Raw genomic sequence first — 67,372 nt, forward strand, 5'->3', positions numbered from 1 at the left:
AATGTTTGTTTGCAGTGCGGATGATTGGATATGGCAGCGAATCCTCGATTGGTTTAAATGTCAACTGGTCAATAAAAGCCTGGCATGCTGTCACTCCTCGTTTGTGCCGAGACACCGGATGCTATTAAAAAGTGAAACTAAAAATTACCAACGTGACATTTCCCCCATTTACTCACTTGTTGTCCCTCCTGTCAGTCCGCCCACTCGTTCCAGTTACTGTAAACCAGCTCCCTTCAGATTCCTCCACACTGTCAAACTGACAAATTATGACTGCGAATATTACCTACGCTACTTCCACCGGGAAGGTATTTATACTTTATGTCAGACATGTCAGTGATGTATCCTCGTCGGTCACGTGGTCAGGTGGCACAGAAAGTAAACATCATTTAGATTAAATGAGCATAATCCATCGAAATGTGGCAAATACACTTCAGCATAACCAAAATATAAACATTTACAACGCAACGTAGCGCGCCAGACAAAAAGTAAAGTGTCTCTTCTACGTCACGCATGAAGCAAACAGATCTGACATCCTTTCTATAAACTAGAAGCTTATTAAGGCAACAAAAGATGGCAACACTGAGTTGTTACACTATAGCGACGACCCCTGGTGGCCTGCACTAGTTACTTCAAAATTAAACAGATCTGACATCCATGCTATAAACTAGAAGCTTATTAAGGCAACAAAAGATGGCAACACTGAGTTGTTACACTATAGCGACAACCCCTAGTGGCCTGCACTAGTTATTACAAGACATTGCATCAATACTGCATCCTGGAAAGCGCAGCTTCCGTATTTATGATGCTATTTTACGATCTGGACTTCTAAATGCTCTGGTTTATCGTGAGAATGTCAAGCCTACTGTCCTCCCAAGAAGAACATCACTCATTTGACATTTAAATTATTTTATAGAGTGGTACAGGGGTAGTTTTTTTTTCAGTGTATAAAAACTGCTTTTAATCTTCATCATTTGAAAGTCAAGACAAAAAGTGGAGCTTGAAATATTCAACATCCTACATTTACATTCTCTGGCAGGCGTGGAGCCAGAAAGCTTTTATCATCAGATTCCCAGGTGTGTTTTCATTCTGTCTTTTTAATGCAGGAGGTTATCTGCCTGTAGGTATACAGTAAATAAATCGCTTCCTCCATTTTCAGGATGAAGAAAGCATAAATGAGACATGAAATGTACAACAGCAGGCCTTTTCTCTGCAACAAAGAATGCATGTATGCAGAATTCATAAATAATCTGACGGGGTTCCTGAATAGACGCCGCCACCGCCGCCGCTGCCGCCGCCGCCGCTGCCACCGCACACACACAACATTAAAACTGTCAGTCAATCTGATAACAGCGCAGAGTCTTTCATTGCCAGTCGTTTCCTCTGAGGAGTTTGGGTTTTTTTTTCCTGTGCGTTCTCAAAATGGTAACAATGAATATATTAAGAGAGTTCAGATCGGGAAAATAATCCAGGCCATGAACATTCACGCAGGCTCTCTGCTATCTAGTCTCAGGATTAAATCAATGAATACAAGTAAACAAACAAACAAACAAACCACAGAGCCAAGATAAAGATTGCCGTCTCAGGCAACCTCGTGTCTTCTGTTAATGAGCCAACCCAAGACAGACTGCAGATGAAACAGCTCTGCTGTCTGCTTACAGTAAACAGACCCAATTCCAGCCGTGAATCTAGAGAGACAAAAGCTTTTTTGTTCCACAAACCTCACCGACAATTCAACGTTCCCACCTGCTCCTACGCCCACTTCTAAAACTTTATTTAACGGTGCTCACATTGACGACACCGCTGAAGAGAAGGACGTTTTATGTTAATGCCTCAGTACTGGAGGCAGCCGGACTCGAGGCCTTGGGGTTCTTCAAATGTTGGCTCGTCCTCTTCCTGATCCGAGCCAGTGGCCCAAGGATGAACTGATTACATTTTGGGTTGTCTAAAAGGTCACCGCGTCCCAACAAAACAACTTCTTTGGCCATAACTCAAGAACTCATTATGCTAAATTATGACAAATTCAACTGCAACTTGACGGGTTGGCGGAGGCGTTCGACTGCGAGGCGGTAATTCTGGTTTCCCATCTGTGGTGGACCGGTTGCCTCAGTTGAAATGTTGCTGGAAATTCACTTACAATAGTAAAACACTGACACAGACTGTATATAAGAAGTATAAGTATATTTTGTACAGTTTTGAAGCCTCGAGTTTAGCATTTTGACCGTCACTATCTTTGATTTTACGGCTGGATCTGATGAACACAAGCAGCAGAGGGGCAACCTTACTGGATCTGGATCCATCTGGATTCTGGTGTGAAGCTGTTAAGAAAGTTAGCTTCATAATTCAAGGTCAACTTTACGGATAGGTGTTAAAGTCATCTTAGTAGCTAGTTGCATTGGTAGCATGGTAGTGACCTGTCAATCACATTGTAGCCCCGCCCCCTAAAGCATCCCCTGCTTTCTGGTCTGGTGGACTCTAAATGGACCATAATGTACTAAATGAACATCATGCTGGATTGAAGAAGACTTGAAACTAGAGATTGAGACATAAACTCATGTTTACAATGTTTACTGAGATAATACATCAAGAGAGAAGTAGGACCATTTTCTCATAGACTTCTACACGATCAGAGGGGATTCGCCCCCTGGTGGCCAGCAGAGAGAATGACAGTTTAAGGCACTTTAGCTTTGGCTTCACTTCTCAGAACCGGAGATTGTCGCCTGGCTACTCAGCAACAGTCTAGTTTATGAGCGTTGACTTATTGTTTCCATCATTTTTGTCTGCTTTGCTACATTTCTGAGCAGCTGCTCCTCTTTTTAAAAATGCCTTTATGTGCATTTCTTTACTTTGCCGATCCAGGTTGGGATATTAAATAAATGGCAGGGGGCATTGATGATACTAACTGAATCTCTGCTCTTGTGAATCAATTTCATTGATCCATCAGTAGGTCTAAGTGACCCGTTGCCAATTTTCTCATCTGTTCAGACTAATCTGAGTTGATGTCCCGTGGGTATTGATTAAACATCTGCTCCTCCAGCTCACTAAACAGGGGAGCTTTCTGATGGGGATTTCTGCCCGTGGCGGTGTTACTTGGGAATGCAATAATATTCATGTTTTTCATCATAGAAATCCACCAGCTAAATAAAAGAGCGAGGCACAGTTCATTGCAATCATACTTATACGTTTGGAAAATGTGTCTAAATAAGCAACCATTGCAGATATTTTTCAGCTGGGAGTTGCACTGTAACTACACTGAAAAAAAGCACCTCTAGTGTAACCATTAGGACAATTCAAGTAGATCTGCTCTGTACTCATTCCTGCATTTTTCTATAAACAATAATAATCATTAATTAACTCCAACCCCCTTGCATTCTAAGCATCCAAACTTTCCCTAATTAGCCGCTGTAGCACACAGCAACAACTTCCCTCGGTGACGGTACACAGATTTGCTTGTTTGGCCATGTGTGACCTGTCAAAACAAAAATGTCTCAGACCACTACGGCTAAATGGTTTCCAGTCTCGCTCTCTCTCTTATAAAACTTGCTCTGCTACAAATAATTAGTCTTATTCATATGCATATTTGGTCACATTTAGGTAAAGTAGTCTCGTAGCCGTATTTGAAGAGGTATTCTCGGGTATATTTGACTCACGGAGGCTGTAGAGAAGATGCAGCCTTACTATCATCATATTTCTCCTCATTTTGTAATTTACTTAATGTCCTATTCTGGGTGCACAAGTAGTAAGATGAGTTGATCATACTGGACATCAGCGAGGCCATTCGATTGGTTGATCACTCATTTATTAATAATCAGATCCAAGCTAGGATGATCAGCAGGTGAAAAAGTATGTAGTACTTTTCATAAGTTTCCCCAAAAGGAATCATTGAAAAATGTTGTTTACCAGAGAGCTTGTTAGCTTCGTAGGAATAAGTCTAGAAATAGAAGAGACTAATCGAGTACTGAGGCCAAAACAACTAAGTTGAGTCATAAGAGGGGGCGTATTTGTACTTGGTGTGGGTTAATTAGATAAATCACGATGTGGAGCTGCTTATAAACATGTCTAAAAAGCCTAGAAATAACAGTAAGATCAGCTGTACATGCAGTTCTTGTTCATGTAGGATTTATTCTTCTGTAACAGATGAGGAGAATTATTTTGAAAATCATCTCTAAGTGTGAAATCTGTACATTTAAGTGAAACGCATTAAAAAAGAGGCCCGATGATTAACCTTTAAATCTGCACTTCCTTTAGACTCTTTAAATCCAGAGTGACAGTTTTGCAGAATCATGTTTTATAATAAATGGCCCGTCATAATCAAGCAAACGTGCACATCTGATGTAAAGAAAAATGAGATCTCTCCCGCCTTTATTACAGCGCTGTAAACTGAAGAGGGGGGGGGTCGGGGTGAGAAATGACAGCAAACATTGCCGGCAATAATTCAACTGAGATGCAATCTCAATGTTCACTGCATTGGCTTAATATGCCGGGAAGCAGTGATTGTTTACTATTAAAATCCATGAAGCTGCCACTTCAGGCCCGGGGAGAGACTTCTCTTTTATTTATTTCATTTCTAAATGAAAGAAGGCGAGTGTAGCACAATTCCTTGACCTGCCTCTCCTTGAAGCTACAGCAGCTTGTAGTAACATGACCCCAGAAAGTAAGACACGGTGAACTGAATTAATAAAAAAGTCAACATTATTCATCAGCAGAGGACGAGCAAATGGAGCTCGGCCGACTACAGAGCTCAGAGAGAAAAGATTTAAGAGTTTTCTGCTGCAGAAGTGTGTCCGACCCCAGAAGGTGAAATGATGGGAGAGATTGTTTCATTGTCAGCAGCACCGACATGCAACAAGTGCTTTAAAAGTTTCCACATAAGAAAAAAGAAAATAAAAAAAGAGTTGCACACGAGGGAAGAAGCAAATCAAAGCTTTGTGAATTCAAAGTTTTAATGGACGCTTCTCTTTGTTGCAGTCACTGTTATGCATATTCTCTATGCGAGATGACTCATGAGCACGCCGCTAATAGGCAGAAAAAAGGACTTTTTCTGGGTTACATCGCGCCCTCTGTGTTTTCTGCAAAGCAGAAACGGAGACTTGTGAACCGTGCATTGTGCTTGATTAGCTGTATAACTCCTGCATTATGCCGTTTCATTTAAAACATGTCGTGACCAAAGGATCCAGCCGGATAATAAAGATTCACAAGGAGTTAATTGCAACAAAAAAATCTCTGCAGAACCGCAATCGAGTCGTACCGCTCCAATACACTTTAAATTAGAAGCTTTTGCAGAATGTCACGTAAAAAGTAACCTCAAGGGCGGCACAGTCAACATGTATATGCACTCAGACAACACTGGGGCCTACAGGACTTCATGCAGCGAATGCAGGGGAGTTACACAACCCTCTGGAGGTGTAATCCAGCCCCCGAGGGTGCCACGATGATTCACGTGGGCCAATTCAAAGCATTGCTTCATGGCACAGCGTACGTCAGGAGATTAGTATACCTGCACGTTGTATTAGGGAGCTTATGGAGCAGCTTTTTGTCTTAATTCCCTGCTGGAATCATCATATTAGGCTCCATATTAATCCCTGCAGGAAAATGCCGAGCAGCACGCAGAGGGGGAGGATGGGAGGAAAGGGGGGACGACATGAGAGGCTTCATGACTGCCGAGGCTTTGCGAGACGTTCAGCGAGAGCGAAAGATTCACTTTCACACGAGTCCCACTCGATTTGAGCGCGCGGGCTTCACTTCCCCGAGTCGCTGCGGCGCGTTTGCGGCGTCGTGACGCTGTGAAGTCGAGCCCGGGAAGCATCTCTGATGTGGTTTCCTGCTGACTGGATGGAAAGAGAGAGGCGGCCCGCCTTAGGAGGATTCACTGCAATGCTGCTGAAATTAGTGCCGGTTGTTGATTAATTTATGCGAATGAAAAAAAAAAAAAAACTCTAATACACAACCTTAAGAATAAGAATCTCCTCGGGGCAAGAGTAAAAAAAAAGAAAAGGTGCTATGCCTCATAACTCATGAATAAAATATGTTTTTCTGGGGTGAAAAGAAAGTTCGTTTTGTACAAGTTTGGGTCACAGTCCGAACACTTTTCCACAAATGTTTCCACAGAAGAGGAGCGAGAGATTATGATTCTCCCAGAGTAAAAGCATATCATGTAATGGTTCTTCCTGTGAAACTCCTCCTGAAAGCTGCATATGTATCTCAGCGAAGGGACATTACAGAGGCTGTTATACTGAATATTGAAAGGAGGGGAAACATTTGTATGAAACATGGGCCTGCCTGCCTTAAACACTGAGCGCAATGTAGCAGGATGGATGCCCGTATTAAAAAGGTAGCCCATGTCATCTGATATAACACTGTTAAGCTAAAAGCCCCCAGCTTCGCCTCCTTCTGGCGGGAAGCTAAAAAACCCTCTAGAGCTGATTCTCCTGCAGGTCAATCAGGGGAAAAAAGCCATCAGGATTTGTCTTCATCTCAGGCCCTGACTCAATAGTTCATCTCGCCTCACAAATTCATGTGGGATATGGGTTTTTATCATCCGGGCTGTTCTGCATATTTATAGAGCTTCTCATACACAGGTAGCGTTGAATTAATAGAGAGCACGGAGGGGAAATATGCAGGCTGCTGCTGCAAAAAAAGGGGATCTCTCTCTCCCCGTCTCTTTCATCTAAATCCCCTCCTTGCTCGGCCAAAGCTCAGCCGCCTTTATTTAACAACTTCAACGCTCCTTCTTAAAGGAGCCACGCCAAAAAAAAAACGAGTGGGGATTCTGTTGGCGGCGCTCCAGCAAAGGAACTCCACACGAGGGATAAATGACACGGCCTCGTGTTTGGGGGTTATCACTGCAATGTCAGTCCTGACAGCCGGGCCGGACCCTCTTCACTAATTAAAAGTTAGACTCCAAACAGTGAGGTCTTGTCAAATTTGATTTAGACTCCATCTCCCGGGGAAAGAAAAAGAGAGGATCCTTCAGAGACAAAAGAAAAAAAGAGGTTTTACGGTGCATTTAACTGGCAACACATCTTTCACAGAGTCGACTATAAATCCACCTCGAGTTAAAAGGAGGTTGTCATGACGGCATGTTCAACCCTAAAATAAAAGTGTTTCTCCGCTATGTCACTACTCCCCCTCCCCTGTCTTCTGTATAGAAACACTAGATAGTAACGGTTTTTTTATGCACCATCGCCTGTCTGAGCAACAAATTGCCAAACCCGCGAGCAACCATCAAACTGGCAACCGGCCGCACTTTTAAATCAGCATCCACTGCTCGGTTAAGAGAGTTCACCAGTTGAAGATATACAGTATCCATAATTGGTTTTTGCTGCAGGCAGATTTTCATAGCTACTCGTATATATATCTCAACATCTTCCACATTCCCCTCTGGAAGCAACTGCTCGTATCATACTGGGGAACACTGTGAGGATCCTGGTGGGTGATTTATTTATTTTTGGGCACCAGAAATGATTGGCAGTTTTGCTTGCAACGTGTTACAACTATAGGAGGGAGGCCAGCAGGTATGGGAGGACAGGAACATTTCATGTCACAATTATCAAAAAGGAATAACCATGATTCACGATGTCATCCTGATAATCATCAACATATGCTCTTAAAATGGCCCTTAAACATATATATGGTATCACTTTGCTTTTCGTTAAGAAACAAATGTCGTTACATTGCGACACAGGTCCTTTTTAATGAACAAAAGCATCTTAATTAAGATTATCATAAATCATAAGTTCTCCCCGCATTAAAAAGAAAAGGATAGCAATTAGTCATATTTAAATTTAAATCAGGCTCTGATTTCACCACGATAGAAAGCTAGACAGTTTTTTAAGTCATATTCAAGATTATCCCGATTACATAAATGCACCAAGAACAACTTATCTCTGCGATAAAATTCTGAAACATCCCCAACAACAACTGGACTTATTGCCATGCAATAATAACTTTGGTTGTAAAATACACAGCACATTGGAGCAACAACACTTCACAAACCAACAACGTGCTCCCTATCTATATGTATACAAGTTGTTATCGAATATAAATATAGTACAATATATGTCCAGCATTAGAATAAAACAGAAAAAGAGGATACAATTCAAACAAAACCGGCCAGCAATTAAGAAGAGCGATGAGCACCTCGGCGGATGCAGCAGCATGATTAGGACATTAAACATGATCATTAAAACAGCTGAGATGCGTTCAAGAACACGAACTGCCTCAACAAATCTTCTGCAACCGTTTTTAACTGTGTGTTGAAGGCTGCTCCCCTCACCTGCTGCAGGTTCAGGTCCTGTCCCCCTTCTCAAAGTGGACTAGTCCATTCCGCCTGGTTTTCACCTGTAAATGAGGCTCCACACACCTGACTTCAGGTGGAAATATCCGCCATTAACGCGGAAGTCTCGTTGAATACGTTAGCGTCACTTCGCTAGCACGCCACAGGCAGCGTTAAATGAGCTAATTAAGGCAAACTTTTAGTTTAAATATGACGTCGTGACGTCACGCCACTAGTCGGCGACGTGGCTACACGTTCGCTCTCATTTTTCTTTGAATCTCATTTAATTTATATTTTGTTTTGTTTATATTAACTATGTCTTGATGCCATACTATTTGTATTTGTATTTGTATTATATACGGTCATTGTTCTGACTGTGGTTGGAATCTATAAATAAAGTTTCTATTGAAAAAAAAATAAAAAATACACGTTCGCTCTCATTTTCGGAGCGTCACGTCTCCCGTGCTCTGCCCCACCCACTTCCCTGCCGTTGTCGTGATCACGTGTTTTTACTCTGTAGGCCTAATTGATGACTTGTGTAACTCTTTTTTTCTTTTTCTTTTTTTTTTAACACGTAAATTTACATTCATATGCAATAAATGGATAAAAAGGATGCCAAAATAACAACATAATGATGACAATTTGTAAAAAAAAAAAAGTCTGAATCATGGTTTGTTTGGTCTGTCCGCGGGATTAATAACTTGTATATTCCGTTTTTACTTAGCTAATATCTAATGTTAGCTTGCTTGCTAACTAACTTGTGGACTAATTGCTAGCTAGCTAACGTATCAAAACATCTTGAGCCAGCTAATTCAACCAAACTCCTCGGACACTTTTGGCTTGCATTTTATAAATTACTAACGTAATGAAGCACCCAACAGCTAGTCACGGCTAGCTGTCTTACTTTGCTTGCTAACGTTATCACCGTCAAAACACTCACTTGATCTCGTAGTACTTCACCAGCCATCATACAAACTTGTGTATTATAATAAATGGTGTTGTTTTAAGGCAACAATAAATAATATACAAAGCAAAGCTGTAAGTTACGATTGCTTTCTGCTAGCCAAGACAGATGATTGGCCATAAAAACCTCAACTAAGGTTAGCCAGCTAGCTCTAGCTACGCAGCATGGATCAATTCATTCATTCATTAAAAAAAAATGTATTTGTTTCTCACTGTTGACTTCCATCCATATTACTTCCAAAATAAAAACACCAGAAGGTGACCCCTGGTAGGCGCCATTGATTTATGTGTTAATAAGACCAGAGGACACACACGACGACCCAATTTGTGCTGAAGTGGTTCGTCCCCGGTTTCCAATTGTTGCATTTATTCGTCCCATTAAAAAACGTAATGAAACTATCAGCTTCTCAGACCACTATATTTATTAATAGCTGATCATTATGAGTATGACAAAGGAGAAAACACCAGAAGAATATAAATCTGGTTACGTAAATCTACGTCCGAGGGGCATAACGAATAAATACGGTAACTTGTGGATGAAAGGTGGCGAATGTTAAGTAAATAAATGAGTCAGACCGAGCCCATGGCGCAGGGATATACATCATCAGCTATCACCGCCACCGTATCCAGACTCGGTGGGGGTCGATTCACGCATGGGAAATCTACAGTGAATCTTAAATAGCTATTGACAGCCACCCAGTTGGTAAACCTCTCTCGGAGCCCTGAATTGATCGCGGGTCTCGTGCGCCGATGCAAATAGCTTTTCCCGCTGCTATGAATGTTTGATAAATACCAGGGTCGGTGCCGAATGCGGGGTGAAGAGTTCAGAGGTTTTATTAATTTGCATTGCGATCTTCCAGGTTGATATGTGCAGATGTGACCCAAAAAAAAATTGGTTTTAGTGAGGTCTGCACCCGATCGATCTGCGACAACATACTAATGTGTTTATTGACGCGGCATAAGTAAAGATGAGATATAACCGGCTGTCGGCGAGTGATTAATCCTTGTTTCCATTATTTATTTATTTTTATTGCAAAGGAGGTGTCACTCCTTCTCCCGCCATTAGGAACCGGTCGGAAAGCTTTCCTTTATTTTTTAGGTCATATTCCCATTCCTTTAACTCTGTACGTACAGTATATCACAATATCCATCCTTGGAGATGCTTCAAAGCCGGAGCGATCTGATCAGGGAGATTGCCAGGGTTTTAATATTCAAAAAGCTGCTTCTGGCACTATGACGGATTGAGAGCAGCCCTCCTAAATCTCTCCGCCGTCCAGCTTCACTACATGAAGATAAATGTTGTGTGCATGACACGGTTGAGAGGTACGGGAGGGAAAACTACCAATCCACCCACGGGGGTTCGGTTTTCAGGCCCTCAGAGAGAATATGGTCCGGTGGTTAAGTTGCCTGTCAAATGCCACACCTGAGATTTAAATACAGGTAGTGTCATTCATTGATTTTTTTATTTTTATTCGAAAATTTGTCCTTAAACAAACTCGCCCATGAATCATTTATGACTCGTCTGTTATTGGTGGAGATAATAGTGGGATGATTCAGCTGCTAAGTGCAATCAGTCGGCCTCGGCGCGTTTTAAAACCTGACGACATGCAAATTACAAGGTTATATTCCCCCTCATTATTCATTTCAGTATCCATTGAAGCTCAATTTCCACACTCTTGTACCAAAGCTGATGTGAAGACACTTTATAAATGCTATCATTAATTAATATTTCTACTGACTTCGCCGCCATGATTCATTAAATGTGAAGGAGAATAGAGGTCAACTTAAGCACAATTGTGAGCTGGAGGAGCCGGGGAGAAAAATGTCCAACACTCGGCGTACTTTCTTTTTGTCCTGCTCTTCTGGCGGCTCATCTGAGGATGCCATGGAAATCAATTAGAGACACATCAGCGCTGCCGGAGCCACCGGAGGGAGCCAGTCGAAACAAATTAGGATGCTCCCCCCTTTTCTGTTTCACACTTTCTTTCACGTGCTAAGAGGGGAAATTACAAGCCAATCTGACGATTGATCAACGGGTGAAACGTGATGTGAAACACCGTGGACGGATCCGCCGTTATCGACTTAAAATTCAGAGAAGCGCCGTATTAAAGACAGACTGTTGTTAACGGGGACGTGAGATTCTGACATTCATCAATGTTTTCTTATTTTTCTTATTTGGGATTTCTTCCTCGAGAGCACAATGTCACACATTTCACAGGATTTCAATAACTCATGTTTTTCATTCAAATAATTATTTTCTAACTGCTTTAAATGATCACGGCTACAGCAATCAATCCCTTATATGCATCATATAAGTGTTTTTACATCTATTTAATTTTTATATGAGGCAGACCTACTGTTTATTCTCTCTATTTACTACTCTCTCTAGTCTATTTTCCTTTAAATGGACCATAATTTACTAAATGAACAAGCTGGTTTGAAGAGATTGAGACCATAAACTCATGTTTATAATGTTTACTGAGGTAATAAATCAAGAAGTAGAGTCATTTACTCATTGACTTCCATGTAATCAGACTTCTTTTTCCAACCAGAGGAGTCGCCACCTGATGGTCGGTCGAGACAATGCAGGTTTAAGGCACTTCAGCGCTGGCTTCACTTTTCAGAACTGGAGGTTGGCGCCTGGTATGCATGGCCCTGCAGTCTTGTGCCCTTTTATGGGGATTGGCAGAGCATTTCCCACTATATAAATATATGTTATATTATATAAGTATTGGAGAATGAGGCTCAATGAGCTTCACAGTGCCAGTTTCCTTTGAGATAAGTTACGAGTGCAGGAATCCGAGAGATAGCTGGTCGTGTAGCGCAGCTAAGTGGGGAATTGTGTTTGCCGTGGGATCAAAGCAGATTAGTGCTGGATGAGAAACTCTGGAAAGAGATGATTGATATGGACTCGAGATTTCAGAGAGGGCCCTTTGCTCACGGCTCCAATTAAAACAAGGTGGGATTACCTGGAAGATATCCAATATGATACGAACAACTTCATGTGTTGCTCTCTTTTTTAATTCCCGGGCTTGTAATATTCTTTGGACACCGCTGAGCGCTGAAGAGGGAAATGTTCTTCGACTTTTGTCACACAGAGAGGTGAAGGTCACTCACACAACAGCTGGAGACGGTGGAGAATCAGTGTTTCGCTTAAGCTGTCGTAAGAATGGGGAGTGTGTAATCCACCTGAGGAGCTTAAACCCAACGGGACAAGATGTTGGTGCTGGAAGAGTTCTGGGTTCACGTTCGTTTTCATTTTAAAATACAATTGAAATAACTGAAGGTTACACAGAAAAGGAAGTCTTGGACCCCAGAAATAAACCCCCTTGCCCCCAGTGCCCCCTCCTGTATATGAGTACTATAAATAAAAGCACTCTATAAATAAAATGGATTATCATCATCATTATTATACATCATCAGACAGACCGATAGCCCATGATATTGAGATCGATAGAGCCATTAAGGCATGAATTATGTATTAAGGCACGGCGGTGCTTTGAGCTAAAGCTAGCGTATTAGCATGCTAACGCAGAGTGCAGCTGTGGCTGAAGGGGAAGTCGTTGGTTCTGCAGGTATTTATAATCTCTCCACGGGCGATGACGCATGACGAAGGTCAGTTTGCAGAAGAAGTCCGTGGGAAACATTTAGAATGTTTGTTGCAATCCTAAATTCTTGGGAATTATGACATATTTTAATCATGCCGAGGCTTCATCATCAGTGGAAATTTATGGCTGTAAATTATGCTCAGACTCCGTGTGTGTGTGTGTGTGTGTGTGTGTGTGTGTGTGTGTGTGTGTGTGTGTGTGTGTGTGTGTGTGTGTGTGTGTGTGTGTGTGTGTGGTTGTTTTTTCTCACCTTTGATTGTCACAGCGTGGGGAGACTTATTCTACCAAAACAGGGGAGGAGGAGGGGGGAAAGGGCGGGAAAAAACCATGCATATACAATAAAGGCGATACATTGTTTCAGCATGTTGTTGTTCTGAAAGGTCAGCGGTTCTAATGACATTTCTGAGAGGTTTTTAATGGAACTGATGCTATAAAAACACGGCGCCACGCAGAGTGGAGCATGTCTGCTAATTGATGCCACCCCCTTTCCATCTGTGTGTGTGTGTGTGTGTGTGTCACACTCATTCCCCCACACATTCTGACACAGAATGTGAAAGAGACACTTGTTGACACGCCGTCGGGTCTGAACAATGTGTTTTAATCTCCGTCTCCGCTCGTCTCCGCTGTTTACTGAGATCTGCCGATCGCCGGCTCTGATTGCTTCATTGATTAACGAGCTCTTCTGATTGGTACACGCCTTCGTTTGCACACACGCTGTACACGGAATCACATCTCTTTGTGTCAGAGACTTGCGTAAAAAATGATTATGTGGAAAGATGTACTAGTTAGATAGACTAGACTGACAACATTTATGTTCACAATAGTTTTCTGCTAAATCTGCACTGTTTTTTATTATTGCAAATATGTTTTCTTTCTGTAATGTATTTTAATTTTGCCTTTTTTTTTTTTTTAATTCTTCTATTTTTTTCACTTTATTGTATGACGTGTTATGATGTGAAGTACTTTGAGTCTGCCTTGTGTATGAAAGGTGCTATACAAATAAAGTTGCCTTGCCTTGCCTAGATAGTAAAAGTAGCAATATCACAGTTTTTCAAGTATAGTAATGGTTTAAAATGTGCTCGTTATGCAGCATTGCCCTTTCTGAATGATGACTGGAGTATAATTATTAACGTATTAATGTTGCAGCTGGTAAAAGGTGGAGCTAATTTGGACTAAATGTTCTGCTGGGTGGCTAAATCCATGTAATATATCATAATTTATTATTTGATTATGTTGCAATAACGAACGCTGTGAGAACGAGATTTGCCTCCAAAATTAAGTTTGAAGTGACATAAACTGGAGTTAATACAAGATGACATGTAGACTGACATGCTGTATTTATGCGGATAAGTCACATTAAAACATGGCCGAAGAAAAACAAGACTAACGACATGCTAGTGGCTCTGAAAATGCTAATGTAAGAGCTGGATGGAAAGATAATTAGATGCTTTAAAAAGCAAATAATGATTAAAAGAGTGCAAGAAAGGTGCTCGCTCTGCCATAGCATGTAGAGGAATTAAATTCCTCTTAGTAAGATTGTATGAAATAATGTAAGAAGAACCGCCTACTACAGAATTATTATGATAAAAATCAATGAAGACGTGAATAAAGATGAGCCAGTAATGATCATTAAATGATCATCATCGGAGGCCACGATCCCCCCGGTGGTTCTGTGATAAATAACAGGTCTTTATTCCCGTTTCATGACTTCACTTAAAGAAAACTGGACTCTTGACACGTCGGTGTCGGACCGGCGCTCGAAGACCGTTTCACCCCGCGCATGAACGATCACATCGCCATTATCCCGCCGGCGAAGCTCTCGTTGTCACCCGACCGCTCTCTCACCTCGTTTGCATTCCAAGAGCAGGATTTTTTTCCTATTAAGGGGAAAGTTAATAACGTGCTAATACTCCTTTTTTTCAGCCTCAGCAAAAGGCCGCTTAGCACTTTAGCAGCGCCGACACGCTCTCGGGCGCTCACTCGTCCAATGTTTGACCCTTCCCCACGTCTCTGTATAATCTGAGAACTTTGATTAGCCGTAATTAATACTTGATTCTCGCTGCCGAGTGAAGCGGACGAAGTAATTTCATCAACTTTAGTGCGAGGAGGGGATAAAATAAATGAACTCTTTTTCCCTCGATGGAGACGTTTTGACATGTGACCGTTGGTGAGGTGATTGGAAGTCAGAGGTGGTTCTTCAAGTGTGCTGAGGCTGTTTGTTATATAAGCGGCTCCCAGCGTCCACGGTGTCACCGGAGACATAACAAGAGCACTGTGACCTTTCATGCGGACCGACATGGTCTCGCCGCTGATCGATGGGAGAGAGGGGAAAGACAAGAGTGGCGAGGGCGGCTTCTCCTCCTCCACCTCCTCCTCCTCGCTCCGGGGGGAAACACACATCTTTACCACCCACTAAAGCTGTCAGTCAGCCTCCTCCAGTAATAGCCTCTGTAACTGGAAAAGGCCACACACCGCAGGAGAGCACCGCCCGGCTTAGATACAGGATGTGATGTCTAAATTAGGATCCCAAACCCGAAACTGCATTTGCAAAGTTAAACACAGCGATTCATAGCTTTGTTATAGCGAAGGTAATTGGTTGACACTTTGCTCCCGTTGAAAAGTTTCCAAATATGTTATTTTATTCAAAGGGAAACAATGATTTCCCCCCCGTGAAGAATGACCCGAGGATCCCGACTAAAGAGGATGTGAAAAAGGGAATTTATTCAAATGATGCCGCGCATTGTTATTAGACTCATAAATTTCAATTTACACACTCATTTTGACTTCACAAAAGGTTTTGTGCTAGCAGGGAGCTGGTTTATTATGAGGACAGGATTTATTAGGCAGAAAAAGGGAGAGGAGGAGGGAGGGGGGGGAGTCCACAGTGGAGGTTTGAATGATTAAACCTCAAGCTGTTTCCCGCTTCTTCTAGCCCACGACTACGGAGGGGAAGTGGTCGATCGCATCTCCTCTTTCATCCTCGTATGCTGCATTCAAGATCAACCATCAGCCCAAATACTGTGAACCAACATCCTTCTCTCCTTCTGCTGCTCATGAACTCACCCCCCCTCCCCTCCACGTTTCCCTCTCTACACATTTGCACTTTACAAATCCTAAAGGGAGGCACACACTTGTCACTATAACTTTCACTCTCAGCGGCTGCCGTAAATTGTCCTCCATCGTGATATTACGAGGCTTTAGATCTGCATGAACGAGGCGCCGCTGACTTAACACGAAGCAGAGCTCCATCTTTATTTGTTATTTGAGGGTTTTTTTACGGCTTCAATACCCTGGAAATGTCATGAGATGTATTCGAGGGAAGTTGCGACGGGGATTTCGACAAAACTAACGCATGCATTTGGGAGATAAAGTACACTCTTTATCCAATTTAGGCCATACAATGCAATTTGTGTTAGAACAAACCTGTTGCAGAGTGAGGAGGACATCCATCTCCAAAGTGAAGGACTCGTTTCGTCTGCCAAGCTCTCCTCCTTTGAGGAGCGTTCCTTCTGAGGATTTCTTTAAAAAAAATCACCATTTCATCTGTGGTTCATCTGTTCTGGATGATCCGCGTCCCAGGAGACCCTGCACCTCGTAGCGTGAGGGACCAGGTCTCCTTCAAAAGACCTGGAAGTCCTGGTCCTCAGTTGTGGTGCAAGATGAAAACCTGTTTGATTCCTCACACCTGATGGAGTAGAAGAGAAAGAATGAATTATTCATGTGCAGATGGAATCTTTGACAGTACGTGGCAATAAGGCGAGCCAAGAACCGTAAATATTATTAAACTAAGCCACAAGACATGTTTTTTCTGCAAAGATCAAATGTATTGAAATAATCAAACTAATCAAGTATGCACAGACTGGAGCTGCTAAAAGCCAAATAATAATGATGAAACTAATAAAGCGGAATTTTAAAAAGAAAGACATGTAAAACTCTCAACGGTCAACACGAAGCATAACTGGTCAAACTGACCTGTTTTTTTTTTTTAGTAAATATTGCAACATGTCTTATTTCACAGTGCAGCGCACAAGCCTCAAAACATAATAAGCATGACAGAAAAACAAGGTGCATCGGTATTTATGGGAGAAAAAGAGTGACAGGCTTCTTCGAGTGGAAAACCTGCATCGTTATGAAATATTTCTGGTGAGGGAACAATATTGGATTTTGTGTCTGTGTCTCCGACCACACCTCACTGACTCCACTGAACTGACCTCGGGCGGTACAGCGTTTTGATTCTCTGCTGCATGTATCAAATAAACTGCCTTCCCAAAGTAAAAGAAACTCCATTCAACTGTACCGGCACGTAATCACAACACACATTTATGGAGCTTTTTACACAGAAATGTGGTTTATTCAGCCATGCAGCTGTTTTAAAGATCATTATGAAGTCGTTTGGGGAAGCAGAAATCACAATAACAGTTTTTTTGGGGAGGAAAAACATGCACATTTTTTAGCACACCGATTTTTCTAACGCATTATCTCGCACTGATGCGCTCGCAGTTAAGGGATGAAAGACAACATGTAACTGTGAGCTGAGCGCCGTCCTGCAGGCTGCCTCATTAGTAGAGTGAGGCGTCATCGGCGAAGAAACGGAGTGAATGCAAATGAGATGTGATGGAAGGCACGTCTCCCCTGGGTGGCGCAGCCCGAGCACACCTCCGGTGACTAACTGTACTATAAATCATCCTCGTGTCAAATCATTAGACTCCCAGAACAAACGTGAGTCATGAACCTTGAATCTGGGAAATCTGCACACGGAGAAGTCGAGGAGCCGGCAGGAAAAAAGTTTAAACTCTGTTGTTTTTGCTCCTGGCTCTGTTTAAAAGTGCCCACGAGGAGCTGAGATCTATTCAATGAAAGTGGCTGAGAGGGCAAAGTGAGAGCTTTAACGCCCAATCGTGTTTATTCAAATCAAATCAACAGCTTTTCCGTCCAAAAACACAAACAAACCCCAATGAGATCATGTTTGATTAGCTGCCTGCAATCGTTATTGATCTTTTTGTTTGTCGGAGCCCAAATGAACAAAAGACTGTAGTTTGCGGCGGCGTATACTACAAAATATGTATGCAACAGCAAAATCTATTTTCATTTGACTTCCTAACTACATCTTTAATTTCCATTTGGCGCTCAGTGAGCTACGTTATCAGTCATAGTTTATCCCACACAGATTCTTCAGGGTCTGCAGCTGTGGGTGGAGGAGGAGGAGGAGGAGGAGGAGGGCGTCCCCTGCAGGCCAGAGGTCACCGGGGTCACGACGAGCACATTAATCTGAGTGTAAAACTGATAGATTAATTTAATCATCACCCTGGACATGCGGCATCAATTATCATCATCATCGAGTAAATGGTGAAGAGCAAAAGGGAAACAGGTCGCGTCGTATAGCTTCTCTACATATAACATGATGGGGTTAGAGTTTATAAGGAGAAGGTGGATAAAAGGTTCGGGGAGAGCGAGGCGGCGTTCACAAAGCAGAGTGACGTCTGCCTCGAGGATATGTAACTGTGACAGAAACCTCTCAGCACTGCTTCTTCCTTTTTTTCACTTTACTATATAATTCTCTAAAATCCATACCAATCCCACGCTAATGAAAAGTCACAAGATGACCTTGATTGTGCAGAACATTTTTCTCCCCCTTTTTATTCTGGTAGTCTGCTAGTGTGTTTTTATGTAGAATATAATGAGCGTGAACATTATTTACACAAAGTATCAGATAGCCTGTTTATGAAACCACAAATAACCGGGTATTATGACATTATCATCCACGCTGAGGTGCACTCTATTTACCCTTAGCCATAATGGGCCATCATGCACCGTTACGTCGCCATGGTAATGTTCGTCGTGTTTGCATGCAGGAACATTTGCGACGGCACTGTGAAGACGAAACACACCTCCTCATGAATAAATCTTACAATGATCCTTTTTTTTTTTATCTCAAAACGCTTTGCACATTTACAAAGACACTTTTAGTCTTTCATCCACCATTACAGCCGGTTTTTCACACAAACAACAACATTTTAAAAGAGATTAACACTGCATTAAGTTTTTGCTCAGTTTGGCACGTCGCTCTGCTATTTGTACAAAAAGGTTGAGTGATGTAACAACAAAAAAGAAAGTGGCATTGAGGTGTTTTCCTCGTCTCCACACCGTTGGCTTTTATTTCTTCATCCTTGAAGACATAAAAATGCGTCTTGGATCGCCCACACACTGACCCCCTGCCAGGCGGAGGATATATTCAAAGTTTTCCTCGTGGTTGGTTTTTGAAGAACCTCAAGAGAGTTTCCCTTGAGAGACTCCTATTGAGAAATATTAATCCCCGCGCAACACGTGTACGTTAATGACGAGCGTTTTAATCAGAAATCCACTTTTCCTGCCGCTTTCAGCAGCAGCTCTGCTGTGGACGAGGACGTGAAAGATTACAAAGCAATATTTAAAACTGGGTTTTTTTTTTCTTTCCCTGAGAGGCAAAAAGAAAAGATTGAGAGGAACGTTTGGTAACGAGGGGGTTTGAACAGTCGTGATTAAAAAATTCCTTTTAAACAGAAAGAAAGGAATATGTGTCTCTGTTGTGAGTGCGCTGCATTGACAGATTATCAGCAAGGGCTGAACCCGAAGTCCGTCGAGCGTTGAAAGCGTCTGATGAAATGTGATGAATTTTAAAACAAAACCCTCCAATCCGCCCACGGACAGAAGAAGAAACAATATAATGTTGCACACTGTAAAGTCATAATGACTCACGAGGAGCTTGAAACACAAACCGCGTGAAATGCTACACGGTGGAAAAAACAAAATCCCCAAAAGTGGGCAAAAGCAGCTTGAAGGCAAGTCGTGAACACAACATGGAGGAAACCAGTATCATTATTTACGCATCCGACTTTTACTCCCCAACATTATCATTCATTTGGAGTCGTAATTCTGTCCCCCTGATGAATGGAAGTCCAATATTCTCTCATTTTTATGTCGTTTTTTGGTCTCTACAAGCCCTGAGGGAAATTTTCTAGCTCTTAAAAGCTTCAATATGTCCAGAAGTTAGTCTTTTAACTGTGTTTATTTGCAGTTTGCTGTGCTGAGCTGAAGGCTACAGTGGGCAGTGATGACAGCTTTGTCATTGAAGACAGCCGCCTGTTTACACAAAATAACTTTATTTGTTCACATAAAAATGTGACTCAAAGCCGCTTTAAAGAGTTGGAGGAGCGCTGACTTTTATTTCGGCTCTTACAGAAACCAAACGAGAGCAAAAGTGGAAAGAACGGACGAAGCAGTGTGTTTATCCGCTCAAACGAAAGCTGCGATTTTGTTGCTAGTTAGCATGTCGTGCTAACTAGCTGAATATCTGAGCAATAGGCCAAGTTAGCATATCGTTAGCCATCGACTACAGTAGTTTATGGGAGTTTAGGCTAACATTAGCACCTTTGTCCTGGTTGTTAATGGATTTAGAGACATTTAGCATCTCGAGTTAACGTTAGCTGAGCTAGCATTACGTTTTCCAAACGCTTTTGGTTAGCTAAAACATACGCTACTGTTTGAAAATATAAATTACGGAGAACAGGGTTATTTTGAACGAAACAATAATGTTCTTATGGGATTTGTCAGGTTTGGCAAGGAGGGAGGACTCAGATGCAGGGCAGCGGCAGTAAAAAAGGCTTTTATTTCTAATATAAAAAGGAACAAACAAAAGACCGCTCCACAGGGAGGAAAAACAGGCTATGAAAAATAATGCACATGGAAAAACAGGAACGCAAAAATACAAACTTGGCTTGGTAAGGCTGTGGCTCTTGACGTGACAAAGAACGAACTGGCACAAGACAAGGGGAGACGCAGACTTAAATACACAGAGGGATAACGAGCAACAGGTGACAACAATCAGGGATCAGGGATGACATCAGACCAGGGAACACATGAGGAAGGGCAAGTGACCTGAAACGAGAAGGGAGTTATTTTCAAAATAAAACAGGAAATGACAAGACAAAACCCCAAGACAAGACATTACCACACCGGCGTGACAGGATTAGGATGTAGCAATACAAGAACAATGGTATTACTTCGTCTGGCAAGGATGCTAACTTTTTGCCTCAGATATGTAGCTGCATTTAATGTATTCCAGATTTAATACAAGTTAACTGGAAACATGTCAGAAAGCATTTTAAAAAACAATTTATGGAGCTAACGTTAGCCTAGCTAGCTAGCTGCTGAGGAAGTCTGCCAACAAGCTGTCATTTCAGTTGACAACATTTGCTTTTTTACATAAGTAGTACTGCATTTGTATTATTTATCATCATTTACCGCCATAAACCACATCCTTCTTCTTATATTGTAAAACGTATGTATGGTTGTTAAGATAAAGAAAGAGTTGCTGCTAGCCAATCAGAGTACGGCTTGTCATGCTTCCACCATCGTAATTTAGTCTTCCGCACCAACGTTTTATTCGGCGGTTTATTTCCCCATTAAAATCTGGGTCACCAAGATACAACACATTCCACCCTTTAATTCTGTATTAATACTAATTTCTAATTTAGTTATGCATCAATTATTTCATCATTTGTGAATCCCCCTTTTATTTGATTCTATTTATTGATGAGTTCATTCACTTAATTGCTTTCTTATCACCTCCAAGCCTCTCTACCGAGTGCCTCAGTTAGATACAGCGCTTCATCTTTATTTGCGTCGGCCCTCTGGGACTCTTGCTAAAGTGGAGCGATAAACATGTTTATGATGCATATACCTCCTATATGGTGTTATGTATGTAATGCACTCCTGGCTGTGCAAGCACATTTAATCGCTATCACTGCCATTTTCATCACACGCTTTATAATAACCACATTATCGAATCAAACTGCATCTCACAGAGATGCACCTATGTGCCACTGTGTGTTCCAGCATTGATTTATTTTTTTTTCCCTGAATGCTGATCTTGCGGAGAGCAAATACACAATAAATACCCAGAGACTTACCGCTGCCTTAAAAAATAAAAGCAGTTTTGCTTCTGCAGCGGAGAGAACTTACGCGTGAACCCATGAAGATCTGTTTGGGATTGCTTGAAAAGCACAAAACATCATCCGGGCACGTATTCTCAAATCCATAATGGGAAAATATATGAGAAAATTATGCGAGGAAATGTTTTTCAACGCAACAACAAGAGTTTCCTTCAACAGAGAGGATAATGTGTGAGCAAATCTGGACACAGCAGGATGTGTCTTCTGTGTCCAGGTGCTTCGCCTTCAGCAGCAAACATAAATCAAACATTCATATGCAAGCACGGCGCCCGTTGTTAGTATTCCTCTCCCCGGTTGGCTGGCCCATTTCTCTGGTGAATATCAAAAAGGACGTATTGACTCTGCTCGGCTGCGATCCGACGTTTAATCAGGGCTGTGGTTTCACGCGTGGCGACGGGGAGAAACAGGAAACGGGTCCTGCAGGAAAAGGCTGCAGTCTATTTTGGGTTTTTTTTTTTGTTTAACCCAATTACATTGTCAGTGTGTGTGTGTGTGTGTGTGTGTGTGTGTGTGTGTGTGTGTGTGTGTGTGTGTGTGTGTGTGTGTGTGTGCTGAATGAGCCAACAGCAGTCAGGTGCCTTCTTTTGAAAAGTGGGACAACAAGCCGTATAGACGGAGAAACACGAGGCAGCCACAACAATAGTGGAGCTGATTAAACGTTGAGGCGGGAGAAAATGAGCGCCAGCTCCGGATTCAGGTACAATAACGGCTGGCGTCTCCGGCGTGACCTCCCTCGTGACCTTGGCGGGCCGTGTCACCGCTTCCACCTGCCAAACACAATCCGGCAGCATAATAGACGAGTCACCGGCTCTCAGACGCCTTCATCTCTTTCAGAAAAATGCATTTTGAGAGATTATCTTTCAGCGCCTCCCTCCCCCGCTGGTCGCTGTGACAATAAGTAGCATAAACCCGACAAATAAACCCAAAGACACGGCCTCGCCACCCGAGGCCCCCGAAATTGGTCCAAGAGCTTCAATTTGGAGAGTTTCTCTTGCGAGTTAATGAGGTAATCACTGGTGAGGGAGGATGTGAGAACCTGGATGCTTGTGGGAGACGCGGCTTTGAAAGGAGATGCTCTGTTTAACCGCACCGATGCCCCCCCCCCCCCCCCTTCACCATCCGCCCTCCAGCCATCCACCTGAGAAAGCACTTCAGGAGCTACTGAAGTGGGCCGGATGACAGTTTCTCTCTTTTTTTTTGTCACTTCCACTGTGTGGTTGTATCATCTCCAGCAGCCCCATGCTGCTCTCAGATCAGCAGATATGAATCATAGCAACACGACATTCCTCCACTCACTTAGACATTATGTTCCTTTAATATCGCCATCCTCCTTCATTTAATACCAGGGAGGGGACGCCATGATGTTTTACATCATCGTCACACACAAACAGCCACTGATAGATGGATGGATGGACAGATGGATAGAATAGAATAGAATAGAATAGAATAGAAATGAGATGTTCATTGATTTCTCCTTGGTTGTAGGAAAACCTGTCGATGCCACAGACTCGGTGTCACCGCTGAGCCTCCTGGGAATTCATTATCAGTCCAGGTATTAGTAGTGACGCAGCGTGCAAAAGGTGTGGGGGTGATGGGGGGTGATGGGGGGAGGGACTCGTTAGGAACTTTATCTGCCATGTTTTACCCTTCAGCAGACATCACACTTAATTAGGTCTCCACGGATGAGAATAGGCATCTGGACGGTTTGTGATCATGAACTGGACTTTTGTTCCACGCACACACACACACACACACACACACACACACACACACACACACGCACACACACACACACACACACACGCACACGCGCGCACACACACACACACACACACACACACACACACACACACACACACGCACGCACACACTCATTCTAATGTCACACTAATGGCATGGAGATGTATGTGTTACTGGGAGGCTGTTGGAGCTATCACTCCATCTAGTGGCTGGTTTTAAACCCACGTGAGGGGGAGGGGGGGCTGGGGGGTCTCTGCATTGCACACACACTGCACCAGCACCGTGACTGTCGTTGCCCTCTGTGAGCTTCGTCCCCCCCCCCCACCGGCACGTCTCTATTTAACCGCGGAGATCCATCCGTCACCGGGTCGATTCCCTCCTCCACGTCTTAATATTCATTTATGCATCGATTTGACCAAAAAGACGTCATCGATCCCTTCTGTATACAGTTTATACGCTCTCAAACGGCACGGCCGGCCACAACATGTGGAAATCAATGGAGCATTGAGGAGCTCAGTCGGCTGGTGGTTCATCCGCGATCCGACTGTTGATTCATCCGCAATCCGATCAGAGGTAGAGAAAGTAAAACACACAGTGGATCCCTGTATTTATTAAATAAAAAGGTGTGTTTTGGATCTTATTTTGGGAAGAAAATACATATGCAATCACAAAAAGTGTCCATTTTGGTTTAAAAATGTTTTTACTTGGAATACTTCTCAAAATTGACCCAATACTTCTAAAAATGGTCTAATTTCCTAAAAGCAGATACTCCTAGAATGTGGTTTTGACTGTTTTTGTGGAAAGAAGAAACGTTGAACATCATTACATCAACCATTTGATTTATTCACATTTCAACCATTTCAAGCAAATTGCAGGAATAACAACAGTGAACATTCAGACACATGCAGTACCATGATATTAAAAAAATACATCAAAAGTGGAATGGGTATTTAAGCTTCACAGTGCAGTAAAATAAAAATATAAAAGAAACATTTTAAGACTATGAAGTAAAAGTGATGTTCAAAATAAATATAATCAACACTTGGAATGTATTTCCATGTACCGCTGAGGTAGGTGTTCAAAGTAACAATCATCGTATCGCTAGTTTTATTCTTTACACTGAGAAGAAGAAGTCTTCCCTACGTGTTCTTAAGGCACTTAAAACTAAATATTTACAAATGGCTCATTGTCATAAGGAATGATTTATGTGTTAAAGCTTTGAAATCAGCACGCCTTCTCATTTATAACATTCTGGTGGCAGCGACGTTGATAAAGTGCTCAATCGTAAACTGTGGTCACTCAGCATTAAAGCAATATTCCTTCATTTCAGCGTGACTTGTCGGACATCTTTTTTTTTTTTTACGTACCTTTTTATTAAAATATAAGACATCAGCAAAATGTAAAACGCAGTGGAAAGCAGTGTCGAGACTCGAAGACAAAGCTGTCGTCTGGAAGAGCACGTCGTCTACTTAATAAGTCATTCGGAGGAAACGGCGAAATGGAAAATCGCCTTGACAATATGTCATACAAGTAAGTCACAGACTTATTTCAGTACAGGTTTTCCTCAGCAAGTCCACCTGGAAGGAGACCAGAAAACAACAGTTAAATGTAACTTCTGTCACCTGATGACATCACAAGAGAAGCATGACATCCATGTGTGATGTAATAGATGTTACCTTGCTGAGGGCCACTCTGCATGTAGCGGTTGAGTTGATGCAACTCAGTGTTGTGCTCACGGCGTCCCAGCTGCACCCCGAAGGGATCCGTGACGGCGAACTGCTCCACGGCGTTGGGGGGCGGCGAGACCCCGAGAGGCTTCCTCGGGACCATGTCCAGGTCCTTCAGGATGCTGTCGAACACGCCGTCGTCCAGGACCAGCTCGCCCCTGAGAGGGAGGGCCGAGGGGGGAGGAGGGTGACGGGGCCAGTCGTCGGTGGCCCCGGTTTGAAGCGGGTGGTTGCCGTGGTGATGATACGTGGCGAAGCTGCTGGCCAGCGAGGAGATCTGCTGAGCCAGAATACTGATCTCTGCCCGCTCCCTCTCGCTGTAGGCGGAGTACGACTCCCCCGTGGACGTGGGAGACTGACCCGGGGTCAGCAGGCTGGAATGTGTGGGAACGTGATGCATCTGGCCAAGGCTGCCCCCTTGTGGACGCTCGAGGAAGCCGAAGTCGTCTTGATGCAGAGCACAGTCCACATGGCCGTCGCACACGTCAGACACAGACAGGGAGTCCGGGACTAATCGAGCGTCAGCCGTGCATGCTGGGAAATCATAGGCCGGAGAGGAGGAGGAGAGCGGGGAGCGAGAGCTGAAGGCTGCCTGCTCAAAGGCGTGTTCGGCGGCGACGGCGGCGGTGTCGAGGAAGGCGCCGGAAGGTGAGTGGTGACAGGTGAGCCCTGCCTCTGGGTAGCAGTAATAGGAGGGGGAGCACTCAGGGGAGGACAGCAGCCGATCGCTGTATCCGTGCACGTCCATCAGGAGGTCACGGCTCAGCTCCTCCTGCTGCAGAGGGGAGCTGGAGGAGGCCGGGCTGTAGGGAGGGGTGAAGAGAGCCGGGCTGCCACTTGAGGGAGCAGGCGAGCCGTCGCCCTGGGAAGACGAGCTCGACGCGTAGTCTCGCTCGGACTCCTTTCTAGCTTTAGCGCCCGGCTCCTCGCTCTGGCTGTCGGACGTCCTCTGTCTTTTGAAGCATCGAGCGTTGCTGCTGCTCTGCTGAGACGACGACGAACTGAAGGCGTCGCTGCTGATCGTCTTCTGCAGAAATCTGGCTTCTGTTTCACTACAAGACATGATAACAACCATTTATTTCAGCTGGATTAACAAGACACATCAGCTGGTTTACTACCCTAAAATAGACTATTTTGTTGTGATGTAATTAGAGTAAACGGATACAAATGTTGCCAAAGTATCAACACAATGACGAAAATGTGTAAAAAGTCAGAAGTCATGGTATTTTAAGTATGTTTGCAAGACTATAAGCAAATCACTTAAAATGCTTGTTTTCTGAATGGAGTTCTGATAGGTCGGAGGTCGGCTATGCTAACAACGTAGCTGCTCCATCATCGTTTGGTGTGAACACACGTTGAGTTCAGGTCTGCTGGAGAGGAGAAGCTCCTCATACCTGATGATGAAGTTAGTGCAGCTCACACTCGGGCACTCGGAGTCCTTGTTAGCCCGAACGTAGACCCAGGTCCAGGACAGATCCTTGCACTGGAGTCTGAGCACCATCTCCACCTGGAAGCCCTCGTCTGCCCCCACTGGACGGGACAGAGAAGGAACATTCGTGGTTAATATCACACGATGAAAGCAGCACACAAAGAAATCTTTTACTTTAGTTTATACTGCGATGGATTTTACAACGTACTTAAACTGCGATGAGAATCTGCACTCAGAGAAAGATCTTCAGGGTGGACCAGACCGTACCACGACCGACCGGTCATTTCTTCTGCCGAGTATCCCAAATAATACAAAACACTGGAAAGAAAGACGTGAAAAATGTTCGTCAGTGACCAGCGGGAAAACATTTTAGGTTATATCTGCGTTGATGGTCTTTTTCTGGTGTAAAACTTATATTTCAAAAACACTGAAAACGCTCTGAACTCCAGCCCCTCCCTTCCAAAAAGCCCAGTGTGCCTCACTAGCTGTGTTTATGGGCGGACAAATTAGCGGCTTTATGCAAATGTCTTAATTGGTGATAGCACTTTACGGAAGAAAAAGCCTGATTTCAATTGAAGTGTTTCAAGCTGTTCAGTTTTGAGGTTTTTAGGCTTTGACAGGAGACTTTTTACACGCACAAAAATATATATATATAAATATATATATATTTACACTAAAGGAAAGGGGAAAAGCAGAAAAGCCTCCTCTTTAAAGGTGAACTTACTTGTCTGACAGCCGAGTGAAGGTCATGTCGAGTCCGTGGACGCTGTCGAAGCTCTGACAGAGGTGGGAGTCGGAGCTCGGCAGCCGGTCCACCGTGGGGGTGCAAAGGGCCACGAACAGAGTCTGGTTGGAGGAGGAGGAGGAGGAGGGCCAAGACTGAGGAGGCGACTGGAAGCTCCCTCTCACCAGCATGGAGCAGCCGCCGCGTTGCAGCCTGAAGGCCTTGGAGGTTTGCATGCAGCAGGTAAAGCTCCTCTCTGGAGATGAGAACGCATCCGTTTAGTCTTTCACAAACTTTCCTGCACAGAAACATGCAGACGTTCTAAAGCATCGAAGTCTTTATCTTACCTGCCGATGAGTTGTTTTCCTGGTCCAGGTTTGATTTAACAACATCCACGTCGCAGCGTTCCACCATGTCGTACAAAGTGTCTCCTTGAAGCACATCTATCTGGAGACATGAGGTTTATTTTAACCATTAGGTACACACGATGTGACGTAAAGGCAACGGGGAAGATTGAGAGTTGACTCACCATGGAGAGGCCGAGATACTCGGACACATTCTCAGACACGTAGACCAGCCGGCCCTGTGCCGAGACCACCAGGACGAAGCCGTGCAGCGATTGAAGGAAGGCCTCGTATGGGAGCGGGAGGTGTGATGTCACGCCAGCCGGGAGTCCTGAGGGAGGGCGGGAGTGAGTTGGTTACACGCTACCCATCTCTGAGGTTTGGTAAATCTTTGATAGAGTCTCCTTGTGGTCCTCGAGTCAAACTGAAGTGAAGACTCACCCTGGAAGAGCACCGACTTCCTGATGTAGGCGCAGATGGCGGCCATGGAGTGCAGGTAGGAGAGGCGCTCCTGGTCCTCCTGGCCGACGGGCAGCAGAGCCCGCATGTTCCTGATCTCGTGGTTGATGTGGTCCCGGCGGGCTTTGGACGCCCCTTTGGTGGATCTGTGAGAAACCATTGCGACCGTGAGTGCTGGGAGTAAACTCAACTTGTTGTTTTTGTCGACTACATTTGTTTTGTTTTTTTTATAATATCTGTCTGTGGAAATAAAAAGGAGTAATTGGTCAAGCCCACTATAAAGCCTGGCGTCTCGTCCTCAAGGGTTCCTATGGAAACAGCTGATATGAGAGGCTGCCGTGTCTGCGGCAGACACCAGGGCTCTCACTAGACCTGGTCTGTGTGATCAGTATCTGGATCTGGGTCCATCCACAGAGAGCCTGGGGGTTTTTATAGCTGCCAGGGCTTCAGCGTGGGCGTCACACACACATACACACACACACACACACACACACACACACACACACACACACACACACACACACACACACAAAGGAGGAGAGGCTTCTGCTGCTCCCTTCATCGCCTTATAAAGCGAGTGTCCTCGGAGCGAGGCGCCCCACGTCACCGGGACACAATAAGTGCCTCAAAAGGAGAAATATCCTCATATCCAATCAGCAATTATGATCCATTCAAATGTACATAATTGGGAGCATATGTTTCAGGGATGCTGAATGTGGTGATATTACATCACAATTAAATTCTAAATTCCCGATATGCTTCAAGGTGATTTATGAAAGAGTGATGCTCTTGCACCAGAAGCATCCAGATAGAGACTAATCTGAGCCAGCTGGATATTTTACATTTTTAATGCAGTAACATCATCATTGCTGCTGGATTAATTAATATGCGACATGTAGTGCCATGCTATAACCCGAGTCCGCCACTAGAGGGCGCGGAGCAGGAGGGCGGCACTGACCTGAAGCGTCTGCAGAAGGAGCTGCGGGGATCCTCGGCCGCGTCGTCCTGCTGCTGCTGCTGCTGATGATGATGATGATGATGGGACGCGCACGGAGCGCTCACGTGACATCTGCAGGAGTTGCACCAAATAGTCATTCTGACGCAGATGGAGTTCCTATAGAAGGTAACACATTTAGTCAGAAGGGCTGCAAAAATAAAAATATAAAAGTTTCCCTTGAGAACACTTTGAGTGTGTTGACCTCCAGACTAGAGCTAAACCAGCTATGAAGAGGAACCTTCTAGTACCTCTGCAGGATCTGGTCTGGATGGTGTCGGGCGTGTGTCCCTCCTTTTATAACCCCCCCCCCCCCAAAACAACAACCCGACACCTCTCATCCAACTCGGTGGGGAAAAGTGGGATAGTGTTTGTGGTTGTGACGCGATGACGGAGGATCGAGGCGGGTTATATTTAGTGAGGTGAGTCCTATAAATAACCCGGATGATAGTGCGTAGATCACCTCAACCGTCTGCAGGTGTGAACAAATTAATTCATGTTTGACGGTTGGAGTTTTTTTAAATGTATTGTGTAATATCAGGTTCATTATTATTAATGAGCGTTCTGATTAAAACGTTTGTGGCGGAGGGACTATTTGTACGGCGGAGGAATCGGTTAATCCCGCGTTTTAAATGGGACATTTGCAGAAAAAAACAGCCAAATTATACTTTATACTTATTACTTTATAATTTGAGTACATGTTTGGCCTTTGAAGTGATACTTTTTGCTATTTAAGTACTTTTCAGAGAGTATACTTTTTCACTTTTACTTAAAGTAAAGAAGTTGAATCAGTATTTCCACTTTAGGATTAGAAAGTACACACATTGTTACTCCGTTACAAGTGAAAGTTCTTCACACAGTAAAAGTACCGCCAGTTAAATTGTACTTACAGTGAAAGTACTCATAAAAATGTCCCCTGGGATTAAAGATATTTTATAGGTTATTATAATAAGTCACATTATTATTATTATAACACGGATGATGGGAGGATTTTTTATTTTAATAGTTGAAAAGTTGCTGATAGATTGATGGACACTGATTGATTTTGTAAATTCAGCTAGATACATTTACTTCACCGGTTCCAAACTGGGGGTCGGGCCCCTCTGAAGGGTCACAAGAGAAATCTCAGGGGTCCTGAGACGATTAAGAGGAAAGAAGAAAAGACGTCAGAGAAGTTCTGATTCTCTCATTTCTTTTTATCTTTTTGTGTGAAATATGAGCTCATTAACGTTTGTATGAATATAATACCAACTCATAGACATCTGATTGTCAAGGCCATACAAATTAACTCATCCTCGTTTGATTCTTTTATTCTCAAATAAGTCATAAAAGGATCTGATATCTTCTTTTCCTGCTTTCACTGTGAAACCACCTGTTTCCTGAACTCTTCAAGCAGCCTGAACACAACAGTTAAATGATTAATAAGAACAATATCAAAAACAGCGTCATTTTCATTCAAATCACAGCAAGAACAACCAGCTTGATGCATCATCGTTTGATTTCTAGACAGACTTCTGAGGCGGTTTGTGTTCGTGTGCGTCAGTCGCTCCATTAAACCCCGTTGGAAGGGGAATTAAGCTACAGGTCTGCAGGCGTGACGCACCGAGAGGCTCCTTCTCTAACACCAAATGTGTTTCATCGGCAGCTGAACAGATTAGGGGAGGAAGCACGAAACACGAGCAAGCCAACCCTGAAACCGTGCGTCGCACAAACCGTCCTGCAGGAGTTACTTTCTCCTTCAAAACGACAAATTGGGATCCGTTGCATCACTTTTGCACAACTTTAAACCCCACAGTCTCCTCTTCTCCCTCCAAATCCCCAATTAAGTGATCGCAGCAACGCTGAGAGCAAAGAACTAGAACTTGAGTGAGTAGAATTGCACAGGATTTGGGGGGGATGGACGGACAAGACAAAACAAATCACTCCGAACAAATCCTCAGTCTGATTCTCAAGGGCCGCTGGGATCGTCTGAGTCCTGAGGGGAAATCAGAGCGCCGTTCGGCCGGCCCCTTCCCTCGCATTAGCGCCTGCGTCGCTGTCCGAAGGCGAAGGCTCCGGGGCCAGACAGAGGGACCCCCCGTTTCCTGTGTGTGTGTGTGTGGCGGGGGGGGGCCCAGGCGGGACAGGGTGTCTCTGCTGCCTCGCTTTAAGCTGACCCTCCGTCTGTGGCCTGCACTTAACACGGCAGATAACGCCGGCTTTATAGCACGCGGCTGGTGACAGACGGGAACAAACTGCCAGAACGCTACTGGGGTTCACGTGAGACACTTTCTAATGATGGGGACCCCCCCCTCCCTCCCTGAAAAAACAGCCGCACATGCCCCATTAGGTAGTCTAGCTGGGGAGGGTGGCACCACGGCTGCAGAGTACCCACTGAAGGAGACGATGAGGGCTATCAGACAGGCCGGCTGGGGCAGATTCAGCTCTCTGGAGGAAGCAGAAAACCGGGTTCAAAGAGCTGGCGACTATTAAGCGGAGGCCGAAATGCAGAGATAAAGAGGTGGAAATCAGGACGGATCTGGCCCTGCTGTATAAAACCATCGCTGAGGTCTTCCACTGAGAAGAAACAGGCAGTGTGTCATGATTTTAGTGGGACTTCCACAAGTTAACTGTCCGATTTTGCAGCCTGGCTGGAAAATAAGAATCTAAATGGGGGGAAATAAATATTGCATTGCGTTTAAGCCATCCCAACCTTGACTGAGACACATCAAAGTAATCATCAGTTCAATCAGCAAACCCACACAGCTTTAAGTCCTGATAAGAAACGTGCAATTTAAACAAAAATAAAAATACAAGCAAACGTTCCAACAAATTGTCTCAGATTTATTATTGATACAGTAATAAAGTATATTGCACAGGAAGTCCTGACCAACTTCGACAGTCCCCGCTGAAAAAAATGTGTCGATATAAAATGAAATAAAAACAATAAGCATAGGGAGCCTGCACACGGTTGTAAAATGAATCCAAATACTTTGTTCTGCTTTATTTTTCTCCAAGCATTATTTGTTGTGTATGAATTATTAAAAACAAAAAAAAAAGGTAGAATACACTTGTTGGCATGAAATCAGTTTGGTCACGTACTTCTGCCTCGGTTAATAATCTCATTATGATCGTGCGATTTAATGATGCACTTTTCCTGACAGAAGCAGTTCTTTTTTTGGGGGGAGGGTGGCAAATGTTGGATCAACTGTTTTGGTAAAAACCTCCATTAAGTCAAAACGAGAAGTAACAAGTGGAGTTTTTGCATCACTGCCATTTAAAACGTAATGCCAGTTTGTTTTCGGCTCCATCACCGACGCTCCGTACCGGAGCCGAGCGATGACCGTCGCTGAGGAAATCTGTTGTGCAGCTGCTTTATTTCTGACCATAGTGTCTCGCCTACGTCGTCCTTTTACGTAACATTTTACCACACGTCGTATTCCTGATAAGTTCTCGACTGAAAACACCCGTCACCCACAATCTTCACGCAACGAGGACCAAAATCCTGAACTAACCACACGTTAGAATAAAAAAAGGAAAATAAACACATTTTTTTGTCGACACACAAATTGATTTGTTCACCAGTATTTGTTGTTTTATGTGAACATGTGATTTTCACTGCACAGCTGTTAGATTATCAGGTGTGATGCGTCCGTGTGTCCAGAGCATGAGACGGAGTCACGTTGGCACCGCCGGTCTATAAACAAACAGGACTTGGTTTGGGCAGGAAACGTCTCAAAGTCTGGATCTCTACGGAGGCAGAAGAAGAAAAGCAGCATCAGCTCCTCCTCCTCTCTGTAAGGCCGACGCCCCCTTTAGTGCAGTTTATCTGGCGAGTTTAAGATTGTTTACGCTGCTTTTACGTGAAATACGCAGATTTGTAAACATTTACCACGTAGGTCAGCGTTATCCAATCTGGATGTTTGGGGACCGGCTGATACAGGTTGGACTCAACCACGCGGGTCCCGAAGACCAGGACCTGTGTGGTAACACACTTCCTGTTCACATCACACCGTATAAATAAACACCTTCCGCCTGTATGTTCATCCTCACCAACGTCATTCATGTCAATGTCATGCCCTTATATACTTATTATTCTTATTCAGAAGACTCAAAGTCTGGTGATATTCTGTATTTGTCACCTAATCCCATTTAATCCCGTTCTGTGTGTATTCCACAGTTCCACTCATTGTCGTCCAGAAAGGATTAAAACTACAGAAACGAGCCACGCTGTTGCCGTGGGAGACGCAGCCACTTTACCATTTACTTTGAGTCGATCTTAAATGCAACATCCTGCTGCCCCCACCCCCCAATAATGCCTGATTTAATCCCGTTTGTGTTACAACTGTTACAGCTGCTTTAACTATTAAACTTAAACGACGACAGAATATCACCAACCTTATCCTTTAAAGTGGATGGAGATAAAACAAACAAACACCACCTCTTTTGTGTTTTCAACGTTTTGTTCTAAAATGTGATATTAGAATATAAAACACACACACACACCCTGAATAAAGGGCCAGCTGTGTGGTGAGTGTGTATTCTAATAGCAGCCCTTAATAACCGGTGAACAAGCAGGTCCCGAGGAGAGTCGCTGTCGGATTGTCTACGAGAGGAAGGACTACATGATGCATACCGGTGATCGTCTCCCCCACAACAACAACAACAACAACAACAACAACAGGCACACTGAGGGAGGGGGGCGGGGCTCGGATCACGTGCAGACGGGCCACGGCGCTCGCACACATACATGGTATATATCCGCACCGCCGTTCCCTTCTGCATTTGGCACCGAAAAACAAACGTCTGGGAGGGAGGGGGGTGAAAAGGCTTCGTTTATTTCTTCCTGGGGGGGAAAGTTGATGTCTGACGTATGAAGAAGTCTTTTTAAAGACTCCATGATTGGTGCCGTCGAGGGAGGTAGATGGACTCGTTCACAAGGCGGACTAACGGCTCGCTTCGCTCTGCAAATCACCTTTGAGACACTCGAGAGCAGAAGCTCGTCATTTAGTAGCGTAGCATCGGAAGTCAATCAAACAAGCGTTCACACGCATAACACTGCAGGCCCAATACTCTCTCTCTCTCTCTCTCTCTCTCGTTGCATTAAACACCAGAAGTAAGAAGTCACTGAACATTTCCTGCAAAATGGACGTGGTTTGTTTCTCTATCTCGACCACGTTGAAGATTTTTTTTTACAAACTCGCGACAATCTCAAGTGTCTTTGTGTCCGGAACGGGAGGATCACGTGTGTCCGTTTGGGGGAGATCTGCTGAGAGTGACATCAGGACGACATCCTCAACAAGGAGGCGAGCTCTCAAGACCTTTGGCTGAAGTTCTTGTCTCTTCCTGTGCTTAAGAGTAGAAGTCTATGATTATCATAGGCTGATTGGATTTCTAGAGAGGCTAGAAAGAAGACAAAAAAAAGGTGAGCCGGTGTCAACTGTTCCAGCGTCTGCAAGTCCGCGGGAGTCGTACGCAGGATTCTTTTGGTCAGTTAGGAGTTTTCACTTGAAGGCGGTGGAAATTAAATCCCACGCAGATCCAAACTCTACAAAAAAAAAACAACAACAACAATCCGCCGGGAGCTCAGCTGGTAAGAAAGAGAAAAAAGGCCCAGCGTCCTGAAACGGAGCGACGAGTCCCGGCTCTGCTTCCCATCCGGCGCCGTCAGCCGTGCGAGGAGAAGATGGGCCTGCTGATGTTGCTGTTGGTGGTCATGGCTGCCAGTTCCCACCTGGAGGAGACGAGGAGGAGAATCAGAAGCAGGAAGCAATCTGGCTCACTATCTGGTGCAGACTAAAGGAGGATAGTTATTACGAGATATGAGACGAACATCTCGACCTGCTTTCTTATGGATCAGGGAAGATTTTCACCCTTTTTGTCACCAAGGTTACCAAAGGATCCTGCATAAATATAGGCTAGATCTAGTGTGAAAGCCCCCGTTACTCTCAAATTAGGGGACAGGACGATATAGGTTTTCATAGCAATAAAAGGTGAAAAATAGAGCCTGGTGCAACAAAATAAAGAATATAAAAATCAAATTTTTTGTATTTATCCCGTATTTATGCAAGGAGTCCTCATGATTTAGGATTATTTGATTGTTTTCCACTAAAAAGGATGCATCTTATCTGTGACACAATACACATATTTGTTTCTTAATAACATGTAAAGTGATTCCAGTATGTTTTAAACACATTATCAGGATAATATCGTGAATCACAATTATTTTGGTCAGCATGATTGTTAAAGCCCCACGTCTAAAGCCGATATGGATTTTGTTGGGAACATTTCAGGCAGATCCTCATCCTCCTGATGCTTTTATTCACTTCAACTAGACAACACTTATGGTTTGATAAATCCAAGATGCTTAACACATCTACTACAGTGACAGTCAATCAAGCAACTGTGTGACATTTGCCCTCACCCCCGCCATCGTCCGAGTGGAGGGCTACGATGTGGACGAGGACGAGGACCCCGCTGTAACACGAGAATCGGGAGCAGGGCCTGACGACGGGGTCTAGTGCTGACCTGCTGACAGGTCAGAGGTTGAGCTCCAGATTGTTATCACTGGCTCTGGTTTCACACTCACTCCCTCTCGGTGGCTTTGTTCGTTTTGTTGCCGTGCGCGTGTGTGTTTAAGGAGGGGAGGTTGGCATTGGAGCTGGAGATGCCAGCGAGGGGCAAAGGGAGTTGACCAAAGTCTTGTGACCCCGGTGGAAAACCTCTCTAAGGGTTAGAAACACAACGGCAAAGTGGGGAGTGTGCAAGGTGGCAGTGGGATGAGAGGCTAAGAGGAGTAATTAGTATCGAGTTGCATGGGGTCCATGTGTAAAAAAACAAACAGAACTAAAAATCTCCCCCATTTCAGATGTACTTGCCTAATGAGATTTCATTAAGGGTATTTGAGAAATGGTTACACGTCTGGAATGGATAAATTGTGTGAATATTATGTTCCATATTACTGGGGATAAATAAAAGGAGGCTGGCAGACAGTAATTGTCTTTTCAAATCTAGCGGAAGCACAATTTTTACAACTTCACAAGCCTGTGATTAAAACATCTCGAGACTCTGGAGGGTCAAAATCATTTTCAAGCTGGTCGATGAGAGGAAATTATGTATTATTAAATTATCACACTTGTTTCTTTAGGCAGCAATGTTTGCCTCACACTTATGTTGCACCACCAAGTATTTTATTTCTTTGTTGCCCCTCCATGTATTTTATTTCTGTTGCACCTCCATGTATTTTATTTCTGTTGCACCTCCATGTATTTTATTTCTGTTGCACCTCCATGTATTTTATTTCTTTGTTGCCCCTCCATGTATTTTATTTCTGTTGCACCTCCATGTATTTTATTTCTGTTGCACCTCCATGTATTTTATTTCTGTTGCACCTCCATGTATTTTATTTCTGTTGCACCTCCATGTATTTTATTTCTTTGTTGCACCTCCATGTATTTTATTTCTTTGTTGCACCTCCATGTATTTTATTTCTTTGCTGCACCTCCATGTATTTTATTTCTGTTGCACCTCCATGTATTTTATTTCTTTGTTGCCCCTCCATGTATTTTATTTCTGTTGCACCTCCATGTATTTTATTTCTGTTGCACCTCCATGTATTTTATTTCTTTGCTGCACCTCCATGTATTTTATTTCTGTTGCACCTCCATGTATTTTATTTCTGTTGCACCTCCATGTATTTTATTTCTGTTGCACCTCCATGTATTTTATTTCTGTTGCACCTCCATGTATTTTATTTCTTTGTTGCACCTCCATGTATTTTATTTCTTTGCTGCACCTCCATGTATTTTATTTCTGTTGCACCTCCATGTATTTTATTTCTTTGCTGCACCTCCATGTATTTTATTTCTGTTGCACCTCCATGTATTTTATTTCTGTTGCCCCTCCATGTATTTTATTTCTGTTGCACCTCCATGTATTTTATTTCTGTTGCACCTCCATGTATTTTATTTCTGTTGCACCTCCATGTATTTTATTTCTTTGTTGCACCTCCATGTATTTTATTTCTTTGCTGCACCTCCATGTATTTTATTTCTGTTGCACCTCCATGTATTTTATTTCTTTGTTGCACCTCCATGTATTTTATTTCTGTTGCACCTCCATGTATTTTATTTCTGTTGCCCCTCCATGTATTTTATTTCTGTTGCACCTCCATGTATTTTATTTCTTTGTTGCACCTCCATGTATTTTATTTCTTTGCTGCACCTCCATGTATTTTATTTCTGTTGCACCTCCATGTATTTTATTTCTTTGTTGCACCTCCATGTATTTTATTTCTGTTGCCCCTCCATGTATTTTATTTCTGTTGCACCTCCATGTATTTTATTTCTTTGTTGCACCTCCATGTATTTTATTTCTGTTGCACCTCCATGTATTTTATTTCTTTGCTGCACCTCCATGTATTTTATTTCTGTTGCACCTCCATGTATTTTATTTCTTTGTTGCACCTCCATGTATTTTATTTCTGTTGCACCTCCATGTATTTTATTTCTGTTGCACCTCCATGTATTTTATTTCTGTTGCACCTCCATGTATTTTATTTCTGTTGCCCCTCCATGTATTTTATTTCTGTTGCCCCTCCATGTATTTTATTTCTGTTGCACCTCCATGTATTTTATTTCTGTTGCACCTCCATGTATTTTATTTCTGTTGCACCTCCATGTATTTTATTTCTGTTGCACCTCCATGTATTTTATTTCTGTTGCACCTCCATGTATTTTATTTCTGTTGCCCCTCCATGTATTTTATTTCTGTTGCACCTCCATGTATTTTATTTCTTTGTTGCACCTCCATGTATTTTATTTCTTTGTTGCACCTCCATGTATTTTATTTCTGTTGCACCTCCATGTATTTTATTTTTTTGTGTCCGTTTTTAAGTTTAATCAGGAACGTCTGATTTTTCTACACACAAGTCAGACAAAAGCCTGAGTGTGACTTAGCACGGCTTAAATGAAGGATAATGGGACATAATTAGCCTCTTTGAAAAACAGCCTCATTATCCGTAGAGAGAGGATGACACAAACAGCGTGACCAACAATCTTCTACGATGATGATGATGATGATGATGCTGTTAAGAAGAGGATGCTCGTCCTGACCTGATATCGTGTGGGAGTCCTGACTGCTCCAGACTGTACTGAATAACAGCTATTTTGCATAACGTCTTCAAATTAGGGCCTGAAAAGGAAGAGAAAGTGAGTCATGGACTGATCACAGACAGTAATACGCACAATAACCATTTCAGCTGTGAGGAATCCAGGCAGGTCAGATCTAAGAATCTGGAGATGAAAGGAGGGCTAGACTTCCTCCTCCTTGATGTCAGAACGTTGCCGATTATAACCCAGAACGGATGAAACAATGAGGGCACGCAGAACATGATGATGCCGGCCTTTCAATCGTCCTATTAGAAACGTCCTCGCTGTTATAATCTCCGTCATGGCTGCTCCCCCATATGGTCACCGGTAAACAGTGTGCAGCAGCACGCGACTGGCACGTGAAGGTGTATGCCACAGGGAATGCCGACGGGCGCTGCCAGTCCCATACGGTCCCCTCTGTCCCTGACAGCATCACAGGCTACCCCAGGGCAGGCAGGAAGTGGCTATATTTGGTAGTGCATGAGGCGGAAGTGGCCCATGTGATGACATGAAGCGGGGCCAAGGCCGGCACACTGGACCAGGTGAGAAATTAAACAGTGGTGGAAGGAGACCCCGGGATAGCTTATATAACCTTATTTAATATGAAAATAGTGAGGCAACAACAATGGAGTCTAACATGGGGATTTATGAATTATCTCATTATTATAAGCTGGAAAAAAGAGATAGATAACGTGAAGGATACTTACTGAAGTCTAAGATATACAGGTCTGAATGATCCATGAGGTTAAATTCGTCACCCATTCCTTGCTCTGGACAGGGGCTGTAAAGAGAATGAAACAAATCAAAACTACAAACCCATCCAGGAGAACTCCTTAAACCTCCCGTCTGTCACCATGTGCACGAGCCACACGACTCACAAAGCTGTACGAGGCAACTTTAATGTTTCATCCCATCCGTGAGTAACAGGCTCCCCACTTATTTACCTCCTCATCCATCCTCTTACCATCTCCCTTTAACCACTGAGGCTCATAATCAGGAAGCCACAGATTATTCTCAAAAAGAGCTGTGCTCTGCTTTCTTTTCTTTTTTTGGTTTTATATCATGATTGAAGCCCACAGGAAGTGTTGCCCTGCAGTGAGACGGCAGGCTGGCTCACGCTGATAGTCTCCCAGACCTGTGCAGCCGTTGATATCACTGCACATCTGTTTCCTGCCTCAGCTACACACACACACACAGACACACACACACAGACACACACACACAGACACACACACACAGACACACACACACAGACACACACACACACACACACACACACACACACACACACACACACACACACACACACACACACACACACACACACACACACACACACACACACACACACACACACACAAGCTGCATCACAACTCTCTTCAGTCACCATCTTTGCATTAATTAAAATGCAAAACATGGCTACTTGGTGGAGACTGTAGAAAGTGATGACTGATATCTTAAGGAAGATTTCTTCCCACAGGAAAAGGATGCACATCGTTGCTTTGTACCCAACATGCATAGAGAGACGTGTGCAGATTAGTGTGTTAAAAAAAGGCACTTCTTCCCAGAGGACAGTTCCAGACAGACAGGTGCCTTCACTGAACTGTTTAGTGTCTAAATGCATCGTGGAGAATAACTACTGGATTTGGATGCCAGGTTTGTCCTTTAAAATAGCTTTAAGAGATGCGTTCTGCTACGCCAAAGATGCAAAGACTCCCATCAGACACCACCACAGTACTGTTGAAGTAGCAGAAAGCACTTGTTTTGAATTGCTTTGAATCTCCTCCCTTTCAGTTTCATTATTGCCGCATACCATTATCTCGCCAAACACAGAAATCTCTCCTCCCATCAATCTCTATTCCCCGTCTCCCGCTGTCCTCTCCACCGCGTCTCCCTTCGCTGCGTGTTCAGGATGTTGTAAGGGTTTTACGTTGCTAATCTTCCCTAAACAAACACAGAAGTGGCTTAAAGCGGCCAGGAGAGGTGCAGAGCACGAGCGCGGCCGTCCCAGGGGGCCAGCTGGGGAAGTCATTACGCCTCCCGCCCCCCAGGAGGTGATCCACCCGGGCTTATAGCACGGGCCTTTATCAGAACCCCCCCCCTCAACCCAATCCATCCCCCTCATCATTAGACCGTCTACTACTGGACCTGACCCTCATCACTGAGGTTCTCAATTCTGGCTCATTAAAAGACCATTTATGGAATGATAGATTGCTACAAATGCCATGTATGTATCAAACTTAGTTAAACAACATTATTCATGAATAAATAAAGAACCTTAACACTGAACCTTACAGTACATTTGATTGAGAGGGTATTTACTCGGAGTACACACCAATCAGATGGCTGTAGCTGCAGCAATGTGCCTGTCATCCCTGGCTCTAGCTGACATTATTATCTTTTATGAAATAGATTTTTTACATCTAGTCCAGATACAGATTACTTGCTTATTGTGCAAAGACAGAAAAAAAAAATGCATATTATGAATAGGAAAAGCATGAAATGAGTGTATTAGATATTGGCTGTGTGAAAACGGCACTCACATCAGCAGTCTGTCTCCGTAACGGAAGTAATGAAAAGTAGCATCTCTATCTCGAGAGCACACTGCAGTAGCTGTCAACTACTGTGCAAGCTCACAGGGAGGGAGAGGGAGAGAGAGAGAGAGGTTCGGGTCCTGGATGCTGACGCGTGGACGGGTGCAGATAGGATACAAGAGAGCATCATGGGAGACGAGGATCGCATCCTCCCCGGGGACGAGGCGTTCTCGCACGCTGGCGGATAATGTCAGCCCGGGTGTGAAACTCAGCACAACATTAGGGAATTGTAATGCTTTATTGGTCACCGCAAAAACAAAAGAGCCTGATGGGGAGCGTAGAGGCAGCGGAGAGGAGGAGGAGGAGGGGGGAGTGTGTTGGTAAGAGGCGTCTGACAGACTCGACAGTAGTTGGAAGCGGGAAAAAGTCACGGTGTGCGACTTTATGTGGCATCCTGGTGTTTGATGGGTCACTTTGTTACTCGATCAGCGAAGTATCACTATGTGTGAATACCGCCCCCCCCCCCAGCAGCAGCAGCAGCAGCGGTTCCCAGTCTGGATGAGGCCTGAGCGATGCCGCTCCCCCGCTAACAACAACACCGGGTGCTGTTTCAAACAACACTCAATGAGGGTGTCTAATCACCCGATTGCCAGGCCTTTACAGCAACACACTGCCTGCTCCAGCTAATTGTCTTCCCGAACGTAGGTCTAAACCCGGGAGAAGAAAGAGCACAATACTAAAAACTAATGAGGGAACAACACAGAGCCTGGGAACAGTCTGAATTCTCTAATTGGTACCAAATTCTGCAAAAGGGCTTTCAGCATCACCTCTCCCCTCTCTTAACAAAAACAGCGTTTTAAATCTGGAAGCCGTCTCGTCGTCGTAGACGTTGTTTCACTGCCTTCATTGACCATATCCTCATTCTTGGGAGTGATATGATCTGCATCCTTTTCCTTTCTCCACTTCCTACTGAACTTTGGTCCTTCAGATCCATCCAGCTCGCAGGAACTCATCGTGCACTACAACTTCCTGCCGAGCAGCTTATCAGGCCGGCCAGACACGAATTACAATTATTTCACTCAATCTGTTGGTGTTTGGAGTCAAAACATTCGGGAACAGGTAGAGACAATACAACAAGACAGACGGACGATTTGTTAATGACTTCTACATTAATTAAAAATGAAAATAACAATTTAAATAATACAAAACTGTGGCTGGACTGTTCTATAGGTCTTCACTATCATTTCTCTCTTCATTTTGAGAATAAGCTGCACACACAATGACATCCAAGCAATTATTAAAAAAACAATTAACACTACATAAATGATTATGCCGTCTGTTTTTACTTTCCTAAAGTAAAAAACATTGTTTTTAAATGACAAAGCCGACACACAGTATCTGATGGTATGTGTTTACTGGACTGTGAAACTGTTTTGGAGCCAAACTTTCTTAAAACAAATCCGATAGACTCGGTTATCACCGACTGATGGATTCCCGTCCACTTCTTCTGCCTTAATCTCAACTGTCTCACCTCGTCTTACCGAGCTATCTGTGCCCCCTCCTGGGCAGTGGCTGGACGGTGGATTAAGGCCTGTAGTTGCCCAGACCTAAGCCCCATGCAGAGGGTGAGACACCAACTACAGCTGGCTCCCTGAGGGAGAGAGACACCTGGCTTCAGATTAGACGGAGATGAGATGCCTTTTCGCTATTGAAGCATCTCAAATTGCGACTCCCGTGGATAAAAAAAGTACCTGGTGGACTTGGAGAGAGAAACAGGTCCTATAAATCTCACGCTAACACAAATCTAGTCCCTTATCTGGTTGTTATGAACCTAGCTGCCTATAAAAATGAGGAAGAGGACATTAAATAGGAGTTTCAGGACCTTGAACACAGCTGGTTAATGTACAGAGGGAAGTCTACAGAGCTTGAAAAACGCTCCTCTATAGCTTGACAGATTCATTTTGGAAATGTAAGTTACTTCCTCTACAGCCCCAATCTTCAGCTGAAGATGAGCGTCAAGGTCGGCCACGTAACAGACACTCACGATGGAAAACCCACAGCGGATACAGACCATAGTTTTACTAAATTAAGGTTCATGCCTTCTTCTTGCATTCAAACCTTTGTGTTTGTATTTATATATAGAGAGCAAATACAACTCAGCAAATGTGCAATATATATCCATCTTATTGTTTTTATCTTCCTCTTGAAAGAAACATCTTCAAAAAGCTAAAGAAATCCCCGTTTCCTACGATGATGCTTTCAAACATTACCAGGGCCTGGGGGTCTGCTTTATTATTATGAATATATGATATGTGTGAATGCACCGTCAGCTTTCATTTTATAATCACAGTGACAATAAAGGCATCCTAATCTACTTCTTCAGAGCAGTTCATTAGTAAAGGAGCTACTTTTGCAGGTGATATCCTGCTCTTTTATTACTACTTTAATTACCGGTTTTCTGTCACGTTTCCCTTTCACTCACAAAAGTCTGTTTCACCTCCACGAAGGGTTGTTTAAACTTTTTAAACCGTGAAGATATTCACGGCATTGTTCCACAGAGTGGACCTAAAAAACATGCAGTAAATCACGAGGTTAAAGTACTCCTATTTAGACGTGTGGATTATTGTGGACAGCGGCATCACAAAGCGTCGCCTATGCATGCTGTTTATTTGAGCTGCTGTGCAACACTCAACCCTGTGACACCTTCATGTATACAGCCTGTTAGTGGGTTAAAGGGGGTTAAGATGCAGATGAAATACTATCATGAGCTTGTCTTTGAAGAGTAAATCACGGTGTTGCTCTGCTACCCCGAGGTCCTGTCCCGACACGTGCGGGATGCCCCGTATCCTGTTAGGGTCACCTCCACTGTTTGACAGGTTTTTATCTCCGGAGGGGGGGGGGGATTACAAAGCACACGGGGACATGCATACAGACAATTAATAAAGGAAACTTCTGCAGCCTACCCTTTGACACGGAGGGTCAGACGGCAACACGTGTGTGGCATCATAATCTATGGCGTGTTGATAGGCGTGTTTCCACGGAGCCCCGCTCCCCTGAGGACGTTATAGGGAGCAGGAAGTGCAGCCGCAGTGACGTTTATATTCAGAAAGTACTGAAAAGGTGGTGCAATGGTGGACAAGAAAAGGCGTTTCCGAATACGCTCCGCCTCTGCCCCATGTTGTGTTTAGTCTAACATTTGAACCGTCAGGTTCAACAATGATAACAAGCAACACTTTAACCGGCTGGACTATCATAACAGCAGGCCTTTCAGTCATTGATAAGGTGCAAAGTAGCCCTTGTAGGCGATATCGAAGGCACCAGGCTTTTGACCTTCCCTGATCTACGGAACAAAAATCACCGGACTCTTCAGAAGGCTCTCCAGCTCAACAACCACTTGTGTTTTGAAATGACCAGTTGAATTCCACGCAGATTAAATATCCCTGGGTGAGATGCTGGTGGATTAAACCAAGAGGGTTTTTGGGGGTGGAATGTTTTGGCTACCAGTGAGATTACCCGCTCACTCTTGTTCAGTATATAGCAGCCTCACACCTCTCCCCACCAGAATACCTGACAAATAAAACCTGCTTGAATTACACTGCTTATTAAAAAAAAACAGAATTTAACATTTTCCACCTATACTCAACCGGGGAAATGACTCAGAAGCAGATGGAAACATCATTCCCGCGTCTAATGTTAGGAATGGCGTCAGCACGCTTTCCATCTTCACTAAAAGTACCACTGGGCACATTGGCAAGTGGAAGACACGCGTTAAGGCTGGCAGAGCGAAGCAACCGCTCTGACGTCGGCTCGAGCCGTGAGTCATGAAGTCATGTGACACATGGAGACGCAAGCAAACAAATCCAAACCACACCGGAAGTAGGAAATCTCTGCTGTGACCTACAATTCCCACCCTGGGATGGTGAATCATAGGCATTTTAATATTTTAAGGCTTTAAAATCCCAGTTTGGAAAGATGCCTAAAACACTCACATTGGGGAAAGCAGCCATTTAAGATGTGCCTGAATTAAAAAAAGAAGTGTTATTCATGTGAAGCAGATGTAAAACATCTTTATTTACAGAAGTTAATCATTCATAATTTTATGTTTAGCACATTAGCATGTTTAAAACTGGTCTACTACCAAACTCATCCTGTGGCTGAGCTTATATGAGTGTTTGTTTCTTACATTATTGGATAACGAAAGGTCATATATTTAAATTTTCCTCCGTTCCAGCAGGTAGTAAAAACAGACTTTATTCAAACCCCACAAAATAAAACCTCCATTCGTCATTACGTTACATCACCAACTCTGGTTTGGTCAAAATAAACCCTAAATTACAGACGTGAAAGTATGTCGGGTTCTACAAACAGGTTTTTTCTTTCGATTTTGGCCTTGTTAGACCTAAACTGACCGCCACTGGTCCCTTCTCCTCACAGTGAAGGGCAAATAAAACCCCTCCGAAGATCATTATTATTATTAGTCCACCTTAAAGGTGATGAAGGGCTGAAAGGGCAGAAAATCCCAATTCCACAGACGACTGAGATATTTCCATCGACAAACGCCAGAAGCCTTCAATCACAGTAACAATTGAACACAAAGAGATGATTTAAATCAGTCAGCTGTCAGGGAGGCATGAATACCTATATATAATATAAAAATATAATGGAATGAATGCGCGTCGTCACGTCCAAGTAGTTCAAGGGCCGGTGCCAGAGTCCCCATCACAGATTCCAAGCTGTCTGCTCCCAGCATGCCAATCTGCCATGTCCCTGATCACATCCTGCCCCTCGTCAGATGCCCTGTTCCCGAGCTTAAAATGCTTCCACATTTAGCCCAACACGGGCTGGCGGTAAGCAATTATACACAGAGTGTTAACGAACGCCAACAATGACTGCATACTCTCAGCAGGAGAGCCATAATCTCTGTGGCACTGTCTTTTATGCGCAACTCCATTTTAGCAGCGTTCGATTCCACCGGTGAGATGAGGGGGGAAAATAAAAAGTTCCGGGTTTAGCAAAGCACGCTGCGCTAGGTGAAGGTCAGTGCAGGTGGGGCTAGTCATGCACGGGGTCGTCCTTCGTGGGCAGTGAGCAGGTCTCAGTAAATGAGTGTAGCAGAGGTGCTGAGGGTATATCAAGTTGCACTCCGTGAGAAAGAATGCTCCCCGAGGTCGTAAATCAGAGGTGGGGGGGCAGAATTTCGCGCCTTTCTGCAGCTCAGCAGGCCTGTTTACACTGACGTAAGTGGCACTCAATAGGCTGCCACTAATGTTCAGCCTGTCATTAACGCACACTATACTCTGCTGATTTACCCTAAATGAAGTGCAAATGTGAACCTAACAACATACGAACAAAACAAAGCATATCACGCATTAAATCCAGTTTAATTGCAACCAAATGAACGGCTTCAAAAATCCAATGTAAACATCATCAAGGCTCATTCAATCTAAATCCAAGCTGCATTCAGAAGCTCCTGTTTGTCTTGCACCAGTCTTTTTATTCATGAGAGCTTCTTTATTCATTAGAGCTTCTTTATTCATTAGAGCTTCTTCATTCATTAGAGTCTCTTTATTCATGAGATTCTTGATATTTGTTTTCAAGTGTTTAGAGTAAACACACCTCAGTGTTACGTCCAGTCCAACGTGTGTAACCACCCTTTGAAAGCAGAGGGCTCTTGGACTTAATAGCTTTAGTGTCCTTCACTAAAGTAATAAATTATTCCTGAACAAATTCCTACCAGTTAAAATAAATATCATAAACTGGCAATAAGTATCAACAGCGGGGTTCTGTTTTGGCTCAATATGAAAGGACAACTGACCCAGGAAAACAAGACGTGGACCATAAATCTGAACACAATTTCCCTTGGCAGACGTGCCGAAATGAGGAGCCCCACAAACACAACAAGGTGTCCAGCGAATAATTCATGGGGGGGCGCTGCAAACATTTGTCAGTTGCGTGGAGACAAGACACCAAATCACTTTTTTAACTGCCTTCGTGTTGTTCGGTCATGCAAATATAAACACAGGAGACGAAGCAACGGCTGGTTTTAAACCTAGAGTTCACGCCAAATTAAAAATAATCCAAATCAGTGCAAATGACAGAAATGAGGAGGAAACTTTTCTTAGTAAAGCGAAGAAAGTTAAACGAAGCCGAGAAGCTGTCTGTTTGTGTGTCTTAGCGTGTGTGTGCACATGCTTTAAGGGAGTTCCTGTGTGTAAGAGGCTTAGGTGTGCTCATGTAAACAACAAACGTGCAACGCTGCTGTGTGGCCAAGTCGCTTAGAGCCGCCGAGGATCATGGTCTAATTTGTACAGTAACAGGAAACAACGTCTTGGCAACAACTGAGCAACAAAATCCTCCACTTCGCAAATAACACAAACAGTTATCCAATCATAATATATATAACATATTAACAGCTTAAAAGTTGATTTGGCACCAGTTTTCTGATTTTTTTTTCTGATACTTTTAAACAGGATGTTGGAGACACAGTCAGCCAGCACCCTCCATCATCCCAGCAGCCCCGGAGACACTCCCTCCCCAGCCCTTACCCAGCCGTATCAGCTCACAACAGGAAATCATGACTCCTTAAAACCCATCCTGGACTAATCTCGCCGTGAAACCAAACAATGCTCAACAATCTTACAAAAAAATAAGCATCTTCTAAAGCTCTTGATCTCTTCTTTTCTTCCTTAGTGCCCGACTTAAGTGAGTTTTGACAGCTACTAATTGTTATTACCAATTTGACTATGACAAGTAGCCTTTATATCTTATATAAGTAAGAACAGCAGGTTTGCACTAATGCTGCTGCGTAATGGATGAATGAATGAAGATTACACTTGTGTATTCGGGTGCGTGGCTCCCCATGATGCGGCGGCCATTGGGAGCAATAGAAAACGAATCCAGCAGCAGCAGCCAGAGGTCTTCAGGACTTGAGGGCCTGTAGACGTAGTGGGGCTGAGAGGACTCTTATCCACGGCCTCCCGATCCACACTATCAGGCTACCCCAGCGGGGTTTGCCTGATAACAACAGCCTCGCTGATAGCGGTAGCTCGGGTCCCCCGGACTATACCCTGGGCCATGCTAATGCCGTTAGCTACCTCATTACTCCACTGGCTACTGGCCTATCACAAGCCCGTCACCAGCCCAGTGGCATCCCACCAGCCACCAAACCCCCCGGCAATCACTACTGTCTTACGGCCAACAAGGGAATCATCACAGACTGCTGTCTACAGGAGCCAGACCCTCAATTCGGCGTGCTGGAACAGAGACGAGGGGTTTTTCTCCACAAACACAGAATGCCGTTTGTTTACAGAGAGTCTGTCCTTTATAAAGATTATGATGACAAACAATGAAAAGAGTCAAGAGTGTAAGAATTAAAATGTTTGAAAAGAGCCAACCTCTGAACTTACGAGGAAGTTTTGCTTTATTGCAAACTATTGAGGTATTATCGGTCAGAGACGGCTCATCTTAATAGAACACATACCTCATTTTAATATCTGTCTCTGGAAAAGCTAGTAGGTTGGTATTAAATATGCTGGCTCCAGTTTCCATTTCATTTCTCATTCGAGAAAATAAATTCAAGGCATTTTCTGCGAAGCAGTGAGAGTGTGAATCCATGCAAATACATCTTGCAAAAAAAAAATACTTTCATGGCCAGAGGCGTTGTCACCAAGTATGAAGTCAAACAAGCAGTAGTTAGCAGAAGTAGTCGCAGACTCCAAAGTTGGAGCTTTAATGCCGAAGGACGCACGGTGGTTGGACACATTAGTATTCGCTGCGGCTTCGCAACACTAGTTTACAGCTTTTTTTTTAATAAACAGACTTATGTATGTAGGTTTTCCAAGCACACAAAATGCTTTAATAACGATTAATGTCTTCCTACAAGCACCTGGACGCATCAATGACAAGCAAAACACAACAAACCACAACAAAGCCATGTTTTCATGTAATCCCAACAACGACTGAATTAATGTGACATGCAAGTTTCACGTTTTTGCAAGTTGCTTTTCTAAAAAATAAATGGTGTCTAGAGTGAACGGCAAACAGTTTCTGGAATCAAAACTTTTCATATTTGAATATTTACCACAAAACCCATCTTATCGCAACTTAAGAAGCTTAAATTGTACGACGCGATAACGAGTGGTGTAAGACACATTCAACATTTAGCCGTGTGCCACTGCAAGGAAACAATAGCTTAGCCGGCACACTGCGGTTTATCATCATGCGTTGTCAGCTTAAGCTTTATTATCAACTCCTCTGTGATAAATGGTTAAAGGATGAACAAAAAACAAGAACAACAAGAACAAGTGTATATTTATACACTGAACAACAGAGGGATCTAAGATTGCTAATCCAAATTAGAATTGTTTTGCCCTACAAATAATTAGGGAGTATTTACATCTCTAGTGCATGCATATTAAAATATACTGTCGTATTTGCATAACTTTGTGTCCGGGTGTTTATCTGCATTATAATATTCGATTCAATCGGCAACAAACAACAGCATTGCCGTCTCCGTGGGAGATGGGATTAAAGGAATGAGGTATAGTTGCAAAATGTACTGCAGCTACTTAGTTGGACAAATATACAATTAATGTTGTATTTCTAAATAACTGAAAATAAATGTATTAAGAATAAAAGAGCTAATCTAAAAAAGATGGATTTTACCACAAGAAGAAACCTAACAGAGCATCCTTTGTTACAGAGTACATATAGAAAAATTGTGTGTGTGTCCGTTTCACAGTGCAACAGTACTCTTTTGTGCCTCACCTGGTTCCACCAAAGAGGATGATCCGATCTCCCACCATGCAACAGCACTGCCGTCTCCTCGGACACGGGCCTTTCCCTTTCGGTTCTACCTTCGTCCAGGAAAAGGCTTCTGCAGCACGAACACACAAGAACAGACTTGAGATCACAATACTTCGACGCAGCAATCTTCAGATGACATCCTCGCTCTTCAGCACAAACCCATTCTGAACTGCGTGGGCGACGTCACAGCAGCACCAACTCTCAGCCACTTAAAAGGCCTCCTAGAGCTTCCCATTGTGCCTGCAGTTCATTCAACTTCCTGCTATATTTAACAGCGAACATGAGGCCCAGCGGGTAAAGGGAACGACGAGGAGCGATTCAAGCAAGAAAACAAAACCTTCATTTGAACATATCACTTTTTACATTTCAGAAATAGACACAAATCCTCTCTTCTGCTCTGCAATGTGAGCGACAACGTCGAAGCTCTCTCTGAGTCGTTCCATATAAGGATGAAATGTGAGCCCACAGCATCATTGCATCTCTATAGCAACAGGCTTTGTTGAATAATTAGAACTATAATTGAGGTGCTGCCATCTAGTGGACGGCAAAGCAGAGGCTTACATGGTGAACAAGCAGGACAAAGAGTACAAAACTCTCCAGCTGGACACAACAGATCACACCCAGTACGTTCTTTATCCATAAATACTGCAATGAGCTTAACTGGACAGCTTAAAGATGAGATTCTGCACACATTCTGTATATGCCTGCAACAGTTTTAACTAGCAATGACCATCATAGCAACAGGCGGGAGCCACACTCCCAAATGTATTTTTAATGGCTGATGCATTGGACTTAAAGCTTACTTTCAGGCGCTGTAATCAAACACTTTCATCAGTAATACAAACGGTAATCATAACACAAAAAAGGGCTGGTATAATGCCATTTAAAACTATTGTATCGATGAATATATCCCCCCCGTGTGCAGCGTATGATCAAAGCTACGACAAAGAACAAGAACACAAAGATTTCAACCCACTTGAGGATCAATCTGGCAACATTTGTAAGAGCAGACTAAGACTCCAGAGATTCATCATCAGTTTTTCATCTGCGTGTTTCTGGCATAAAAGACAGTCTATCTGCCTTTTTACAGCATAGTAAAAAGGGAACAGACAGACACTATCACCAGACTGACAATGATGTAATGAGGGAGGAGAGGATTGTCTAACACTCTACAGAAGGAGGAGGAAAATGGGTCAACTTCTAGTGCTGCAATACCTCCATAAAAGGTAAACTAATCAGTGCAGGTACAGTAGAGCAACACTAATTTACTATGCAGTAAGCAAAGAGACGCTCCCAGGAGTGACACAATTAAGAGTAACAGGAAAATCACCTGGATTGAATTTCCAGAGGTCGTTGAAGTGCCGGTCCAGACGGGCGTTGTATCCGCCAAATATATACAGCTCCCCGTTGTATGAAACTAAAATTCAGAAAGGAAAACAAAAACATTAAGTCAGTTAAAGGAGCTGGATTTGTTTAATCAATGTGGGCAAAACATGCAATCTTGCACTAAGTAAGATGAAAATTAACTATGAATATTGCTTATACGCTCACTAAAAAGACCATTAAAATAACAAATCATGCTTTAGAATGAAGCAGAGAAAATGACTGCAAATTTGTACACAGATGGATCATCACGGACAGAAAACTTTTAAACCTATTGCACAAATTCTTCCTCTAAAAATGATGAGTGCCGGATCATTAACCTCGCTAAGTTAGAAGGATGAGAAGTTTCCTAACAACCAGAGTCATATTTTCATTTCTAAACACAACCTTCTGCTTATTGAGAGGACAGACAGAACATGATTTAGGACACTTGTCTGATACATTATATATGTGTGTGTGTTGGTCTTACAGGCTGAATGGCTCCTGCGTCCCTCTGGCAACGGCTGTGCTGAAGGAGTGCTTAGCCAGCAGTTGGTCTGCGTGTCGAACACTTTGATCTTGTTGCAGTAGATCTCGTTGTTGGAGTGGAAGGGGCCGAAGCGGTCCGCTCGCCCTCCAAACACAAACATCTTGGTGCCGATGATGGTGGCCGAGTGGAAGTCCCTCCAGCGGGCCGGCGTGCCCTGCGACGAGAAGGTCAGCAATATAAAAGCTGTGACCGTTACACTTTAACGCTCCATAAACGTTTTTTCAGTGGAGATACAGAACATAAAGCAGTCGACTCAGGGGAGACCTCGTGAACTAGTTCAAAACCTCTCTAACCTCATCATAACTCTGGCTATAAAGCTTTATCTTCACACTGAGGCTTCCTGAACAGCAACTTTAGGTAAACAGTGCCATCTAGTGGACTAAGTCACCAACCGCACAGAAAAACAAAACCACACATCAGGAACCACCTGCTTTTCAGAAATAATGAATAGTAGTAGGGACATTGTAGGTAATTTAGTGGGGGGACACCAAACTCTATAATGATAATGATGCAAAAACAAAGAAACAACTACGAAATGCAATCTGTTTCCACTGTCTAACAGACTAAATGCAAAGCCTCCACTCCCTGTGCATTTAGCTGGCGTATAGTTACGGTAAAGCCTTTCACGTCTTCCTTTCCAGAATGTGCTGCCTTTGTTTCCCACAAATGCTGGGCAGCAGAGCCGGCTCTTTAACCCACAGCAGGTTGTTTTGTTCGGAATGCAAGGCTGAGAACGTGCAGAAAAAATGTATTGCTCAAAGACATGCTCAGCCTAATCTATAAGTAGCAAACGGTAATCGTGTTGATGACATCGTGTTATCAGTTAGGAACTAAAAATAGGAACTGGTGGAGGAAGTTTTCCCCAGTTCATCCGAGGCAGCGGTATGTACGTCTAAAGCATACTTTAGAAGAGTTCGTCACGTGAGCAGCAGATTGACTGCATACAAACACAAATGGCATTTCCCAAAAGGGGAGTGTATATAATCCCCTCGGAGGCTTTCTGTACTTGGCCACCTACCAGAGAGCTGCATTACATTTCAGTGCCTTTGTATCCAGCCAATCTGACCACTGAGTGCTTGTGCAGCAGTCCTGCCAGCCCCTGTAGTAGCCGACGGTTTGTTGATTTCCAGCAGCGCTTTGAATGCAACCGAGTACGTTGCCAGTGAATTCTATCGTTGCTCTGAACGAGTGCTTCGTGCCCATCTTTATTTGGACTTTGACTGTCGATGCACGTCATTCTCTGTACAGGAAGTTTATTTTCTTTCAAGAATTAAAAACTGGTGGTTTTTTTTAACTCACTCTGGCATTAATTAATGACCAAATCATGGAGACAGTGTCCAGCTTGTGGATGTCATTGGAGAAGCAGTCAGCCTAGAAAAGAAAAACAGCAGAGGAAATGAATGTAATTATATTTAATGTTGAGAGAGAGAGAGAAAGACCCAGAGTGAAGAGTGATGAAGACTCACCAGCTGCTCGTATCCTCCAAATATATACATAGCCTTCCCCAGGACACAAGACGAGTGGCCATCCCTCGCCCCGGGGACTGTCCCCGAAACCTTGGGTGTGAACCATCTGTGGGTGTCTATGAAGCACAAACAGTTCACATCAACCAGGCTCTGATTTGAAAGTGACGGAACAATCGAGTCACACCTGATAAAGAAACAGTTCACTCGCGACCTCAACGTCAAACAGGTGCATCTCAAATGATCATTTAACAGATGGATGCAGGTCTACTTACTGACGTCAAAAGCATAAAGCACGTTGCAGGCCCCCTCTGTGTCGTTACGCCCGCCCCAGAGGTAGATAATCTCATCCAGCAGCACAGCTGTGTGGCCGTAACGCATGTACGGCACTTCACGGGCACGTTCGAGTCCCCCCGTCCTCACCGGAGGCAACTTCATCCAGCGCAGAGACACTGAAGAACAAAACGGTCAAGAGAGGCGAATTCATTCAATGCACAGTCGAAGTTACACAGCAACATTTCACCAGAAGAAATTCTAAGAAGATATACCAACAATATTAACTCAAAGCGAGACACTATGGCAAAGTCAATGAGCTAATTCTCAGGTAGCTAAGATCAAGACACACAACATGAAAGCAGCAATAACAATTAAGTAAAACAATTGGGAGATACGTATGCAACATATTTACATTTGAAACTCAACTAAAAAGGTCAGCGGAGACATTTCACCAAGCTATTTAACATAATAAGACGTTACATAGCGTGAAACATCTGGTTGGAATCCAAACTGCGTATTTGTCAGCTCACTTTTTAAACTTATTTTGAGCAGAAGGTGAAAAGTAAAATGTCTTAAAGTGAAGAAAAGGGGGGGAAACATTCAAATGGCTTTAGAAGACAGTCGGCTCTGCTGTTAAATCGACATCAAAGAATAGGAGCACAAAGCAAGTGACAAGATAAAACGCAAAACAATAGCTAAGGTGTTCCCATTTCCATTTCAATCAGCCAAAGGCATCTTTATCAAGGTTTTAGTGCCACAGATCTTTTCATGGTACATCATCAGCAGGTAGGCTCGAGCTACTTTAGGAAGCTGTAAAACCCTTAAGCAGGTGGCTGACCACACTGGGGAAAATAAATATGTATAAAATGGGTCACGAAGAAGAAAAGGGAGCAGTTTTTATAAAAGTCAGAGCGACACATTTAAAGAAAACACCTGTAGTTTTGTGAGAGGAGCAACAGAAAAACAGCCGCAAAGGAAAGCTGGGGTTTTATTTGACAGCTGTGTTGAGTTACCGTTAGTGGTGAAAGTTCAACAAACTCTGAAGCAGAGTATTTAAGGTTAATGCCTGACTGCATGCACTTAGGATACAAACAGAAACCAACAACAGATAAGACCAATTTGCATAAATGTGTGTACTGGGCTTGTAGTGTGGTCCTGATGTTATATTCCAACACTTTTACATTAACAAGTCCTGAGACCTGAAAAATGAATCACCAACGATGTTTTTCCAGGTGATAAAATTGCAAAGGAATAAACAAAAATAGTTGCACTGACTTTTAAGAATTCATATGACCAATTCAGAGATTTTTTCCAAACAAAAGTCCACGACTAACCCCCCACATATATACCTGAGTTGAAGACGTGCACGTCGATCTGACGGAGCGTCTCGTAGTCCTCTCCGGAGCAGTAGCCTCCAAAGGAGTACACCTTGTGCCCCACCGCCACAGCAGCATGGTTGACTCTCCGCGGCCCTCCTTCTAGGTGCACCGACCAGCGCAACATTCCACGCGCAAGCACCTCTGTGACTGCGAGTCCTTAGACCATCACCCTGTCACCCGCTTGGATCCCATCAAGCCAACGCTTTTGGAAAAACCTGCGACCACAACGACAAGGGAGGAGATTAGGAGACGGTGTGTGGCAAACTACGAGAGGGGCAGTCGAGGAAGAAGACAAAAGGGCAACTGCTCTGTCCTCTTGGGCTAAGAATTGCTCAGCTCTGCTGTTGCTGACAGGCTCACAAGCCCCTGTATTATCTGAGCATGGGAGGGTATTTTAAGAAGTGATTAGACCTACACCTACCACTCCTCTTTCTTTCTGTTCACATTCATCCCTCGAGCCTCCCACTGCACGAGGAAAGGTTTTAAATATAGAATCATATAAATAAATAAGCAACCCCCTTTGGGCTATACCATATCAGTAAAACATTATACATCAATACCGTTACACACAAATGGCTTCAGTAAATATTTTTGACATTAGTGAGGTCCTGGTAGGTTGCTGATGTTAAATAAAGTAAGTATGTTTCTAATCCACTGAAATAAGAGCAGCAATTAAACTATCTGGGCACCAACAGAGAGCATGTGTTAAAAGGTCTGCAGTTCAAATGACCGACTGTAATTCAAAACACTTCCAGAGGACTGTTTCCAACTCTTGTGTAACTAAATTAACAGGTTAAGTTAAGTTAAGTGAACACTGTCTCTTGCTTAAAAAACCCTACGTGCACCTGCTTATTCCGTGTCAATGACTCACTTACTCGCTGACCTCCAACCTTCGTGCGCTCTTATAAATAAACCCCCAGAAGACCATTTCAACATAACACGAGACGCAGGCCAGATCTATGACAAGTTTTAGTGGAGGAATTGTTATTGTCTTCCACTCTCAAGGACTGTAATGCTTTGCTGTGACTTCGCAACATGCATGTGTGTGAGGCAACACTTTGCTGCAATAGCCTGGCAGTTTCTTTCCTGCATACTTTAAATAGTAGATTGTCAGGTAGATGTTTGTGAAGAGGGGCATGTGTGTGAGGGTTTCTACACCTCCCCTACTAAACATGTTGTTATGAGATGGCTAATTAACCATGGCACTGTCAACTTGACCACGTTGGCTCCAGCTAACCTACAGGATAATCAATGCAGATTGCTTGGACCGGCTATGAATACTGTGCATATAGTTGTTTGATAGAGCTCATTTAGACCCGGTGACATTGAGCTTTTAACACGGTTACTACTGTCCAGTCCAGTCCAGTCCACGCCTCACACACTCACACAGACACAGACACAGACACACACACACACACACACACACACACACACACACACACACACACACACACACACTCTACTACTTCTACTAGCTAGCCGACGTTAGCTGCAAAGGCAGGAATAACGAGACACCTGCGAGGCTACCGGGGGGGGGTCACCTGTGTCCCGACGTTAACAACCTCGTGTGACCGTGATAGTGTGCTCGTATCCGGACCATTTGATGACCAAACTGCCCCCTTCCCCAGGAGGTAGCCGCTGTTGCTAGCTAGGCTAAAGCTAACATGTAGTAGCTCCCAAATTTAGCTTGTTAGCTAGCTAACGTGAACTACATTTTTTAAAAAGGAAACCGGGGGTTAAAACCGCGGCGTTTATTTTTCCAAACCGTGGCACAAACAAAAGTTACGAACCGGTTAGCTTAGCATTAACGATATCAAGAGAAGGGAATATGATTTTAACTACCTTCAGGTCGAGTCCTGTTGTGGTTAACTGGTGTTTTTTTTTAGACTAGCAATGCTAGTATCCACTGGGAGCCCCAGACCGACTCCCTCGTGACGTGTTGGGAGCGAGCGAGGACGTAAGCGGGCGCGAGCGCCCTCTGTCGGCTGGTCGCGGTAACTGCAGAACCTTGAATGTGAAATGACTGGACATACAGGTTTAGTAATGTTTAAAAACACTTCACAGGAGAATGTTAACCTACGCGTTTTGCAAGATAACCTGCTGGAGGACTTTTTAGGGCTATTCTATTAATCCTCCTACCACACACACACACACACACACACACACACACACACACACACACACACACACACACACACACACACTTGTTTGTCTCCAAGTCAGCAACAAGTCTGCAAACAGGCCACTACACGTAACATAATAATCCTGTGATTAAATGGCACTAACTGGACCCAGGTTTCCCCCCCCCCCCCCCCCCCCACCACTGACAACAGTTCAGTAGAAAAATAATACAGTGAATGATTAGCCTCTTTGATTTCAGCGTCCAGGACCTTACCAAAAATCTCCTGATGAAAGTGACTTTAGGGTGGGCCGTGGGAGCCAGATTTTCAGTATAATTTCATATAAATGTGTTAGTTTAACACTGTGGTTCCCAACCTGGGGGGTCAGGTTCCTAATATAATTATGAGAGATGATTAAAGGGAAAAGAAAAGGAAAATATTTGTTTCGGTGCTACTTTTTCTCTCTCTTTCATTAAAATGAAACAAGAAAGGGAATTTCTTTTTTTCTTTCGGTTTACACTCCTTATAATTCACATCCACATTATGGCCCCAAATCTGTGGTCACAAGTCAAAACCATTGGGAACCACTTTTATAACAGACTGGTGATGAAGGGAGCTGATGAAACCTCCATTGTTTACGGTTGTCATAACCCGGTGACTATTTCTGTCACACACAATAACATAAAAGCTGCAGTAGATGGCGCTGTCATACACATTTTATGTTGTTCATGAGGTCAGCAGGCTGTCTCAGACCCAAACATTTTAAGAATATGATCCATACCCGGGTATTATTGGCCAGGTAGGAGTTGGGTTGAGGTGCATTTGGGCAATCATAACAATAACATTAATATTAATCGGATACTGTGTTGACAGAGCATCTTCAGTGCAGCGTTCCTGGAGATCTGAGTGTTATTCATGTTTATCATGGTGAGCACGCTGACACAGACTGAGAACCGATCTAATCTGGTGGGAGATAACCACTAAATAAGCCTCTAACGACCTCAATTTAATTTAAAAATTGCGGGTCAAATGTGGTCGTCCTTAGGTATGACACAATGTTTGATAACTCCTCCATCTTACGAGCACCACTCACCAGCTCAGTGCTGTCAATAAATAAGAATGTGTGCTCGAGGCAGCTTTGCCTGGCTCGAAAAACAAACAAAATAGCCTTCATGTGACCTAATCCTGCTGAAATAGTGCAGGTGATGGGGCCAGGCATGAATGTGAACAACTATCAGCTGTTATTGTGTAGCTTGTGAAGCCTAACACCAATGAAGCCCTCTTTAAAAAACACTCTTTCACACGTCCGGGCTGTAAATGTGACACATCACGCAAAGCTACTTAATTATTAAAAAAAAGGCATTGCACTACAAAGGACTTGAGTGTGATCGAGTCGGTTTCCAAAAATGCTGCGGCTCGAGTGAAAGTGGAGCCTTGTAAAGAGATTATGGCACAGAGGAGCCGCGTTACAGCTGCCATGGCGATGCCCGTGTCCCTGACCAGGTCCTGGTCTACTTATGGGGGGGCTTTGATTGATTAATTGTGCGTGTGGCATTCCGACACCATGCCAGCTGTGAGTCCTGCACAATGGCGGGATTGTGTCTGAGGGGAGGGGGGGAAACAACAGCTGCCCCCCCATGGGCTGTGCCCCATTTTTGGATCACTGATAGGTGATCACAGACAAACAGCAGATTCTAAAAAAGTATTCTTATCACTCAAAAGGCTTTCGTGGAATCAACATAAAAAAATTACATTTAAAAAAATAAATAAATGCAGTTTTAGTTAGATGCAGATGAAATATATCAAAAGATTCATTCTGACAGTCTGAACTGTAGTCCCCCTTCTCGTCTACTATGACACAGTTGCTGGTTAAGATGATGTTATTGTCTGGAAGTGGACCCAGGAATTTCTGGAAATGGCTTTCGGAGAAGTTTATTTAAATGATCACATGTCTGGGACGTAGGTTGCTATTTGGGGTAATTGTTTTGTTTTTCAAGAGCTAGCCTATACGCAAACCTCACGCTCGTATGACGATATGGGATATATAATACGCAAATATTACACTTGAGGCTGTCATATTGGAAATATTCTGCGTATCCTCCAACAGAGAGAAAAGGGAGTTGTTTATCCCTCAAAAAACTGCCATCATTTAGTGGTTCCAGTCGGTGATAATCTCATAAACATTTGGAGATGATGTGTGTAAGAAAGTGCAGCCCGGCCCTGTGAAAGTCATCTCTGGCAGTGACGCTCCGTCTGCTGCGGGCTTAACAAAAAAAAAGAAAAAAGAAGCCTGCCGTCCACACCTGTCAGCATTTGTGCAGATTGCGTCACCAGTCTGACCTCGCCGAGTCACTTCTTCCTGACACATTTGCTTAGTGGTGTGTTTTTTTTTTTTTAAACCAACTTTACAGGCAACACATGTGGCGTCTGTCTGTTGCTACGCCCCTCCGCATAGAGAACAGGAGTTGCCCCAACTGCGGCATAGCTCGGCGAGTCAACAACAACTGCTAGAAAGCCAACTGTTGTTTTGGTATTCTGGGGCATGCCCCCTCGGTGAGGGAAGGCCTTTGCAATGTCCTTGTGGCAGAAGAAGAAGAAGAAGAAGAAGAAGAAGAAGAAGAGGAAAAAAAGCCTCTATACTTGGAAATGGCTTGTTTTGGTTAACCCATTTCTTTTTCTTTAGCATGGCTCATAAAAACCCTGAGTGTGCTGTTATTATGAACAGTAAAAAGCAACTCCGTGCAAAATAAACCAATAAACGAAAAGGAAAAGAGGGGGAAAAAATGCTTGTGTTGACATGAAAACGTGTTGTTATGGTTCAGAATTTGTGTTTTACGCTATAACCACGTTCGTCTTTTAGTTTCATAGACCCAAAGTAAAGTAACGCAGTACAAGAAAAATCAAATACTGCTATGAAAGTATACCGGCGGTGACATCATGCAGATATCCCCGGATGTTTGACGCTCTGATTAGACTTCCGCTATAGCTGGATTAGGTCAACGGCATCGAGCGGTCCAGAATGATGTCATAGAGCATGATCTAACTCTGTGGCCAGATGATTGAATCATACATTTTCCTTTAATTTGAGGGGTTATTAAATGAACAGAGCTCCTCTCTGTGTGTTTCTAAAAGAGGGGACGATCGGTATTCGCCTTAGGTCATTTTCTTTTCTCGCTTCATTAGAATCAGGAGTGAAATCGGTACTTTTGTTGTTGTATTAGTTAATCTATGTTTCCCATTAACCAATTAACAATCTCTCTCTGCTTAGAAGCATGTGGCCGAACTTTCTCGGGACGAAGCTTCAAATCCTCAGCAGAAGAGTGATTTAATGAGTATTATCTTTATACTTGTTTCTTAATAGAGTGTATGTGTATACTATGTGTGATATCTATCAATAAAGTAACTCTTCATCAACTGCAGCTCTGCGACTTCTTCTCCTCTTCGGCAGTGGTTGAGGAAGCTGCCGTGAGAGCAGTTTTTATTTTTAAGGTTTGTTTGTGCCTCTCTCTCTCTCTCTCCCTCTCTCTCGTCCACAAATAAAAACAAATTACGGGTAAGAAATCCTCCCACTAAACCCATAATCTCACTAGGCGGCTTAAAAAAAGGTTGTTTTCCTGCATTTTTACTATCTGCAAAGTGACGTGATATTCTCCCACAAGTTTTATTCTGGAGTTGTTATGTTTTATCATTAGAGTAAAGTGGCGTATCATAATTAAACTGGCAGCAACAAGTATTTTAATCTGAAACCACTTTAATTCTGTGGCTCAATTTCTATTTTTATGAGCCCCACCTCACCCCACCTCACCCCCCCCTCCCCCGTCACAGTTGGGACAGTTGCTTCATGGATCGGCACCTGTTCTAAACCCAATTGTTATCCCACGCCCCGTCTTAAGACGCCGCGCCTGCTGCCATCATCCCCAGATGGTGCTTGGGTAAATTACTGTGCTCTCTTTACACCAATACATCTTTAACCTGGAACGTGCAAAGCCCCGTTTAGTCACATGTTGTCTCTTTAAAGCAGTCTGGCCTTTAAAAAATCATGTGCTTTTTCTTTTTCTTTTACAATGTGTGCAACAATGTTAGGCCCCAGAAGAGACGTCCGTCTGGGATATTCTGGAGGGGAAATAGAGACTTTGTGTGAGAACCGGTACCCAGTTCCCACTTTGTCACCGGTGAGGTAAAGGTTATTTAAAAAGTAAAACGTCCAACAGGGTGAAACCACAGAGCGAGCTCTCCAAGTGGCACCGAACTTTTCCGACAATCACATAACGTCGGCTTAAAAAAAAAAAACTCAATTTCCTTTCTACAAGATTGTCGCTCACGTCTTATTGGTAAGAGTGAAGCAGCTGGTGTCGGCGTGTTTGTTATAGCGTTTTTGAGCATCAACGAGGCATGCGTCTACGGCTCGGTCTCGCTGTCAGCAATGAGCTCATCCGTTCCACTAACAGGAGGCGACATGAGTGAGGCAAACAATAACGCTAGAACTTTCAGGTGGGTCCAGCTTGTTATGTAAAGCCCTGGAGGCCACCTTGTATGTCAAAGCAGGAAAGGAAGAAAAAAAAAAAGAAAGAAAAAATCACATTTCGCCTGGCCGGTATTGAATCCAGAGCTCTTTGAGGTGAAGCGTAATGATGTCCTCATAGGGAGATAAAACCGGCGTCGACCCCACTGCTTTTCAAGAAGGTTTAAAGAACATCTGCAAAAGTTTTGTCTGTGTATTTATTGGTATTTTCTTATTTACCTCTAATTAGAAAATGTCAGAGGAGAATTACCTCAACCAAAACATTAAACTAATCTGTAACGCAATAGTGGTGCTCAAAAAATGACTCAAGATGTACTCTGGCTTGCCCATATTTTTCCATTTGCCCCGAAGCGTTCAAAAGAAACTTTTTTTCTTCTTCTTCTTCTGCTGTTTTTCGAGGTACATCATGATGATTACGGAGTAGATCCATCGAATGTAAAATGTTGAAATATATGTAGGTTTCTTGATTCAAACGTTTTAAACAAGCAAGTTAAACACATTTTTTTCCCAACTTGGCAACACGTTCAGACGTCAAAGCACCCGGCCGAGAACTATCCTCCAGGCGGGCTGCGAGCACATGATTAAAGTTCCTGTACGTTCAGACGTCAAAGCACCCGGCCGAGAACTATCCTCCAGGCGGGCTGCGAGCACATGATTAAAGTTCCTGTATGTGATTAATAAATCACACCGCCGGGTCAACAGAGACTCCAAAATAAAGGCTCGAAGGCACCCAACCTGCTGCTGCAATGACATCAGAGGTCAAAGGTTAAGCCTCCCTCTCACGGTGATTGATACTGTTGGAGAGAGCAGAAATAAGGTGCAGCTTTTTTCTGTTATTCAACCTTTGATATGGAAGGGGGAAATTGCTTCCTGCTGCCCCGGACCACGGTTGCTGTGTGAACCCATGATGTCACATGATTGAGTGACCTCATCCCCGCCATTCAGCCTCGACTGCCACCTGAGGGTGGCTTCAAATTGCACTCTGGGAAAAAAAAGAAGTACAATAAAGGGGCCTGTATGACACAATGTGGGCCTGCTCACTGTGCTTCACACCCTGGAACGCATGAGGCTGCTTTCTATACGGCTTTGTTTCACGCACACCATTTTAATTATAGACGGCCACGGCAACACGCAATGACAACGCTGACGTGCTGATGTTAGCAGGTATGATGGTTGCCATGATAACCATCGGGTAAACTATTTAGCGCTAAACACAGGACAGCCGAGGCTGCTGGGAAAGTTGGTACTTTTGCAGGTGTTTGATCAAAAAACAAAGTGTTGGGAATTTAAAATGTTGTTTCCAGGTGAAAAAGTGAAGGGATCCTATCCTCTGGGGAACACGAATTTGCACTGAAATTCATAGCAATCCATCCAAATAGTTGTTGTTGACATGACACTCTGCACCAAAGGGTTACCCTCGTGGTGACAGGAGAATAAATACATCAGGGGATCAGCAAAGTTGTTAGGGTTCACCCACAGGGGGACCATGAGTGTCTTTGCAGAAAGACTTGAAATGTGTGTTGCCATGCCAGGCTAAAACATTCAAAGTATTCTTTGAATTCTAAAACTTTTGCAAAGAACAGACAAGAAAAAAAAGCATTCCCGTTCATTCCCCGTGACCCTCCGACTCCCACGGATGCCAGTCTGTCATCAACTGGCCTCCAGTCCAGCAGCAGGAACACAAACTCACTGCGAAGTGGAGACGTTTGATCATCTGCAACAACGTTTCCTCGTTCCTTGACTTTGAATTATCCACTCTTTTGATCTTTAATGTTCTAAAATCACTTCACTGATTCTCGAATGTTGCAGCCAAATGTCAAAGTAGGACAAGAAACACGTTCACTGCAGGTCAAACTAAAGGCCCTCTTGTTTTAAAAAGCCAGGTCTGACTCCTTCAACTGTTACAGGTTTGCACACTCGCGGTTTACCTGCAAGTCGAGTCAGAGGGATGAAAATAATAAATGCGTCATGCTTCGACGGTTGAGCTGCAGTGTCTCTGCTTGTTTCTCTCTTTCTTGCTTGTGTGACAAAACTTGGCACTCCGTCTGTCTAAACAATGAGTCCCGGCTGACTAAGATCTAAGATGGCATTTTATTGTGCATGATGTCATGGCTCTGTATGGTTGTGATAAGAGCCGACATGTCGAGAAAAGAAACGTGTGAAAGGCAACTCCGAGGATGAAGCGCCACAGGTGTGTTTGTGTGTGTGTGTGTGTGAACGTCAGCTGATAAGCATGCAGTCTCATTAGGTCAAAGAGCCCCGAGGTGAGCGTCAAGACGCGGCGCCACGATTACATCAGTATTAAAAAGCCGTGATTAAAGGGTTCGGTGCTCCAGTTGACAACTTTTCTAAGCCTGCAGCTTTTTTTTATGTTTTTTTAAAAGTTTGTTTGTGTCATAAACCACGTCGTGACCTCGCGGAGGTCAAATCGAGCTCCACGTGGACGTCGAAGCCGTTAAATGATGTCAAATGTGTTTATAATTCCCGTCGTTCCATAAACTCTGCAGCTGTCATGTTGTTTCGATCCGAGCACAAATCATTTCATTGTTAACGCTGCGTTTTAAGCTCCGGTGGCTGGAGCACAAAAGCCCACAGGCGAGAACGAGAGAGGCTAGCTCATTGTCAAGATGTGGGTTCAGACTTGTGAGCTAAGAGCGAAGGAATGCCAAGCTATTTAGATCAACAGATAAGCAATTAATACAAACGCATGACTTCATCATTTCGTCGATACCGCCACCGCCGCCTTGAAGTTTGTGTTTCCTCGTTGTCATTTGTCATTCACAACTTTAACTTTAACTCTTTGATGCTTGTGTTTCCTCTCAAAGTGAACTGGTATAAAAAGGCACGTTTTTGAAACTGTGTTTATGCTCCGTTTGTCCTGCTCGTTAAAAAAACATTGAAAAATACAGGTTTTTGGGGCAAATTAATACATCTTGGTGGCGTTCCAGGCCCACTACAGTTTTAGTCATAACTACAGGGTCGCCCATAAAGTTGGAATCATTTGCAAATGTCTTTTATAGCGCAAAACAAATGTTATGCATGAATACATTTTTCACCTGGGTAATTATGACACATAATGTAAATCATTGCACCTGGTCAAAAGTGATGACTGATACATTTAAATAGGAATCAAACAGAAAAAACGAAATATTCCAACTTTATGGGGAACAGTGTATAAAAGACTTGATCCTAATGGTTTTACGAGTAAATTTGTAAATTGTGTTGAACCGGAGCTGCTGGGGTCAGAGCTCCCTGGCTGCTCTCAGATCAGGACAAGCACGTCTGACATAACACATGTGAAGTCGATATTTTCATTTTTCTATTCCTTTCATGTCAAATCCATTTTCATTTTTTATGACGATCCAGAAAGAAAGAAAAAGCTTATCTGCTCTGAAACTCAACCAGGAAGCCGATCATGCCTTTGTGATGACATACGCCAAGTGGAAAAGTACAGACACCCCCCCCTTAGCTCCCATACATATTCTGTCCCGGCCGCCACAGCTATCGCTCTCCTTTCATGCGGGTTGCCTCGGTGACATCACCGCCTTGAAGAAGTCTTCCAAGTCGTATTTACTGACTCTAATAAAATAGAAGATATCTAACAAGGGTGATCACCCGGGGGGGAAAAGCATCATGGGGTTTTTTTTAATCATCATCTTGGGAGGCAATGATATCAGCCATCAGGCCACAACCTGCTCGTTTCTTCTTCTTTTCTTTTAACGAAGATGCAGATGAAGGAGAACGGCACAGATGAAGAGCTGTCACATTAAGGCTTAAGCTTTAAGTGATTTGAAGCGGATGTGGGCGAGTAATTAAGATGAGCGCTGCGGTGGAGGGACTTCCAGGGTAAACCACATGAGGAAGGTGTTACGGTAGCCGGTCGGTGGATGTGGGACACCTGGTTCAAATCGAATCAGACAGCGACTCTGAGCAAACAACTCTACATCCTTTATAAATGTTTACAGGCCGAGTGGGGAAAAAACGTGGCTCCGCAAATAAAGGCTCCACTCCAAAGACCGAATAATGAACTTTCATACGAGTTGATAAAAGTGTTGCACTTCACGGTGAAGAAATGTAGCTATTAATTAGAAAAAACGTACAAGTAAATTGACGCTATGTTACGTGTCCATTAACACACTTTTGGTATTTTGGAGTTAGATGAAATGGCGACAACACTCTCAGGTCCCTGCGTTAAATACTGAGCTAAGGGAGTGATTAGCTTAGCTTAGCATAGGTTAGCATTAAAACTACTACTACTACTACTACTACTTGCTCTTATAAAGTGTTCATATCTTGAACGGTAGAGCTGGTTGGTGTGCTTTTGACGTTTCCGATCTTTATGCTACGCTAGGCTAACAACACTTAAGCTCAGTACTTACTTTTTCATGTTCTCTATACTTTAATGTTTTGGTGTTTCATGGGATAAATCAACGTTATGGACTTTTTAATGACTGACTTCAAGTTGTATTCTAAGCTGCAGTTTTCTCAGCAACATAAAAAATAATGATCCTAAAATTAAAACAACTTACTTTCCCCCGAAACCCGTCTCCACTTGTTGACAACCAACAGTTCGTTCATGTGTCACACAGTCACACAGTGTACCCACACGCTCCCATAAATCACACACTTTTAGAGCTCCGGCAAATATGAGAGGAAATGGCATTTTTATATATCGTCAGCCAAACCCCCTTGAACTCCACCCGCCCAGCCCTTCCCGTGAGCACCACCCAACCCAACACACGATTTATCTCTGATTTCAAGCTGCAACACATTACAAAAAAAAACTCTTCCTCAGATGACCTCATCGTGAAACCGAAGCTTCTTTTTTTTTTTTAAAGCGCCATTATGTCGGGGGCCACGTCTAAACGACTGTCGCAGAAACACTAATATTTATTTAATGTTTCTATTTCTATGGAACCACATTTGATTTAACTTCATTGAATGGGTTTTTTTTCTCAGCACAGCGAGACGTTACAACCAGGTGCCGGGGTCAAGTCAGAGGTCAGCGTGAGTGAGGAGTGAGAGTTTCCTTTTTTGGGGAAAAGCTTTCACCAGTGGAAGCAGCAAAAATATTTTCTCCCCCCTCTGCTGTCGAGCCCTCCTCAGTAATCCCCCCCGCTGCCCCGACATACGCACACCACCCCCTGCCATTCCAATCAGTCAGCCCCGACATGTGCTCTGCTGAACCCCTCATCATCAGCTGCTCCGTTCAGCTGGTAACCCGGGCGACAACTGCTCCTCGCCTGATGGTGAAAGGCTCGGGAGCTGAGGAAAACACTCACTCCGGGAGAAGACGTCGCTCACACACACACGACCCTCTGAAGCTCCTCACATCGCAGCCTGGATTTCTTTTTTTGTTTTATTTTTTTAAAAACCTGTCCCTCTGCACTTTAAGGTGGAGGTGTAAGGCGAGAGTTTGTTTCAGCTGAGGATATTACGTCATAGAGGATACAAGCTGTGACTGAAGAGGTCTGACAGAGGTCTCTCACCCTCCCGACTCCATTACTCACCTCTTATCTGGACAGATTTTTCTGTTCGGGGGGTTCAGAGGGGAAGTTTTGACAGCCAGGCTTTACAGCCCACTCTCTGCGCTCTGTTGCTGCTGACAGAGAGAGAGAGAGAGAGAGAGAGAGAGAGAGAGAGAGAGTGAGAGAGAGAGAGAGAGAGAGCGGTGACTTCATCTCCTCTCTTAACCAACCCTCTTTTCCTCCCTCCTATTTTTTTCAGCTTTTCCTTTTTTTCTTTTTTTTTCGCCAATTTTTTTTGGGTCCGGCAGCATGCCAGCAGTTTTCATCTTGCTGCGGTCCCTGGTTATCAGGCTCCTCAGTAGCAGCCTGGCAGGCTCCGTGGCACGGTTCCTCAGGAGAAGCCTCTCTACGGGCGCTGCCCACCTTGGCACGGCGCTGCGCCACGTCTGGGACCGCATTCGATCCCAGGAGTCCAAGGAAGCCGTCCTGGGCTGCGTGCTGTGTATTCTCAACAT

General features: G+C 43.7%; 2 protein-coding genes across 3 annotated transcripts; both read right to left on the bottom strand.

The window, feature by feature from the left end:
- Window positions 1-24,433: 24,433 nt before the first annotated feature.
- npas4l (neuronal PAS domain protein 4 like) lies at window positions 24,434-29,497 on the bottom strand. The gene is made up of 9 exons (XM_084021395.1): window positions 29,215-29,497; window positions 28,239-28,402; window positions 27,983-28,128; window positions 27,801-27,900; window positions 27,454-27,709; window positions 26,938-27,047; window positions 26,695-26,830; window positions 25,250-26,352; window positions 24,434-25,150 (listed from the first exon to the last, which is right to left on the bottom strand). Exons 1-9 carry the CDS (start codon window positions 29,349-29,351, stop codon window positions 25,122-25,124), a joined length of 2,181 nt encoding a protein of 726 aa, XP_083877521.1. The 5' UTR covers window positions 29,352-29,497; the 3' UTR covers window positions 24,434-25,121.
- Window positions 29,498-33,363: 3,866 nt separating this feature from the next.
- klhdc3 (kelch domain containing 3) lies at window positions 33,364-56,675 on the bottom strand. 2 transcript variants are annotated; one of them, XM_084020804.1, is made up of 11 exons: window positions 56,590-56,675; window positions 54,718-54,962; window positions 53,368-53,544; window positions 53,096-53,211; window positions 52,929-53,000; window positions 51,570-51,783; window positions 51,048-51,134; window positions 49,679-49,787; window positions 39,086-39,159; window positions 38,343-38,421; window positions 33,364-34,963 (listed from the first exon to the last, which is right to left on the bottom strand). In XM_084020804.1, exons 2-11 carry the CDS (start codon window positions 54,869-54,871, stop codon window positions 34,897-34,899), a joined length of 1,149 nt encoding a protein of 382 aa, XP_083876930.1. In that variant the 5' UTR covers window positions 54,872-54,962; window positions 56,590-56,675; the 3' UTR covers window positions 33,364-34,896. The 2 variants fall into 2 exon arrangements, with proteins under 2 accessions (XP_083876930.1, XP_083876931.1); XM_084020805.1 differs by lacking the exon at window positions 56,590-56,675 and having other exon boundaries at window positions 54,718-55,026.
- Window positions 56,676-67,372: the final 10,697 nt, after the last annotated feature.

Source organism: Eutrigla gurnardus, assembly GCF_963514095.1.
Source record: "Eutrigla gurnardus genome assembly, chromosome: 11".
Classification (NCBI taxonomy): Eukaryota; Metazoa; Chordata; class Actinopteri; order Perciformes; family Triglidae; genus Eutrigla; species Eutrigla gurnardus.

Bases quoted from the DNA above. Each gene is read 5' to 3' on its own strand.
- npas4l (XM_084021395.1), bottom strand. From the start codon at position 29,351: ATGACTATTTGGTGCAACTCCTGCAGATGTCACGTGAGCGCTCCGTGC. The intron at 27,901-27,982 runs GTGAGTCAACTC...TCATGTCTCCAG, and splicing joins AGTATCTCGGCCTCTCCATG to ATAGATGTGCTTCAAGGAGA. The intron at 27,710-27,800 runs GTAAGATAAAGA...TCTCATCTCCAG, and splicing joins GGAAAACAACTCATCGGCAG to AGAGGAGCTTTACCTGCTGC.
- klhdc3 (XM_084020804.1), bottom strand. From the start codon at position 54,871: ATGTTGCGCTGGTCGGTGCACCTAGAAGGAGGGCCGCGGAGAGTCAAC. The intron at 53,545-54,717 runs GTATATATGTGG...TTTGTTCTTCAG, and splicing joins CGTGCACGTCTTCAACTCAG to TGTCTCTGCGCTGGATGAAG. The intron at 53,001-53,095 runs GTGAGTCTTCAT...TTTCTTTTCTAG, and splicing joins TTGGAGGATACGAGCAGCTG to GCTGACTGCTTCTCCAATGA.